General features: G+C 54.0%; 2 protein-coding genes across 38 annotated transcripts; one reads left to right on the plus strand and one right to left on the minus strand.

Moving 5' to 3' along the window:
• Positions 1–2,248: 2,248 nt before the first annotated feature.
• On the minus strand, positions 2,249–49,194 carry Acsbg2 (acyl-CoA synthetase bubblegum family member 2). 33 transcript variants are annotated; one of them, XR_013047446.1, is made up of 16 exons: positions 49,014–49,142; positions 45,703–46,033; positions 44,424–44,524; positions 27,833–28,062; positions 24,057–24,145; positions 23,519–23,639; positions 22,769–22,852; positions 19,647–19,796; positions 16,435–16,611; positions 8,256–8,437; positions 7,935–8,168; positions 5,424–5,641; positions 4,345–4,484; positions 3,966–4,132; positions 3,263–3,370; positions 2,249–2,523 (listed from the first exon to the last, which is right to left on the minus strand). XR_013047446.1 is itself a non-coding variant. In XM_076559779.1 (16 exons), the coding sequence occupies exons 2-15, from the start codon at positions 45,753–45,755 to the stop codon at positions 3,297–3,299; spliced, it is 2,100 nt and encodes a 699-aa protein (XP_076415894.1). In that variant the 5' UTR covers positions 45,756–46,033; positions 49,094–49,190; the 3' UTR covers positions 2,249–2,523; positions 3,263–3,296. The 33 variants fall into 33 exon arrangements, 26 of the variants coding, with proteins under 26 accessions (XP_076415894.1, XP_076415895.1, XP_076415902.1 ...); XM_076559779.1 differs by having other exon boundaries at positions 3,966–4,212; positions 49,094–49,190; XM_076559780.1 differs by having other exon boundaries at positions 3,966–4,212; positions 49,014–49,172.
• LOC102926221 (long-chain-fatty-acid--CoA ligase ACSBG2) lies at positions 46,180–59,662 on the plus strand. 5 transcript variants are annotated; one of them, XM_076559798.1, is made up of 15 exons: positions 46,180–46,627; positions 46,986–47,162; positions 48,247–48,511; positions 48,922–49,145; positions 50,827–50,915; positions 51,293–51,413; positions 52,804–52,884; positions 53,170–53,319; positions 53,429–53,635; positions 53,968–54,149; positions 54,960–55,193; positions 55,681–55,898; positions 56,057–56,196; positions 57,445–57,691; positions 59,404–59,662. In XM_076559798.1, the coding sequence occupies exons 3-15, from the start codon at positions 48,376–48,378 to the stop codon at positions 59,490–59,492; spliced, it is 2,118 nt and encodes a 705-aa protein (XP_076415913.1). In that variant the 5' UTR covers positions 46,180–46,627; positions 46,986–47,162; positions 48,247–48,375; the 3' UTR covers positions 59,493–59,662. The 5 variants fall into 5 exon arrangements, with proteins under 5 accessions (XP_076415913.1, XP_076415914.1, XP_006982373.1 ...); XM_076559799.1 differs by having other exon boundaries at positions 46,202–46,627; positions 46,945–47,162; XM_006982311.4 differs by lacking the exons at positions 46,180–46,627; positions 46,986–47,162 and adding an exon at positions 47,723–47,937.
• Positions 59,663–60,948: the final 1,286 nt, after the last annotated feature.

The raw sequence follows: 60,948 nt of genomic DNA on the forward strand, positions 1-60,948 counted from the left end.
AGGAGGACCAGTTCACCCTCTGCTACATAGTGATTTGGAGGCCAGCCTGGGCTACATGAGACCCCGGCTCAGAAAAAATAAAACTCTAACTGAAGCCATACTTGTTACAGATCTCTGTGACCCCAGTACTTGGGTGGCTGAGGCAGTAGTCTGCTAGGCGACAGGCATGAGCCACTGTGGCTGGATTTCTGTTCCTGCAAAGCCAACTGCCCGGAGCCCATGCCAGGTGGGGTTGGCATCGGGGTTAATCTGGAGCAGGTTTCTTTTTCTCCTCCTCCTCCTCCTTTTATTTAATTTTTACTTTTGAGACAGAGTTTCTCTGTGTAGCCCAGGCTGGACTCACACTCACAGAGATCCACCTGCCTCTGCCTCCTGAGTGCTGGGATTAAAGGTGTGCACCACCACACCCAGCTGGGGCATGTCTCTAAGGGTGGGCTACTGGGCTGTACTCCAGCTCGCTCACATTTCTTTGAGTATCAAGGGACAATGTGGACGTTTGTGGCAGACTGAAAATTGAGAGACACAACAGAAAAAGTGGTCTCAAAAACTCTCTGCTGGGCCATCTACAAGGTAAAATTTTAAATATTTAAACATAGGAAATAAACTGGAGCCAGGGTCTGGGGTATAAACCACCTGCAGAGGGCGCTAGAGACCGCCTGCAGCCTCCAGTCGCCATGAATCGGGCACCAGAGTGTCCCAGAGGCTCAGTGCCCAAGGACCGACTCCAGCCAGGCTGGTGCCTCTGCGTCCAGTTCTGCCCTTTGTAGTTGAGTTTGACGGTCCCATGACAAGAAGATGACAGGTCTGACAGGACCTGGTACGCCTCCTACAAGTGCTCAAACTGCCAGTGCTCTTTATTTTTTCCTTGCTTCAGGACAAGGACTCATGTAGCCCAGGCTGGACCCAAGTCTTCAAGCTGCTAAGGGTAACCTTGAACTCTCCACCCTCTGGCCTGCACCTCTTATACTGGGATGACAGGTGTGTGCCACTGTACCCAGCAACGGTGTTTCCAGCGATTTCTGACCCAAGAAAGCGAGGAAGCAGGAGGCATCCACTGTGAATGAGGTGGGTGTGGTGTCTGGTGAGGGGGTGCATTTTATCGCCCTGGGTGTGGGTGCATTTGTGTGGAGGTCAGAGGACAAACGGGTGAGTCAGCTCTCTCCTACAAGGTGGAGCCTGGGGATAGAACCCAGGTCTGCAGGCTTCGCTACGGGGCCTTTTACCTGCTGAGTCAGCTCTCAGGGCCAATCTGCTTCAGATGGTCGGTCAATGCCCCGGAAGTCCCCCTTCCCCGGGCGCGTCCCCCGCAGGGCTGTTTCCTCAGCCCCTTCCTTCTTTCTAAGCTGCTGGCCTCAGGCATCCTGTCACAGAGGGGGAGGCTGCCGGCTGCACAGGCTCTGGAGTCCTGTGGGGTTGGGGTGCCTCCACATCTGCTGAGTTCATTACCACAGGGAGACTCATCCCTGAGGAGGAAACTCCAGAAGTCAGACCCCGCAGGGACCAAGAAGATGGCTGGGTAGGCGCACTGCTTGCTGTTCGGGTGTGAGGGCCCTGAGTTCGAATCCCGGGCAACCCTGTAAAAAGCTGGGCCTGGGGCAGAGACAGGGGCATCCTTGGGGCTTGGTGGCCGGCAAGTCTAGCTGACCGGGGAGTGAGGGACTCTGTCCCCAACACTGCAGTGGAGAACCCTAGGGTGAGGCTCCTGACTTCTGGCCTCCATACACACACCTGCGCGCGCGTACGCACGCGCACACACACACACACACACACACACACACACACGCCTGCACACACACACACACACACACACACACACACACACACACGCCTGCACACACACACACACACCTGCGCGCGCGTGTGCACACACACACACACGTGTGCACACACACACACACATACACACGCCTGCACACACACATACACCCACACACACACACCTGCACACACACACACATACACACAGACACACGCCTGCACACACACACACACCTGCACACACACACACACACACACCTGCACACACACACACACACACACACACACACACACACACCATACACCCGCCTGCACACACAGACACAGACACACACACATACACACCAAAATCACCACACAAGGAACCAAGGCAACCAACACACCGATTCTCAGGGTGAGTGCACACAGCTGGCCAGAATGTGAACCCACAGCCAACACACCAAATGGGGTGGCGTTTGCCCTTGGAAAGAATGAGGCCTCAAGGCAGCCATGCGCCTGACTACAGTTTATTTGAGGGGTTTCCACGGTGCTCTCAGGAAGGTGTTTTGGGGTCCGGGTCGTCACACCTCCGAAGCGTTTTCTTTCTAACACAAGTTCCCAGGGGAGGAAGAGCCGCTGCAGCCACAGGTCACTCCTTTCGGGCCGGAAGGTCTGGGGGTGTCTCTCGCGTGGACCTCCTGCTTTGGAAGCTGAGGCAGGACCAAGAGCAGCGGGGGTCTGGCTTCTTCCACACGGGAGGGGGCTCCCTGGGAGGATGAGGTCTACCTGGGGGGGGGGTGCAGAGTAGGGGCCAGCGTTAGTCTGTGGGGCCCCTGTGGGACACGCCGAGTTCCACGCAGTAAGTGCCTTGGCGGGAAGGGGCATCCACCGATGACCTTGACAGTTAGAGGGACAGCAGCCACGTGAACCACGTCTCCAGTTCAAGTCTAGTGTGGGGCTGGGGAGACGGACGGCTCAGCATGCTTGCTGCACAGGCGTCAGGACCTGAGTTCGAACCCCCAGAACCCGGGGGGAGAGGGGAAGGAGGAGGGAGAAGCAGGCTGCCTGTGGTGCACACTTGTAGCCCAGCACAATGGCTCTCTGGCCAGCCTAGCCTGCTTGGCCAGTCACAGGCCTGCAAGAGACCCTATCTCAAAATACACTCTCAGACGCAGCCCTGCTTGAGCGCGGGGCTGGAGCTGGGCTGTGGGAGCGGCCAGCTGTGGGGTCCCTTCCTGGGAGGCCACACGGGCGGGCTGGCTGGAGAGCCAGTGACTGGTGACAGCTGACTGAGCGCGGCTATGGGTGCTGCGCTTGTGCTCAGGCCGGCGGGGCTCAGGGGAGGGGCGACCGGCGAGATGCCGGGGAGGCTGACGCCCGCCCGAGACGGTCCTCTTTCCACGCGCGTACACAGTGTACCGAGATCAAATGGACGAGTAAGAGGGGATCCGTGAGAAACTCTGCTCCTGGCCCGGAAGACACCCGAAACCGCCCCGCCCAGCCAGGGCAGGCCCTCGGGTCTCACCATGAGGACGTCGAGGAAGCTCCGGCCGCGGCAGTCACAAGTACATGGTGTCGATTTGGTTTCTGTATTTCTGGGTTATGATACGTCTCCGGAGTTTTGATGTCGGCCCTGTGGAGAAAGGAGACATTAGTCAGGTTGTGAAGGGAAAAATTCCACACTTACCGTGGGCAACCAGGGACAGGGTCCCAGGGCTGCTCCTGCTGTCACTGAGAGGGGACAGGGGATGTCCACACGGACTGGCGGAAGAGGGGGCGCTGCCTGTGATAGAGCTCTTTTTCAAGATTTATTTTATTTTTAATTATGTGTCTATATGTGGTGTGTGTGTGTGTGTGTGTGTGTGTGTGTGTGAGTGCATCGTGCAAAGAGGCCAGAAGAGGGCATCTGATCCCTTGCAGCTGGAATTACAGATGGCTGTGAGCTGCCCAACTTGGTTGGGATCTGAAGTCCAGTCCTTGGCGGGGAGAGGGGAGGGGGCTCTAACCACTGGGCACCCTCTCCAGCCCATGGTGGGGAGTTCTCATGTTAGCTCCAGAGCATGAATGCGTCCGTCCTAGGGAAGAGGCAGTACATGGAGGCCAGCTGGGAGCTGGATGCAGTTGGTAAAGGCAGCGGTGTCCCATGTCCTAGCTGGTCCCGCAGACCTAACCCCCAGAGAAGAGTATGGCCCAGAGGCGCCCTCTGAGGTCCAGGCCAGGCTACTCACCTAGCTCTCCACCATGGATGGAAAAATCCTTCTCCAAGATGACCCACTTCCGAATTCTCTGAGCGTCAGAGATCGCTTCCTGGTTCACGATGTCTATGCCACACTGGATGGCGGTGTAGACCAGCGGGTCCCGCAGCTTCACTATGTCCGAGACGGTGTTCGCCATGCTGCCCAGCCCCCGGCAGAAGTTGATGGCCTCCAGGCTCAGCTTGTCCAGGGGCTCCCCGCTCCTCCGGTCTGTCTCACACTGCCCCAGGACAACCCGTCACCGCGCATGCTCCCCAGGCATCCGGACCCCAGCCCAGACCAGAGGCGGCGCCTGGGCTCCAGCCACCTGCAGCCAGCGCCCCGACTCTGGGGCTGGGCGGCCCCGGCTTACCTTCAGCGTCAGCAGCATGCTCAGGAACTTGGCCTTGTCGCCCACCAGCACGGCGTTGCTGATGATGGGGATCTTCTCCTTCACCAGGGTCTCGATGGGGATGGGGGGCACATTTTCACCACCAGCAGTGATCAGGATTTCTGGAACGAGAGCCCAGCTTGGTACAGGGCCCCACCTACCTGAGACCAGGCTAGAGGTTTCTACGGATTCTTTTCAGGCACCCCAAGTCCGCACCCACGCCTGCTTCCCTCCCAACATCTATGTTCTCAGGACCCCACAGGGACAGAATCTGTCCTGTTAGCTTTTGTCAACTTGCCAAGCCAGGGTCTCCTGGGAAGATAGATCTAACCAGAAAACTTCTCCAGCAGATTGGCCTGTGGGGCATTTTCTCAATTAGTGATCAATGGGGAAGGCCCAGTCCACTGTGGGTGGTGCCATCCCTGGGCTGCTGGTCCTGGGTTCTATTAGAAAGCAGGCTGAGCAAAGCGTGGAGAACAAGCCAGTAAACAGCACCCTCCATGGCCTCTGCCTCAGCTCCTGCCTCCAGGTTCCTGCCCTGACTCTCTGGATGATGGAGTGAGTGCAGCCTGAGCTGTAAGCTGAATAAACCCTTCCCTCCCCAAGCTGCTTAATAGTGGTCACTATTGTGATGGAGCACACCGGAGCGTTCTGTGGAGTTGTTTTCACCGTGCAGCCCAGGCTAGCCCCAGACTGCAGGTCTCCTGCCCCAGCCTCCACCCAGTGCTGTGGTGATGGGGGGGGGACACAACATCTTTGAAGCTTCCCTCACATTCCGAGGCCTCTCCCGGCTGGCTCTTCCAGCCTCTCCACTGCTCGGCAGAGCCAACAGGGCAGCTCCAGTCTCACTCCAGGGGCACAGGTCACAGGTCTGGAGCAACCTGCCCCCAGTGTGACTGGGAGGGACCCCGATGATCTGGGAACGCTGCTTTTCCCCGTGTCCCTGGTACCTGCACCCTAATATCCTCTGTACTGCCGGTACCCTGGCAGCCTGGGCACTCCAATAGTCCCTGCTAGTTCCCAGCACACTTGGCACTCTTTGCCCCAAGTGTGCCTGGTACCTTTGATTCGGCCAGTGATGTAAAGGAAGTCCTGGCTGTCCACGCGGCCCATGTCCCCAGAGTGTAGCCAGCCCTCATCATCAAGAATCTCCAGTGTGGCGTCCTCCCTGTCCAGGTAGCCCATGAAGACGTGCCGGCCCCATATGCAGACCTCGCCCACGCCATCTTTGTTCTGCTGGTACAGCATATTCTTGCAGCCATTTAAGACCTTGCCACAGCTGCCGGGGATGTGACGAGAGGGGTGCGTCAGAGACAGGGTGGCGCCGACCACCCGGGTCCTCCCACACCACCAGCCCAGAGTCCTGAGGTTCCTTGGCTGTCTGTCTCAGTGGCAATCGTTCTGACCCAGTGCTCAGGTTCTCCACATCCTGTGTGTTTGGAAGTTGTTTCCACATCCTCCCCGAAGACCTCCGATGAACCACCTCCCCTACGAGAACACTGGGGACAGCAGCCGCGTGAGGGCCAGGACCCTAACCCTAGCCCTAAAGTGTTGGGTATTGAACCCTGGTTCCCGGCATGAATGCAGAGCGTTCTTATCCTCTATGCCATTTCAGCACCTGGACAATGGATGTATAAGTAGCACTTTTATATTCTAAAACCCTAACCCCTAACCTTACCCTAACCCTGACCCTAACCTTAACCCCTAGCCCTAACCCTAACCCTAACCTTAACCCTAACCCTAACCCTGAGGACCCTAACCCTAAGCCCAACTCTAAACTGAACCCTGAGGACCCTAACCCTGAGGACAATAACCCCTAACCCTAACCCTAACCCTAACCCTAACCCCTAACCTTAACCCTAGCCCTAACCCTAACCCTAACCCCTAACCCTAACCCTAACCCTAACCCGAACCCGAACCCGAACCCTAACCCTGAGGACCCTAACCCTAACCCCTAACCCTAACCCTGAGGACCCTAACCCTAACCCTAACCCTAACCCTAACCCTGAGGACCCTAACCCTAACCCTAACCCTGAGGACCCTAACCCTAACCCTGAGGACCCTAACTCTAACCCTAACCCTTAACCTTAGCCCTAACCCTAACCCTAACCCTAGCCCTAAATGTCACAAGCTGGAATCTCCTCAGAGAAGTAGTGTGTGGAGAGCTGCTTTCAACCTCATGAGACGAGGCACAGAAGGGAAACTGAGGCAGCACTTTGTGTCCATTGGCTTGTAGAAACACACTGTAAGCAGCCATATGGCTGCCATCCTAGCGCTGGGAGGTGGACACAGGAGGTTCATCCTCAGTCCAGCCATCAGTGTGACCACTGTCCTGCTAAAATGGCATGATGGGACATGGGTGAAGGCCGCACTCAGCTGAGGGGGACCCAAGGACACCATCAACTTCCAGCCATTCCTCCTCCTCCATTGCCTCTTCATCTCTTCTGCCGTCCTTGTCTTTAGCATTATTGTTATTTGGGCCCCTCGGCCTTCTGCACGCTGGCAAACCTCACGCCCCTCGGCCTTCTGCACGCTGGCAAACCTCACGCCCCTCGGCCTTCTGCACGCTGGCAAACCTCACGCCCCTCAGCCTTCTGCACGCTGGCAAACCTCACGCCCCTCGGCCTTCTGCACGCTGGCAAACCTCACGCCCCTCGGCCTTCTGCACGCTGGCAAACCTCACGCCCCTCAGCCTTCTGCACGCTGGCAAACCTCACGCCCCTCGGCCTTCTGCACGCTGGCAAACCTCACGCAGAAGCAGAAAGCCTGACACGCAATACGGTGGCAGGAACGGCGTCAAGAGACTTAGGATTTTGGAAGAGGTTAGCAGAGGTTAGCCTCCACAGTAGAGGCTCCCTGCAGCGCGCCTGTGTTAGGTTTACTGTGGCACACTGCAGGGACAGCTGGGCTGTGCAGAAGCCACAGAGGAGCTGTAGAGATGCCTGAGATGGAAGACAATGGGGTTCTGAGGTCACATGACAGACACGTAAGTGACACTGGGGGGAACCGTGTGTCAGGCAGCAATCTCTTCCTCTGCACTGGAACAAGGAGGCTTCTTAAAACTCAGTAATGCAAACTCACAAGTCTTGAGAAGTTCCTGAAACTTACAAGGCCTCAGGGCCCAGCCCCAGATTCCACCAACAGTAACATTCCCAGGGAGATGCTTGGAGTTGTCTGCCTGTGAAATGTGCAGGGGTTTTGGATGTGTCCCAGGCTGCGGTGGATTTGTAAGTGATGCTCTGCCTTTGAGTCTACATGTGCTCCTGTCAGTGACCCCTGACCCGCAGTCTAGAAATCACCCCAATAAGTGTGTTAGGCTGCACTTGGGAGGAAGTGCTTCTTTGGTATTTTTAGCGCTCTATCAGGTCTTCCAAGAAAAGTCACACAACATGATAGATGGTTCTAGAACAAGTGCCCATCCCAGAAGGCTGTGTGATAAGCCAGAGGCCTGAGGCTGGGAGGCTGGAGAGGCTCTCAGGATACCCAGGTCCAGGATGTCAGCCAGCGGTTACCACCCCCTTCACGCCCTCACCCCACGACACTGGGGACCTGGGGCCGCGGCAGCCTGGTACCTCAGAACTCTGTAGACGGTCCTGCTGGAGACCGAGTGGGGTCCACAGCTCTCAGTCATCCCATAGATCTCTCCAATAGGGATGTCCAGACTGAGGAAGAACTCGGAGACATCCTGGGAGAGGGGCGCGGCCCCGCTGTAGAAGGAGTGGCAGTGGTCCAGGCCCAGGGAGGTCCGGACCTTCGCGAACACCAGGGCCTTGGCCATGCGGTAGTTTATGGGGATGTCTCGCTTCCTGGGAAGGGCATCATCAAGGAGACCCAGCTGCAGGTGGCAGAGCCTCCTCTGTGCCCCCACACCCATCGCAGGACACGCTGCCTACCCCAGCATCCGCTTGGTGTTGGTCTTCAGGCCGAGTATCTTCGCCCAGGTAAACGCCTTCTTCCTCAGGCTGGAGGACCTCGATACATTTTCCTTGATGTTCTCCTGCATCTTCTCCCAAACACAAGGCACCCCCAGGAAGACGGTAGGCTTCACCTCCTGAAGAGTGTACACCAGGGTGCCCTGCCCGGAACAGAGCACCTTCAGGAACTGTACATGTCCCTCTCCCTTCCTCAAGAGCAGCCTTTGGACCAGGCGTGAGGACAACGCCCTGGCTCCACAGCAGCCAGTCAGGCTCAGATTCATTCACCCCCACACATGCATGTTTGCACGTGTGCACATGTGTGCAAGTACATGAGTGTGCAAGTGCGTGCATGTGTGAGCACATGTGTGCACGTGTGAGTACATGTGTGCATGTGTGTGAATAGGTGTGCATGTGTATATGTGTATATGCTCGTGTGTGCATGTGTGTGCAAGAACATACAAACCAGTCCACAGACAACGTTTTACATTTATGATCATCTGCTTTCAGCACCTGTCTTATGAGTAGTTCCCTGCAGCTGGGAAAGGTGCAAACAGTCATGCGTGTCTTACAATCGTACTTCTCACCCAACATGAAAATCAACTCTAAATGAAGCTAAAAGCAGAGAGCACATGAAGGAAAACGGGAAATCTTTGTCATAGCAGAGCATGGGGGAAATCAATAACCCAAACCTCATCAAAGCCAAACTCCCTTCATGCTTCAGAAGCCCGTGAAGGAAAAACAAAGCCAGAGAACTGGGAGAGACATTTGCAGATCATGGCACCTGGTAAGGATTCATTACCTGAACATGTAAAGAACGCTCAAAGATCAGTGTGATTAGACATACAAAGAAAACGTTAAATGCAAAAGATTTGAACAGAAATTAAATCCGAGGAGCCCTCCACCTCCCTTCAGACAAGAGCAAGCCTCCCAACGACATCAACCAAATACGGCCAACCAGACGCCGAGGGGAGGCTGGAGGTGATCGAGATGTATTGTATGAGAAGAATAAAGAAAAAGAAAAAAGGGGACAAACATTTGAAAAAAGAAAGAAAGAAATGAGATCCAGGCAGTCAGTGAACCCGCAAAGATGTTCAGCGTCACTAATAATGAGAGAAATGTCGGTGAGGACGGTGACCATCCATTTCACACCCTGAGATGTGAGTGGGTGTGACACTTTAAAAAACGGAAACATGACTTGCATTGGAAGGTGATGGAGCAGTGGGGAACCCGGTCAACCATCCCACACTTGATGAAGATGTCTGTAAAGGGGAAACGTTCGAGACCCTTGGGTCAGTGGAGACATGATGCAAAGATCTGGGCACCAGGCTCTGTGTTGAGTGCTGACCCTGCATCCCATCCCATTCTACAAACCAAACGCCAGCCGCCACACACACGGAGGGCAGGGGAGGAAGGCCAGCGTCCAGCACCTGAGGCTCGGCTGCCAAGCAATCCCCAGAGACGGTCTGCTCTGCTCCACAGCACCGGGGTTATGGCATGCAGGTGGCCACGCCAGCTTTTAACATGAGTGTTGGGGATTTGAACTCAGGTCCTAATCGTCGTGCAGCAAGTAGCTGTCTCTGCAGTGTGAGCATCAGCCCTGCTATCTGTGGTATGCCATGTCCCTGGGGCCCACGGAGGGAACACGTCCCACCAGAAAGCATCCATGTGATGACATCATGGCAGGAGACGTCATATTGAAAACCTCAGCGCCCTGGTTATCTGGATCACTCCTGGCCATGTGTGACTTCTTTTTCCTTCACTTTCTTTACGGCACTCCTGTGGAGGTCAGAGGACACCTGGAAGGAATCTGTTCTTCCATCGTGTGGGGACTGGGGATCAAACTCAGGTCCTCGGGCCCCATGTCCATGCAGCCACACACGTCACTGCTCCCGGGACCCCGACGCCTTTCCCCTTTCCTCTTTCACCAGCACTCACTGTAAATTTAAACTTTAATATAAATTCAAAAAGTAACAATAAATTAAGGATCTTGAGAAATCAGGTTTTCTGGGTGATCACGTGGCTCAGTGTCCTGACGAGGGTCATACAGGAGGAGGACAGGGACTTCAGGAGGGGCCTGAGGCCCGCAGGTGTGTTGTGTGATTGCACATGTATGTATGGCATCTGTGTGTTTACATGTTCATATGTTTGTATTTATGTTTGCCACTATACATAAATGTATACTGTGTTTATCTGTATGTGTGCGTGTCTATGTTTATCATTTGTATGCATTTTTGGTTAGTGTTTTGGCAACTTGAAACAAACTAGAGTCATTTGGGAAGAAGATTTCCAATTTAGAAAATGCCTCCACCAGATTGGCCTGGGGGGCATTTACTTAATTAGTGATTGATGGGGAGGCCCAGCCCACTGTGGGTGGTGCCATCTCTGGGCTGCTGGTCCTGGGTTCTCTAAGAAAGCAGACTGAGGAAGCCATGGAGAACAAGCCAGTAAGCAGCACCCTCCATGGCCTCTGCCTCAGCTCCTGCCTCTAGGTACCTGCCCTGTGTGAGTTCTTGTCCTGACTTCCTTCAGTGATGGAGTATGATGTGTAAGCATAGGCCAGAGAAACCCTCTCCTTCCCAAGCTGCTTTTGATCAAGGTTATTGTTGGGGGTTTTGCTGTGGGATGTTCTGTATGGCAAATGTGTTGCTCTGATTGGTTAGTAAATAAAACACTGATTGGCCAGTAGTCAGGAAGGAGGAAGTATAGGCGGGACAAGGAGGAGAAGAATTCTGGGGAGTGGAAGGCTGAGTCAGAGACACTGCCAGCCACCGCCATGACAAGCCGCATGTGAAGATGCCGATAAGGCACGAGCCATGTGGCAAGGTATAGATTTATAGAAATGGGTTAATTTAAGATATAAGAACAGTTAGCAAGAAGCCTGGTATGGCCATACAGTTTGTAAGCAATATTAGTCTCTGTGTTTACTTGGTTGGGTCTGAGCAGCTGTGGGACTGGCAGGTGAGAGAGATTTGTCCTGACTGTGGGCCAGGCAGGAAAACTCTAGCTACAGGGTTTTTGTTCTTTTGAGGGGCCCATCACTCTGCTCCCAGATAAATCACTCACAGAGGCCTATTCTTAATTATCAATGCCTGGCCTTAGCTTGCCAGCTTTCCTTAATTTATCCCATCTACCTTTTGTCTCTGTGTTTTTCCCATTCTCTTACTTCTGTAAATCTTACTCTGTCGTCTGTGGCTGGCAGTGTGTGTAGCTGGGTAGCTGGTGCCTGGAGTCCTCCTCCTCCTCTGGATCCTAGCTCTTCCTCTCATCCATCTCTATTTTTCTCCTCCCAGATTTCTCCTTCTATGTATTCTCTCTGCCTGCCAGCCCCACCTATCCTTTCTCCTGCCTCCCTATTGGCTGTTCAGTTCTTTATTAGACCATCAGGTGTTTTAGACAGGCACAGTAACACAGCTTCACAGAGTTAAACAAATGCAACATAAACAAAAGTAACACACCTTAAAATAATATTCTACTACATTTCCCTCCTTTTTGTCTAAATAAAAGTTTTAACTTTAACATACTAAAACTACATACAACAAAACAATTATCAAATATCAATTACATTTACAATAGTCTCTCCATTTGTAGTTAGCGTTTCAAAGAAAATAATGCATTATCTATCCTATCTTAGTAAATTCAAAGTTTTACATCTAACTTACTTTCTATCATAATTAAGAAAAGCTGCAACTATAACTATCTAGTCTTCAACTCCATCAAAGACCCAGAAGGGTGTATTATTATCTAACAACAGAGACATTTGGCTGCCTTGACAGTCACCCAAAGTTCCTCTGCAATGCTCGGGCACCCATCTTCAGCTTACAGGTCCAGAGTATCTGGCATACTTTCCAGTGAAGCAGGAATTTTGGAGAACTGTCCTGCCTTGTTTTGGCAAAGTTCAACAGTCTTTTTCCTGTGTGTCCTGCATGTCCAGTCTACATAGCACATTGTCAGCAGTCAAAGGCAAAAGCAATTTCTTTGCCTAGTGGCTAACCTTGCCACAATGAAAGCAAACTCCATAAGGAGTTTCTTCAATGTCCATCGTCCTCTCTGAAGTAAATTGGTACTTCCAGAAACAGATGTGTCTCATTGTCATGAAAACTTTAAATTAACCAAACATTTTAAATGCAATATTCTGCAGGTCTTTGAAAGATTTGAAGACCATCTACCTATCTAGACTATGTCTCTATATAATCTGGAAAGCATACCTAACATATCTACAAATTTGATTATTATAAATGACTAACCACTGACCTATGTTTCCTGGTTAGCCTATATAGTTTATAATGACAGCTTTCAAAAACTAGAACTTTACATTACATTTTTAAATAAACTGCATAGGTACAATACCTCAAACAAAAACAGAAACATATATACAATATGTTGTAACAAAAATAACCTTAAATTTTTATCAATATATGAAAATCATTTAAACAAGAGTAGAAACATATACAGTGTAACAAAACTAACTTTAATTTTGTATTATATACTATATTGCCCTAAATGAAAACAAACATCCATAATCCATCAAATAAACAACCCCCCAACTCTTGGGAGTGTGGGTGTAGTTTTCTCCGTACTTCTCCCTGCTGTCTGTGGACAAACTATCTTTAGATTCCCAGAGAGAAAACTCTGAGATAATGGCCAAGTCCTGGGAAGACCAGCAGTAAGCTTTGCTGATAGATATCACCACCTGTCAAGTTTCAGGAGGTCTCACCTGATCCAACCTGATCCATATTAACCCTGAGGGAATCCACAGCCTCTCATCTCCTGTGTGAACAAATCTCCAAAGCATTTTTTATTTCCACTTGACAAATATATTTTTACTTTTTAAAAGCTAAGGCTTTCCTAAAGCATATAGGCTGATTTATTTCAACAGTCCCCCTTTCAATTCCAGGTCTCTTTGCAGCTGTCCTTTGCTTTTCAACATTCAAAAAAATTCAAAATCAACACAATAACATACAGGATCCAGACATCTGTGTATTTCCCATCTTACGTGGTTTTTTTTTCTTTTAACTCTCTCTTTAAAGACTTTATTTTATAAACTATTCATTTTTTTCTATGACTATACCCTTTTCCTTTCCTTTCCTTTTTCTTTTCTTTTCTCCCCCCCCCCCCCCCCCCCGCCCCATGAGACAGGGTTTCTCTGTGTAGCTTTGTGCCTTTCCTGGAACTCACTTGGTAGTCAGTGGCCTTGAACTCACAGAGATCCGCCTGCCTCTGCCTCCCGAGTGCTGAGATTAAAGGTGTGTGCCACCACCGCCCGGCTCCTTTTCCTTTTCTTAAGCCTACACACATTGTTAAACACATTGTAACCTGCTTAGAAGTTTTTCTGTCTCGACCCCTTTTATTGCACATCTTCAGCCTTTTTTGTCCATACGAGCAAACCTTAGGCTGCTAACAGACACCTGGATCCTCTGAGTGTGGCACTCAGCTGGCTCTGCCCACTTCTTGGGTCATGAAAACCAAGCATGAAACTTGAGGCTGGTTTGTTGGAGGTTTGTCTGACCAGGAACTGCCTTCAGCCTTCCTAGAGCTCTAGAATGCCAATGCTTGCACTGCGGCAGGTGTTTTTTACTTAGTTTTTTTCTCCTACTTAACATACTAGCTGCTCAAGGGCTCAGTGACCAGCAGAAACTGTCCCGCAGAAACTCTTAAAGGAGCTATATGTATATTTTTTCAGCTTTCTCAGGCCCTACATGGAAATACAAGCCTCACATTGGACACCAAAGTGTTGGTTTTTTTCTCTTTTGGGGGGCCCACCACCCAGCTCCCAAACAAATCGTATACCAAGGCTTAGTCTTGATTATCAATGCCTGGCCTTAGCCTGGCTTGTTGCCAGCTCTCCTTAACTTACATTATCCTGCTTACCTTTTGGGCTTTTCGAATTCTCTTACTTCTGTAAATCTTACTCTTACTCTGTGGCTGGCTGTGTGTGTAGCTGGGTAGCTGGTGCCTGGAGTCCTCCTCCTCCTCTGGATCCTAGCTCTTCCTCTCATCCATCTCTATTTCTCTCCTCCCAGATTTCTCCTTCTATGTATTCTCTCTGCCTGCCAGCCCCACCTATCCTTTCTCCTGCCTCCCTATTGGCTGTTCAGGTCTTTATTAGACCATCAGGTGTTTTAGACAGGCAAAGTAACACAGCTTCACAGAGTTAAACAAATGCAACATAAACAAAAGTAACACACCTTCAAATAATACTCTACTACACAAGGTGTTTTATCACAACAATGGAAATCTTAACTGAGACAGTGTGTTTACATATATATATATATATATATATATATATATATATATATATATATGTAAACACATGTATGTGTTGCGACTGTGTTTATGATGTGTTTATGTGTGTGTGTCTGAATGTGTGAACTGTGTTCATGTGTGTTTTCCTGTGTTCACATGCACATGTATATTCATTGATGTTTGTTTATATGTGTTAGGGGTGAGACTGGAAGATAATGAGCAAGAGGAAGAATAGAGACAGAAGAAGAGGGGTCTGGAGACAGGCTCACTGGTTAGAGCACCTGATGTTCCTGCAGAGCACACAGGTTTGGTTCCCAGCATGCACATGGAGCCTCTTAACTGCCTGGAACTTCAGCTCAGGGGAACCAGTGCCCTCTTGGCTACTAGGGACACCAAGTATGCAATTGGGTACATACATACATGCCATGAACACTTATAAACACACAGACAATGATATGTTTTGAAGATGGAGGAAGAGGCCACAAGCCCAGGAATACAGGCAGCATTTTCTAGAAACTGGAAAAGGCAGGAAAATGGGCATTCCCCAAATGCTCCATGACAACCCAATCCTGGCGACAGCTGAGCTGAGCTTGCCCACAAGCACACACATGTGCTGAGCTTGTGGCCAGTGTCCACCTTGCAGGAGGACACGAAAGTTCCATGTCTTTGTAGTCATGTGGGGCAGCTGTGGCCCGACTCTCACACAGCTCCCCGGGGGTCTTTCGGGGTTGCTCCACCTCCTTTTCCTGGCTTGGATCTTTCCCCTGCCCCTTGCTGGTCTCACTTCCTTCCCATTTTTATACGACTGCAGTAAGTTACAACCCATCTCAGGCTTTGCTCCAGTTATCCCGACCAGGGACAAACAAAGCAATCAGCAGCCCAGCTCACAGTGGAACACTGACTACGGGAAGAAAAGCCGAGGGCACCAATGCCGCCCGACTGAAAAACAAAGGCTCCTGATAACTCCGGGAAAAACTAAGTTGAAGCAGACAGGGCTGGGGCCTTGTGGTCAGCCCCCTGTTGCAGGAACCGAATCCTCTAACACATAGGGAAACAACAGATAATGAATCAAGAAATAGCAACATTATATACACCACAAACACTGGAATTGAATATGAAAGAAATCACCTGATATCTGAACTAAGTCTCACTTAAGGGGTAATCTGGAACACAGGAGAGGCAGCTTCTAACTCGCAGACTTATTTTATTCTATGTATATGAGTCATTTTCCCTGTGCGCGCGCGCGTGTGTGTGCGTGTGCGTGCGCGCATGCACCATGTGAACACCTGGTCCCACGGAGGCATTGAATCCTCTGCAACTGGAGTTACAGAACATTGTGAGCCGCCATGTGGGCGCTGGTAATTGAACCCAGGTCCCCTGAGGAGCAGCTGGTGCTTCTCAGGCCAGGATCTTCTCCCCAGACTTGAGCATGTGTGTGCATGCACAGCCCCACCCCCCCAACACACGTGCATAAGCATACATGAGTAAACACGGCTTTTTTAAGGGAGGAACTCACAAGACGGCTCAGTGGGTAAAAGCACTGGCCACCAAGCCAGATGACCTGAGTTTGTCTTCCACAGGGTAGAGGAGAGAACAGACCCTAAAATTTCCTCTGACCATCGTGTGCACACCACGGTGCACACCCCAATAAACAAATACATGCAAGAAATACTGAAACCACAGATTTTCATCGCCACTGCGGCCTCTCCCTGAGCTTGTTTAGGGTGCAGCCTACACACTGTTCATCAGGATAGGCAAGGAGAATTTACCCAGCTGTTTTCAATGCTGCGGAATGGAACAGAGAATGAAGTGGGAGAAAACGATTCTTAGACTTCTGGCCTGTCCGGTGGACAGACGCTGTCGGCTCCCCAAAGGCCACCCGACGCTTGGTGGGGCCCTCACCCAGCCTTACCCTGAGTGCATCTGGTTGAGCGAAGAAAGTGAGTGCCCCGATCTTTATGGGCATCCAGATGTCCATCATCTGGGCTGCAATGTGGCTGAGGGGCAGGTAGCTGACGATTATCTCCTGGCTCCCTGAGGCGTAGCTCAGATCCAGCTCACGCATCATGGCCCCTGCGGTCCATGTGATCTAGAAAACAAGGTAATTCAGAGCTCTGATGCCTTACCCGAGGACCACTGTGCACACGTGTGTGCACGTGCACACGTGAGGAGGCCTGAGACAGAGATCAGTTTTCTCCCTCAACTGCTCCCATCTTACTGTTTTGAAATTTTATTTCCTGGGGCTGGAGAGACGGCCCAATGGCTTGCTGCTCCTGCAGAGGATCCATTCAGTTCCCTGTACCTACATGGTGGCTCAGACACCCATAGCGCCAGTCCAGGGGATCACCTCTTCTGGCCTCTGAGGGTACCCACAGACACCTGCTCACTTGCTCTGTCTGTCTCTCTCTAACACACACAGACACACACACACACAGACACACACACACAGACACACACACACACATACACGTTTTCTTAAGCTATGGACTTCCCTGTGAGTGCATGTGTACCATCGGGGCAGGCTCTCTTCTGGAACTGGATACTTGTGGTTTGTGGCCAGGATAGCCTGGCAACCCTGTGCCTCTGTCCCACTCACAGCTGGAGTGAAGGGTCATGCAACACCTGGATGGTTATGTGGGTGCTGGGCTCCAAACTCCACCCCTAACCACTGCACCATCTCTCCAGCCCCCTCTGCCTTGTTTTTCAATACAGGGTTCCTCGCTGGACCTGGGGTTCAATGATTTGAGTAGGCTGCCTGGCCAGTGAGCTCCAGGACCTTCCCGTCTTCAATCCCCCGTCACTGGGAGTCCAGACTCTTCACCAGCGTGCCTGGATTTTTATGTGGGTGCTGTGGGTTGAACTCAGGACCTCATGCTCGTGTGGAGAGCATTGCACTAAAGCCCTGACCATGGCCAACTCTTCACGTTTGCAACCCACTACTGTCACCATGCTGGAGGACACAGGAGGGTCCCTAGGACTTGGTGGCTGGCCAGCCTAACCACAGGTGAGCAGAGGGTTCAGTGAAAGGCTCTGTCCCCAAGGGAAGGGGGAGAGTGACTGAGGAAGACACGCCCCAGACGCGTGCCAACAGAATTCCAAGTGTGTAGAAGCATCCAGCAGGCAGGAGGAACGAGGCTGGGGGATGCCGCGTTGGGATGGTTCATCTAGAATGTCAACCTGCAGGTGTTGGGAGACACTCGGCTGCTAAAGCTCTTTTCACACAAGAGCAGAGACTGGAGCGCAGATCTCCAGAACCCAGACCATGTGAGTGGAGTCTAGTCAGGTCACTAGCGCTGTGACGGCGCTCCGTGACCAACGCAACGTGGGGAGGAAAGGGTTAATTCGGTCTACACTTCCAGGTGACAGTCCACCATCGAAGGAGGGCAGGGACCTGGAGGCAGGAGCTGAGGCAGAGGCCATGGAGGGAGCTGCTTACTGGCTTGCTCCCCATGGCTTGCTCAGCCTGCTTTCTAATAGAACCCAGGATCAGCAACCCAGGGATGGCCCCACCCACAGTGGGCTGGGCCTTCCTCACTGATTACTGCTATGAAATATTATTTTAACTGGGCAAAGATGTGTTACATGTATTTATGCTGAAGAATATGACTTTAACCGTGTAAAGGCGTGTTCCTTTTGTTTCTGCTGCTTTTGTTCAATGATATAAGGATGTGTGCTTAACTATGTAAAGATGTGCTGCATCTGTTTCACCTTGCCTGCCTAAGGCACCTGATTGTTCTAATAGAGCTGAATGGCCAATAGCTAGGCAGAAAAAGGCTAGGCAGGCAGAGAGAATGAATAGGGGGAGAAATCTAGGCTGGAGAAAAAGGAAGAATGGAGGAGGAGGAGGAGGAGGAGGAGGAGGAGGAGGAGGAGGAGGAGGGAGATGGCTGGGGCCAGGAGCCAGGGAGCCACGAGTCACAGACACAGAGTAAGATGTACAGAAAGAAGGGGAAAGACCTGAGGCAAAAGGTAGATAATGGGAAACAGGTTAATTTAAGTTAAAAGAGCTGGTCAGAAGAGAGCTAAGATAAGGCTGAGCATTCAAACCTAATAAGAAGTCCCTGTGTCGTGATTTGGGAGCTGGTTGGTGGCCCAAAAAAGAAAGTGGGGTCCAGATGACTAATTAAGAAAAGGTCCCACAGGCCTGCCTGCAGCCCAGTCTTACGGCGGCATTTTTCCGAAGGGAGGCTACCTCCTCTCAGATTCTCTAGCTTGTGTCAAATTAACATAAACTGTCCAGTGCAGTGCATGTGCCGTGGCCTGCCATCCCGGTCACGAGGAAGGTGGAGACAAAGGACTCCCAGAACAAGCCGAACCTGCAATCCTGGGTCTGCAGGGGAGGCCTGACTCCATGTATGGGTGGAGAGCAGTCAAGGACACAAGCACGAGCGCTGGCCTCCACAGACACCCACACACAAGTGTTCTCACACTCCTGTCATCCCAGCACTCGGGGTGGAGGCAGAAGGATCAGGAGTTCAGGGGCATCCTCGGCTACACAGCAAGTTTGAGGCCAGCCTGGGCTACGTGACACCCTGCCTCAAAAACTAAGAACAAAATAAAATAGACCAATCAGGCCGGTGAAATGTCTTGGTGGGTAAAGTGCTTGCCCTGCACGAAGACTGAGTTCCAATTCCCAGAGCCCATGTGGTGATGCTCATCAACAATCCCAAGCCCAGAGAGGCGGGGCAGGAAGGTCCACAGCCAGCCAGCCTTCCCTGATCACTGAAAGACCCTGTCTCAAAGAATCCAAGGTAGATGCCCCTGAGGGACCACAGCTGAGGCCAGGCGCTGGCTCACACACACACACACACACACACACACACACACACACACACACACACACAAACACAAACACACACACTCACAGAGACATGCACATGAGTTTTTTAAAAGCCACCCACCAGATAAAAACCATGAAACCAACTCTCATTTCACAGACAGGAAGTAGGCAATGGTACGATCAGTTTTTTTGCCCAAGATGGCCCAGCCTGGCTTTGAACCCAGGTCTACTTCCAAGCCCCCAGCTCCAACAACTGTCCAGTTAGTTCCCCATGGAGCAAGGGCCACACCGACCTCACACACTCCTCCATGCCACTCTGTTTTGCCCAAGGCAGAGGTGCTTACATTGTCATGGCTCAGCATCACCCCTTTGGGGTGCCCCGTGGTGCCCGAGGTGTAGATGAGGAGCGCGCACTGGTTGGCCTTCTGGCTCAAGATGATACGATCCAGCTGCATGACGGGGATGGCGTTCCCCAGCTCCATGAAGTCATGCCACTGTGGACGGGAAGGTGGCTGGAGGCTGGGGACCGGCTGGTCCTGCTCAGACCCCATCCCGCGGGCTTACCCCAAGGCATGTGGCCAGCTGGTAGAGAGGAAGGGCCGAGGGCCGTGGGAGCACCCAGAAAAGCCCAGGACTTTCACACCCCAGCCACCTTCCCGGGGCCTGCCAGCTCAGACAGACCTCGGCTACGGCACAGGAACGCTAGCCCTCTCTGGGCTGTCCCAGGAAGAGGCTGACTGGCTGTGCCGTGGCCTTGGTCTCCTGACCAGCCCTCTGGGGCACAGGCTATCCTGAAGGACAGCATGGGCTGTAGGTAACAACAGACTGACCCTCAGAAGGTTAAAGATTGTTAAAATTATTTTTATTTGCTTGTTTCGGGGTGCATGTATGAGGGGACGCATGCCCCGGTGCACCTGCAGAAGTCAGTTCCTTCCTTCTACCATGTGAGCTCCTGGGTTCAAGCCCCTTTACCTGCTGAGCCCCCCCCCACTGGCCCCACCCCCAGGAGTCAATGACCCCTGAAGGGAGCTCCCATTCCAGGCTTCCCCACCCCAGAAGTCATCCCTGATGGGGTGAAGCCAGACTACCCCATCAATCCAGGACTGGCTCTACAGAGCTCACAAAGGGGACAGAACAGCCAGGAATGCAGGGTCTGAGGGGCGGGGACTAAGAGCTGGGAGACTGGTGACATGAAGCCCGGAGGACCACGGGAGCCCCTGGCTGCAGCCCTGCCTGAAGCCAGCCCTCTGAGCTGCCGCTGAAGGACTGGCAAATGACCCTCCTTGCTCAAGACATTTGGGTTGGCCTGGTTTTGTTTTGTTTCGAGACAGGGTTTCTCAGTGTAACAGCTCTGTTTGTTCTGGAACTCGCTCTGTAGACCAGGCTGGCCTCCAATTTAGAGACCCGCCTGCCTCTGCTGGGACTAAAGGCAATGGCACCCTTGAGGTTCAGATGATCTTTCCAGGGCAGCTAAACAGATTGAGGCCTTAAAATGTATATTCTTAAGCTGACTCTTAAAACTTGAACCCCTGTCATGGTGGCCGGTCTTTAAATCCCAGTACACAGGAGGCTGAGGCAGTACGATGTGAAGTTTTAGGCCAGCCTGGGCTGTGAGTTCAGAACTAGCCTGGGCTACATATCCAGATCTAGCTCCACTCCACGCTTATAGGGTCTCCCTTCCACTGCAGAGTGGGTAGGTACGTTGCTATGTAACAGAATCATCCCCGTAAGTGTCCCCGTTAGCGGCACTGAGCCGGTGGGAGTATGGCATGATCTATGGATTGACTTGTTCCTACGGGGAGAACGCTGCTGCCACCTAGTGGCTGGAAGCCAGAGGCACGGCTCAGCGTCACAGCTCCAGGACTATCCCAGCCGAGGGTCCGCGGCCCCAAGTTCAAGAGCGCCAAGTCTGCAGTGGTCAGCGATGCTTCTACTCAGGGAGGCTTGCTTTTTCCTCCTCCGCAAAACTCTTCATCAGAGGTTGAACCCAGGATCTCTCATCACACACCAGGCAAAAAGACGCCGGATATCTATGTCCCCAGCCCCTCAGTGGGAATTCTGGGCGGGGCTCCACCCTGACCACGCCCCCAGCCCCTCACTGGGGGATTCTAGGCGGGGCTCCACCCTGACCACGCCCCCAGCCCCTCACTGGGGATTCTAGGCGGGGCTCCACCCTGACCACGCCCCCATCCCTTACTGGGGGCTTCTAGGCGGGGCTCCACCCTGACCACGCCCCCATCCCTTACTGGGGGCTTCTAGGCGGGGCTCCACCCTGACCACGCCCCCAGCCCCTCGCTGGGGATTCTAGGAGGCTGTTCTACTTCCGAGCCTCTTTTAGTAGAGGGTCTTAGCCTGGCCTTAAACTCCCAATTCTCCTGTCTGAAGCTTCCTAGTAGTGAAGACGGCAGTCCTGTGTCCCCAGCCTTGCTTCACAGATACTTTTTAAGGTGATCCGAGACTTAAGAACTGTTGCTGTAGTGACGGGAGTCTCTAGTGACCTGCGATTGCGGGCTGGTGCCTGGAAGATCCAGCAGCTAGAGCAAATATTTATAACTCTGGATACACATAATAGATTATAACTTGGACATAAGAAAAATATTGAAATTTAAAATAATGACTTATATGTTCAGAAATTGTGTGGAGACTAAATCTTAAGTGTTGCCACTAAAAAGATTAAGTATTTTCGTTTTATATTTACTTGTTTATTTGAGACAGGGTCTCTCTATGTAGCCCTGGCTGACCTGGGACTAACTCTGTAGACCAGGGTGGCCTCTGCCTCACAAGTGCTGGGATTAAAGGCGTGCGCCACCACCCCGGACTTGTCCTGGAACTCTCAATGTACACCAAGTTGGCACAGAATGAGTTCCTGCCTTCATCTGCTGGTTTGGGGCTGAGGGATCACAGCAAGGACAGGACACAGCTGCCACTAATCACCCCCACCACACTGTCCCCGTCCCACGCCCACTTTCCTCAGGGGCCCCACCCACTCCTGTAGAGCGCCACCTTACACAGTTCAAGGAGTCCATGCCCACTCACTGCGCATGAACCTCTGTGGCCCCACCTACTACTTCCGCCAGACTCCAGGTCCTGCCCTCCTACAGGCCCCGCCCCTCCCAAGGCTCCACCCAAGGCCCCACCTCTCCAGGCCCCGCCCCCAAGCCCCACCTCTCTAGGCCCCGCCCCTCCCAAGGCCCCACCTCTCTAGGCCCCTCCCAAGGCTCCACCTCTCTAGGCCTCACCCCTCTCGCCCCGCCTCAAGGCTCCACCTCTCTAGGCCCCGCCCCTCCCAAGGCTCCACCTCTCTAGGCCCCACCCCTCCCACAGTCTCCACCTCTTTAGGCCCCTCCCCTCCCACGGGCTCCACCTCTCTAGGCCCCGCCCCGCCGGGCCCGCCCCTCTCGCAGGCTCCACCTCTCTGCCCCCCCCCACAGGCTCCACCTCTCTGGCCCCGCCCCTCGGCACTCACTGAGTACAGGTTCCTGACGCGTTCCTCCAATGGCTGCTTGTACTGCACGATGGCTTTCACAGGCTCCATCTTGTCCGGTGGAATCTGGAAGAGTTCCTGTGGGCTCAGGGTCCTGGGGCGCAGGTAAAGGCGCCTGCGCACGGTGACAGAGCAGCGCCGACCCCATAAAGCCGTTCTCTGCCCTCAACACACCGTGCCATGCGCGCACCCGCACACGATACATACATAAATAAATGTGCATTTTTAAAAAAAGAAAGTAATTTTTAAAAATCAAGGCTGGGGCTGTGCTCGGTGGGCAGAACATTCACTGGGCATTCACAAAGCCCTGGGGCCTGTACCCAGCACCGCATCAATTAGGTGTGGTGGCACATGCCAGCACATGCCAGCGCTCAGGAGGTGGAGGCAGGAGGATCAGGAGTTTAGGTCATCTTCTGAGGCAGAGCCTCGCACTGACTGACTGGCCAGGGGTCCCCTGTGCTGCTGCTGAGCACCCTCCCTCCAGATCATCCTGCCAACCCCGGGCAGGTGCTGGGCAGCTGAGCGCGTGTGAGCGCGAAGGTGTGTCTGTAACATCCATTAAAAATAAGAAGAGAGTAAACGTCACCAGGGCAGCCCTGGGGTTGCCCGAGCCCCGCCTGCTCGCCTCTGACGCCCACAGGTGGAGGCTGGGGAGTGAGCTGACAGGCCTGGGAACCCCCCTGCTCCCCGCCTCACACGGTGCACCCAGCGCCCACCTCGAGGCTCACTCACCGACAGGATTTTCTGCAGCTGTTGGTCATTCTCCACCAGCAGAATGTTCACTCTGGCATGCCCGATGACATACTGGCAGGCCTCTGCCGAGTTGGTGGCGTAAATGCCAACACAGAGGCCCCTGGGGACACAGGACCCGCTCAGTCCTGTACAGACTGAGTGCTTTGGAAAGGATTCATTCTTTCCTAAAAGATCTTTTATGTATGTGGGTATTTTGTCTGCATGTCTGTCTGTGCATGTGTAAAGGGTCCACAGTGGCGGGAGGGGATGTCGGATCCCTGGAGTTGAAAATACAGATGGTTGTGAGCTGCCACATGCGTGCTGGGAATCAAACCTGGTCTGCAAGAGCTGCCACATGCATGCTGGGAACCGAACCTGGTCTGCAAGAGCAGCCGGTGCTCTTCCCAGAATTTATTCTTTTTAATCAAGTTGCCTCTGCTCATTTAACTTTGGTGGCCTTATCCTCAATATTTGTGTGACTCCCAGACCCAACACTGAGCAGCCAGTTCATCAACACGACCCCAAGGGTGGAACATACCCAGCCAGGATGGCCCCAATGGCACCGATGACCCACTCACTGGAGTTAAAGCCCAGGATGCCGACGCCATGGAAGCGCTGCAGTCCCAGCTGGAGGGAGCAAAACCAGAAGGCAGCAGCCGTCAGCTCCTGGGCATGCCCACTCCAGCTCCTGGGCATGCCCACTCCTCCTCAGGCCTGATCGTGAGGAGGCTGGCTGCACCGAGCGGGCGGGCGGGAAGCTGCTGTCCAGCCTGCACTCGGGTGCCATGAGCTCACTCTCCTTCCTCCATGCATCCGCGTGATGAAGTCCACGCGGCACTGAACTCACTGCTTTAGCTGTCAATTTCTCGGTGTGTGAGTCAGGCTAGGAAGCACGTCCACTTGGCTCTACGTACAGCCATTTCTACCGTCCGCTTCCAGAATTTTCCATTTTCCCCACATCAATCTCCGCCCCCATTTGACACTAACTCCGTCCCTCCCCAGGCCTTGGCACCCACACCCCACTTCCTGACGCTGTCAGTCTGATGGCTCTAGGAACCTCTTGGGGTGAGATCCTGCAGTGTGTGTCCTCTGTGTAAGGTTCATGTCACTGAGTCCTGGCCCGGGGCCTCCACGTAGTTCCGTGTATCAGGTTCCCCTGTTTTCAAGGCTGCATGATATGCCACGGCACAGACACATCCCACTTTCTTATGCACCAGAACTGGGCACTTGGCTGGTGTGAACAGTGCTGTAGCGGATACAGATGTATGGATGTTCTTTTAAGGCCCAATCTTGACTCCTCCGAGCACATACTTAGAAGTTCTGGGTGGTCTACCAATTCTCTATCTAATTCATAGGAAATGTGTATGAATGTTGTGCATACCTGTGCATGTGTGTGCACACAGAGGGTGTCCTCAGGTGTTATTGCTCACATGCCATCCATCTGGGTGTATGGGTGTGCAGGAGGCCGGGGCAGAACCTCACATTTTTCTCTGCCCCTGTGTTGAGAGAGGTCTCCCACTGGACCAGGCCAGTGAGCTTTTGGAATCAGCCTGTGTTCACCCACATGCTTGGGGGCTGCAGGAACATGCAGCCACAGCTGTGAGCCTTTGGGATGAGCCTCTGCTCACCCACTGGCTGGGGGCCTGCAAGAACACGCAGCCACACCTGGCTTTTGACATCCGTTCTAGGGACTCAAGCTCAGGTCTTTGTTCTTGCTGGGAAAGGTCCAAGGAGTGTGGCCCCTCTGGGGAGCATGGCCCTAGTCCACACCTTTATATCTTTCCAGACAAGGTCCCTGGAGCTCGCCATACAGGCCAGGCTGCTGGAGGGGAACCCAGGATCCACCCTTCTTCATGTCCTTAGTTTTAATCGTGAGGATGTGTGTGTGCATGTGGGTGTGTGCATTTGCATACAGCTGCCCACGGAAGCCAGAGGTGTGAGTTCCCTGAAGTTGTAGGTGGCTGTGAGCCACTGCTGGGAACCAAACATGTCCTCGGGAAGAGCGGGAAGAGCGAGTCCTCGGCTGCTGAGCGCTGCTCTGGCCCCAGGCTTTAACATTAGACTGACGTACTATGCTGTCTGAATGAGAATGGTCCCCATAGGTCCATATGTCTGAATGCTTGGGCCCAAGTAGTAGAACTGTTTGGGAAGGGTCTGGGGTGTGGCTTTGTTGGAGGAGGGGTGTCACTGGAGTGGGCTTGGAGGGTTCAAAAGTCCACCTCAGCCCAGTCTCACTCCTTCTCCCTCTGCCTGTGGATCAGGATGTAAAAGTCTCGGCTACTGCTCCGGCACCTGTCTGTTCTCCACCATGGTTGTGGACTAAGCCTCTGAAACCGTAAGCAAGCCCCCAGTGAAATGCTTTCCGGTATAAGAGTTTCCTTGGTCATGGCGTCTCTTCACAGCAACAGAACACTGACCGAGACAGAAGTTGGTAACGGGGAGCAGGGTACAGCTGTGACAGGCCAGATAGGGAAGTGGCTCAACGCTTTAAGTGGGCCTTAATGGGCCATCCTAGGAGGGTCTTGGAAGACAGTGGTGCTGGGAGACTGTAGACTATGAGGGCCTAGCTCAAGGCGTTTCAGAGGGGAACAATATTAGCAACAGGGCCAGAGACCATTCTTAGGATATTTTGGTGAAGAATGTGGCTGCTTTCTGCCTGAGGCTAACGTGAAGAGATCTGGGCCAACGTTGTGGGCAAAGGCGATTTCAAGGCAGCCTAAGACTGACTGTGTCGTATGGCTGTCAGTGACCTAAGCAGGTCTACAAGGAGTGAGCAAGGCAAAGAGAAACACAAGATGTGCACTGAGCAGCATCAGGAAGCATGATGTTGGGGCCAAGCCCTGTGCTCAAGGGCAGGAGAAACAAGAAAAGCCTGATGCTGGAAATGGAGGATTGGTGTCTTCAGTCCTGCAGCCGAGAAAGGAATGAACGGAAGGCTTGTGCAACGAAGCAAGCAGCAATGAGTCCAAGCGCATGCATGCATGCATGCATGCATGCATAGGTCTGGGGTGGCAGGGCCCACCCCACGCAGGCAGCGGGACTTGGCAGCATCAGCCATACGGCTGTGGTAGAGTCGTGAGGGGCACAGGAATAAAGTGGTCATGGACTCTCTCTGTGGCTAAGGGAAGCCAAGGCCAGGCATGTGGCAGGAGAGTCCCTGCAGAGAGGCTGGGACAGTGAGGCCGGGATTGTACTGGAGAACCCAGGACCCAGGATGATGGCGATGCCAGAACTATGGGACACCTGCTGAGGAGAGGGCAGGTCAGGCAGGGAAGCAGCCTGAGGGAGAGAAGTGTGCTGTTGTCACTGAAGCCGGAAAGAGAAGAGCCCCAAAGAGCCTCCAAGCTCTCTGACACCGGGTGACAGGATACGGAGTCCCCATCCGGCTTCCGTCCTTCTTGGTGCAGTCTTTGCTCACTTTTGGAATGATAATGTAGGCTATGAGTCACTGTGTGCTGGAAGTATGTGATCCCTGCTTTGATTCTACAGTTAAGAGACTGCTTTGGGTCTCAGGAGAGACTTTGGATTTGAAACAGTGTTAAGACTGTGACAGAAGACTACGTGGACTTCTGAAGTTGGGCTGAAGCATTGCATTATGGTATGGCCGCAAGCCTATGGGTCAGGGAGTGGTGGCTGAATGAGAACGGCCCCCAGAGGCTCATGTTTGAAGGCCTGGTCCCCAGTTGGTGGAACGGTTTGGGGAGGATTAGGAGGTGTGGTCTTGTTGGAGGAGGTGTGTCACTGGGGTGGGCTCTGAGGTTTCAAAGGTCCACTCCAGGCCAAGCCTTGTGCTCGGCCCCCAGCTTCCCATAGCATGTAAACTCTCAGCTACTGCTCCAGCAACATGCATTCTGTGTGCTCCCCACCATGATGATCATGGACTAACCTTCTGAGATTGTAAGCCAGACCCAATTAAATGCTTCTGTTCATAAGTTGCCTTGGACATGGTGTTTCCTCAAGTAGCCCAGGCTAGACTCTGGCATGCTCTGTTGCAGAGGATGACCTTGAACTCCCAGCCCTCCTGCCTTTCCTGAGTGAGGGTGACAGGTGTGCACCACCATGCCTGGTTTTCATGGTACTGAGGATGGAGCGCACACATTGTGCACGCCAAGAGACCACTCTGGTCGCTGAGGTTCCTCTCAGCTTCTTTTTAACTTTTCGTTTGTTTTCTGAGGCAGGTGGGGTTTCAGCACCCCAGTCTGGCTCAGAACTTAGGGCCCTCTTGCCTCAGCTCTCCGCATGCTGGGATCCCAGAGCCTGCCCCCCACTGGATGGACCACTGCTCCTGAATGGCTGGTGGAGGGAGATGCTCACCTTGATCAGAGATCTGGCTGCCTTGCGGCACGCATCATAGAACTGGCTGAATGTCAGTGTGTCCCACTTTTTGCCGTTCTTCGAGGCCAGGGCTGGGTACGCGCCAAACCGCTCAACGGACTCCTGAAAGAGCTCGGGGATGGTCATCGGGGTCTCATGGCCTGGCCCGTGTCTGGAGAGCCTCAGGAGCACCTCTCCGTCACAGTGAGTGTTCCACAGCCTGAGGGGAGCTGTAAGAGTCACAGGCGTGGGTGGTGCTGCGTGGACGGGGGCTCGGTGTACACCGGGCCAATTTGTTTTGTTTTGTTTTGTTTTTGAGACAGGATTCCTCTGTAGCCCTGGCTGTCCTGGAGACGGAGCCAGGCACGGTGGCTCCTGTTGATCGGCTCAGTGCTCAGGGGACCACAGCAGCTGAGTCAGTGTGGGCTTGCTGTACACACGGAAGGATGAGTTCAGGTCCTAAGTGCCCAGGTTTCAAAAAAACAACCAGGAGCAGATGGTGGTCTGGTGGGGGAATGTCTTTTGTATGTTGTGAAAATATGTTGCTCTGATTGGTTGATAAATAAAGCTGTTTGGCCAATGGTGAGGCAAAATAGGGTTAGGCGGGACATTCTAACTAGAGAGGAGGAAGTTGAAAGGCAGAGAACAGAGGACGCTGCCAGACGCTGCCATGAAAAGCAAGATGTAGATACTGGTAAGTCGTGAGCCACATGGCAAAGTACAGATTTATAGAAATGGGTTAATTTAAGATGTTAGATCTGCTAGTGAGAAGCCTGAGCCAATAGGCCATACAGTTCGTAATTAATGTAAGCCTCTGTGTGTTCATGTGGGTCTGAGCAGCTGTGGGACCACAAGGATGTGGGAGCTGGGTGGACACAGGAAAACTTTCAGTTACAGTGGGCCTGTAACCACTGGCTCAAATAGACAGACAGACAGACACACAGGTGGACAGAGATTAGATAGACAGACAGACAGATAAGAGATAGACAGACACACAGACACACAGGCAGAGATACAGACAGACAGACATACAGACAGATAGAGATAGATAGATAGATAGATAGATAGATAGATAGATAGATAGATAGACAGACAGACAGACAGACAGATGATAGGCAGGGGAGTGGCTGAGGAAGACACCTAACATTGCCTCCTGGCCTCTACATGCATGTGGGTGCACTAGGGTGTGCGTACATACACACAGGAGTTTGGGTCATCCTTAGCTTCACAGTGCGTTCAAGGCCAGCCTGGGCTACATGAGACATGGTCTCAAATGGGGACTCGAGACACCGCACAGGAGCTGGCACAGGCTGTGGCAGACGGCAGAGCGCCGACGGCAGTGTCAGGACTGCACATGCGCAGCTCGGGGCCTGGCGTCTCCTGTCTTACATCATCAGCAAACACGCGTGGTCACGAAATCCCCGCCTTAAAAAGCCGGAGGCGGACCCCACCCTCTCTTTCTGTTTGCTCTCTGCTCTGCTCCCCTTCCCTCCCCCGCCAGCCTGGCTCCCCCCACCCCCATCCCCTCTTCTTTCTGATAAAGCCCTTTTTAACTCGTAGTCGTGACCGTTGCCCGTGACTTTTCCGCCAATAACCAGCACCGTTTACCCATCATTTGGTGCCATGAACTCAGATAGGAAATTCTGCACGCTCAGCATCCGGGGCTGAATGTCAGGAACCTGGCCTGGGACCTGTAACTGGAAGAGGTGTTTATCCCAGCAACAGAGACCCTAGCTAAGACACTCCACAGATGTACCTAGCGGTAAGGACTGCCAAGGCATACTGTTGGAGTCGCAGAGCTGCCTGGAAGAGGCTCAGACCAGCTGAGGCACCTCGTTCTCCAGCCTGTCCTGTGGCCTGCGGGCTGTGTGATACACTCCAGGTTCCCAGCTCTGGGAGCCGTCACCCATGCTGGGGTGGGCCTTGGTGACGCAGCTGTCTCCCCTCACCCATATGCCTGTCAGTGACCCCAGGAAAACTCACGTTCACCAAGCAGGACTTTGGTGATGTGTGCACTTCGGTCTGCTGTGGGCTCCCTCCCTGGCGGGAGTAAACTCATGTCTCAGGCATCTATTAGCATTTAAGCATCATCTGGCTGCTTCCTTGGGAACACTGCCAGTATACCTTGGCCCGCTCAGGGTCCTGACACAGCATCATCCTATGTTTGTGTAGCCTGTTTGTGCATGCGCTAAGCCTACTTTAAGAAGCAGGTGCCCCTGGGTGGTGGTGGCTCACGCCTTTAATCCCAGCACTCCAGAAGCAGAGGCAGGCGGATCTCTGTGAGTTTGAGGCCAGCCTTGGGCTAGAGTGCAAGATCCAGGACAGGCTCCAAAGCTACACTGAGAAACCCTGTCTGGAAAGAGAGAGAGAGAGAGAGAGAGAGAGAGAGAGAGAGAGAGAGAGAGAGAGAGAGAGAGAGAGAGAGGCAGGCCCCACCCACCTTTCTCTCTCTCTTCCCACCAGGCTGCTCTGTGCCCCGTCTCACTCCCCTCTCTTCTGTCCCCCCAATAAAATCTACATGGGCGCCATCTGCATGGTGTTCCTCTCCTCCCTTCTGCCTGCGCGGTCTGAGGTACACCAGCACCCTGGAATCTTCAACAGCGACACTTTTCCAACTGAAGGGTTGCTGAGCCCCTGCACCTAACACCGGCATGACTGGTAAGCACCCCCTCTCCACCTCTGGCCATCCCCCTTCCCCACGAGTGAGACCTGCTTCTCAGACCTCTCAGGCTTAGGCTCTCGGCCCTGCCCTTCCTCAGTCGATCTTCAATTCCTGGGTCGCCAGAAACTCTAAAGTCACTGGATCTTGTTTTTTCCTGCCTCACTCACCGGGAAAAAGCCTACCAGCAATACAGGTCCAACATCTCAATCCAAAGGGCCGCATACGGGCACCCCATACCCCGATATTTCACGGGACCTTTGCAACTTCTACCAGTGATCCAACAGATGGAAGGGGGTGCCCTGCTGGGGCTGTGCGCTCCCGGCCCTCCCCCTTTCCTGTTCAGCTGTCTATCCTGTCCGCTCTCCGCTCCCAGCAGCCTGCAGACCCGCGGCTTGGGCCCCTGCCGGCTGGAGGCCTCCCTCGCCTGCTCCCTGCTTCTGTGCCGGCGGCGGCGTCTCACACTTTCGCTCAAAGTGTCTCCTCCTCCCGATTGTCCTGTGTTCGCTGCCTCCCACCGCTGCGGCGGGGCCGCCATGCTGCAGCCTGGGGGTAAGGGGGGGGGTCCTTCTTTCGGGCTCTGCTGCTACTCGGGCTCCCAGTTTTCTCTACAGCACCAGCTCCATGCTCCAATGCATGAGAATGCGAGAGGCGTTGCTGCTCGTGCCTGGACGGACAAACGCCCAATGGGCGTCACTGCCGCCTCTGCCTCCTCCGCCTCCTCCTCCACCACCACGGCCAGGAAACGCCTGTCATTCTTATGGTTTCTTACATGCTGCTCTATACTGTAAACTCTTATTTTAAGATTTTTAAGTTGGTCAGCTGACACAGTTTCCTGGGAAAGTTTTTTTTCATCTTTCTGTTGGAATGTATGTATGAATAACGGGGCCACAGTATGTTTTGTTAAAACTGGTCTTGGATTGAAAGACCCCAGCATACTAGCTTAGCCTAACGCCATTTCGAGTAAGGTCTGAAAAGCACGGGGTATCTACGGTCGGCCACCTGGCCCCAGAACAGGGTACTATAGGTCAGAAAAACAACTTGTAACCAAGTCAACAGGCGTGTCGAGCTCGGGGGAAAAACCACAAACTGTCCTGAGTTTGAACCTGGCCTCATTTGAATCGTCCAATCAGAACCCTGTAAACCATGCTCCTCGTGCTCCTGCTGCCAGACCCTATAAAAACCCTCCACTCCAGCCCGTCGGCGCGCCAGTCTCTTGAGCCTCTTGAGGGACTGTGTTGCCCCGGGTACCCGTGTTCCTGAATAAAGCCTCTTGCTGTTTGCATCTGACTTGTGGTCTCGGTGTGATCTCGGGGCGAGGGTCTCTCCAGAGGGAAGACTGCCTTCGGGGGTCTTTCATTTGGGGGCTCGTCCGGGATAGGAGACCCCCCCCCCCGCCTCGGGACCACCGACCCACTGTCAGGAGGTAAGCCGGCCGGCCTTGGTGTATGTCATCTCTGTCCTGTCTGAGTGTTGTCGGTTTGTCTGAATGTTGAATGTTGTCTGTTTGCGCGCCTGAATCTGTCGGTGTCAGTGGGGCTGAAGGAGCCGACGGGCTCAGACTTCGCCACTGCAACCCTGGAAGACGTTCCACGGGTCTCTGAAGTCCCCTCTGGGGCACGGTCTGAAGTCCCCTCAGGGGCACGGTCTGAAGTCCCCTCTGGGGCACGGTCTGAAGTCCCCTCTGGGGCACGGGAAGTCCCCTCTGGGGCACGGTCTGAAGTCCCCTCTGGGGCACGGTTTGAAGTCCCCTCTGGGGCACGGTTTGAAGTCCCCTCTGGGGCACGGTTTTTCGGGGCCACCCCCGTATCAGAAGGATACGTGGTACTGGCAGGGGACAGAGAATTCAAACACTCCGTGCCCCCATCTGAGTTTTTGCTTTCGGTTTTACACCAGAGCCGCGCAGCGAAACTGTCTCTTGTTTGTGTTGTCGGTTTGTTTTGTGTTCTTTGTCTAATCCTTCTCCATCCAGGAATTAATATGGGACAGACTGTCGTTACCCCCTTGAGCCTAACTACTGACCATTGGTCGGACGTCAAAGGCCGGGGGAGCGATGAAGGTGTAGTCATCAAGAAAAATAAATGGATGACCCTCTGTGAGGCCGAATGGGTCATGATGAATGTAGGATGGCCACGGGAAGGGTCATTTAATCTCTCTCTCATTTCACAGGTTGAGAGGAAGGTGTTTGCCCCCAGCCCCCATGGGCATCCAGACCAGGTTCCCTACATCGCCATTTGGAGATCCCTGGTTGAAAAACCATTCCCCTGGGTCAAGCCCTTCCTCCCACAACCCCCTCTCACTCCCCAGCCTTCGGCGCCTCCTAACCCCCTTTCTTCTCTCTACCCAGTCCTTCCCCACAGGGAGCCTTCCAAGCCCCCTGTCCTTCCCCCTGACCCTAACTCTCCTCTCGTAGACCTTCTGGTAAATGAACCGCCACCCTACCAGCCGACCCCCCCAGCGTCACCCGCGGCGGCCCCTGCCGCGGTGCCGGCCGCGGCCCCGGCGGCTGTGCCCGCGGTGGCTCCAGTCGCGACGCCGGATGCGACCTCCCCGGCGGCCGCCCCCCCCCCCCCCCCGTGATGACCCCGCTCGCCGGGGACTCGGAGGAAGAAAAAGAAACAGTCCAGTCCCCCATCGTGGGCCGCCTCAGGGGCCGCCGAGCCGGCCCCCCCACTGAGTCCAAGGCCTTCCCGCTTCGGGAAGGACCCAACCATCAGTTACAATATTGGCCCTTTTCTGCCTCAGACCTTTATAATTGGAAACAACATAATCCCCCTTTCTCCAGGGATCCTGTTGCCTTGACCGGCCTAATTGAGTCCATCCTAGTGACTCACAGGCCGACTTGGGACGACTGTCAGCAGCTCCTGCAGACCCTCTTAACAGTGGAGGAAAAGCAGAGAGTTTTCCTGGAGGCCCGGAAGCAGGTTCTGGGCGATGACGGGAGGCCAACCCAACTCCCAAATATCATCGATGCAGCTTTTCCCTTGACCCGCCCAGACTGGGACTTCAATACACCTGAAGGTAGGGAGCATCTACGTCTCTATCGCCAGTTGCTCTTATCGGGTCTCCGAGCGGCCGCCAGAAGGCCTACCAATTTGGCTCAGGTAAGGAATGTGATACAGGGAAAGGAAGAATCACCCGCTGCATTTTTAGAGAGGCTGAAGGAGGCTTATAGGATGTACACTCCGTATGATCCAGAAGACCCAGGGCAAGCACCAGGTGTCATCCTGTCATTTATATACCAGTCTAGCTCAGATATCCGAACCAAATTGCAGCGGTTGGAAAGTTTGCAGACGCTAGGTTTGCCAGATTTATTGAAGGAAGCAGAGAAAGTGTTCAATAAGAGAGAAACTCCTGAGGAGCGTGAGGAAAGGAGATGGCAGAAACAAGAGGAAAGGGACAAGAAACAGCATAGGGAAATGAAAAAGGTTTTGGCCGCCGTTGTGTCTCAGGGACAGCGGAGAGAGGGAGATAGGTCGGGAGAGCGAAGGAGGCCACCCCTTGATAAAGATCAATGTGCTTACTGTAAGGAGAAGGGACACTGGGCCCGAGACTGCCCCAAGAAGCCACAAGGACCCCGCCGACCCAAGCCCAAAACCGTGGACCTCCTTAGTCTAGAGGACTAGGGGAGTCGAGGCCAGGAGCCCCCCCCCCCCCGAGCCTAGGATAACCCTCAAGATCGGGGGGCAGCCCGTGACCTTCCTGGTTGATACTGGTGCCGAACATTCAGTCCTAACCCATGCCGGAGTGCCTCTTAGCCGGCATTCTGCACTGGTGCAGGGGGCAACTGGAAACAAGAGGTACTACTGGACTGCCGAGAGAAAAGTCCAACTGGCATCAGGGCAAGTAACTCACTCCTTCCTGCATATACCTGAATGCCCCCATCCGCTGTTAGGACGGGACCTACTAACCAAATTGAAAGCACAAATCTACTTTGATGAGAAGGGACCAAGAGTCACGGGTCCTAAAGGAGACCCCCTACAAATCCTTGCCCTCAGTTTAGAGGAAGAATACCATTTGTTTGAGGCAGAACCCCCGGAGAAATCACCTGAGGAGCTACAGAACTGGCTGAGAGAGTTCCCTCAGGCCTGGGCAGAGACTGGGGGCTTGGGGCTGGCACGCGATCAGCCGCCGCTGATGATCTCACTAAAGGCCTCCGCGACTCCCGTTTCAATCAGACAATACCCAATGTCACGGGAAGCTCATGAGGGGATCAAGCCCCATATTCGGAGGCTCCTGGACCAAGGGGTGTTAAAGCCCTGCCAGTCACCTTGGAACACCCCCCTCTTGCCTGTTAAGAAACCGGGGACAGGAGACTACAGGCCGGTCCAGGACTTGAGAGAGGTCAATAAGCGGGTGGAGGACATACACCCCACGGTGCCTAACCCCTATAACCTTCTGAGCACCCTCCCACTGACCCATGTCTGGTACACTGTGCTAGACCTGAAGGATGCCTTCTTTTGTTTAAAACTGCACCCTCAAAGTCAACTGCTATTCGCTTTTGAATGGAGGGACCCAGAAAAAGGGCTCTCGGGACAATTAACTTGGACCCGGCTCCCTCAGGGCTTCAAAAACAGCCCAACCCTCTTTGATGAGGCCCTACATGCAGACCTGGCCGGATTCCGGGTCGAACACCCAACCCTGACTCTGCTCCAGTACGTGGATGATCTACTCCTGGCGGCCAGGAGTCGAACCGAGTGCATGGAGGGCACTCGAGCCTTACTGGCCAGACTTGGGCAGAAGGGCTATAGAGCCTCAGCCAAAAAGGCCCAAGTATGCCGAGACAAGGTCACCTACCTAGGCTACACCCTGAGCGGGGGGCAAAGATGGTTAACAGAAGCAAGGAAGGAGACGATAATCTCCATCCCCCCTCCTCGGAACCCCCGCCAAGTTCGAGAATTCCTGGGTACGGCTGGGTACTGCCGCCTTTGGATTCCTGGCTTTGCCGAACTGGCAGCCCCATTATACCCCCTCACTAAACCAGAGACTATGTTCCAATGGGAGGAGGAACATCAGAAAGCGTTTCAACAGATCAAAAAGGCCTTACTCGAGGCCCCGGCTCTGGGTCTGCCAGATCTAACCAAGCCCTTTGAGCTCTTTGTGGATGAGAACTCAGGTGTTGCCAAGGGGGTACTGGTGCAAAGACTGGGACCTTGGAGGAGACCTGTAGCGTACTTGTCCAAGAAATTGGACCCGGTGGCTACAGGGTGGCCTCCATGCCTCCGCATGGTGGCAGCCATTGCCGTATTACTCAAAGATGCCGGAAAACTGACTCTGGGACAACCATTGACTGTGCTGGCCTCCCATGCAGTGGAGGCCTTGGTCCGACAACCACCGGACAGATGGCTTTCTAACGCCAGAATGACTTACTATCAGGCCTTACTACTGGACTCAGACCGGGTAAATTTCGGGCCGACAGTTTCCCTTAACCCAGCTACCTTGCTGCCACTGCCTAGCCCCTCCGAGGAGCATGACTGCCTCCAGATTCTAGCCGAAGCACATGGCACCCGCCCTGATCTGACAGATCAGCCGCTTAAGGATCCAGACGCTGTCTGGTACACAGATGGGAGCAGTTTCCTGGAAGAGGGGGAACGCAGAGCCGGGGTAGCTATAACCACTGAATCGGAAGTGGTATGGGCATCGTCGCTCCCGCCCGGGACATCGGCCCAGCGCGCAGAACTGATTGCGCTCACCCAAGCTCTCCGGATGGCAGAAGGTAAGAAGCTCACAGTTTATACTGACAGCAGATATGCCTTCGCCACTGCACATGTCCACGGGGAAATCTACAGATGAAGAGGCCTGCTGACGTCCGCGGGTAAGGAAATCAAAAACAAAAAAGAGATCCTAGACCTCCTAAAGGCCCTGTTCCTCCCGCTCCAACTCAGTATTGTCCACTGCCCAGGGCATCAAAAGGATGACTCTGCGGTAGCCAGAGGGAATCGGCTGGCAGATCTGACTGCCCGAACAGCGGCTTCCCAGCCAGCAGGAAACAGCCAGTTGATGGCTATACAAGAACCACAGCCTGAGAGAGACCCCATGCCCTATAGCCCAGAAGACCATGAGCTAGCAAAGAAAATGGGGGCGGACTGGGAATAAAGAAGACAGGCATATATACTAGGGGACCGGATGGTCATGCCAACCTCCCATACCCGATATATGCTGAGATTCCTCCATGCATTGACCCATTTGAGCAAAAACAAAATGAAGACCCTATTAGACAGAGAAAACACCTGGACAGTGCTGCTGAACCAGGATCAGGTACTCCAGCAGGTAACTTCTACCTGCCCAGCCTGTGCTCAAGTCAACGCAGGAAAGGTTCATCTAAACAAGGGGGCCCGCCAAAGAGGCCATCGTCCTGGTGTTCATTGGGAAATAGACTTTACAGAAGTAAAACCCGGACTCTACGGGTACCGGTACCTCCTGGTCTTCGTGGACACCTTTTCTGAATGGATCGAGGCATTTCCAACCAAGAATGAGACGGCTAACGTGGTAACGAAGAAACTGTTGGAAGAAATCTTCCCCAGGTATGGGATGCCTCAAATATTGGGGTCGGATAACGGGCCTGCCTTCGTCTCTCAGGTAAGTCAGAAGGTGGCCAAACTATTGGGGGTTGATTGGAAACTCCATTGTGCATACCGCCCCCAGAGCTCAGGACAGGTAGAACGAGCTAGTAGAACAATCAAGGAGACTTTAACCAAATTAACGCTTGCAACTGGCACTAGAGATTGGGTGCTCCTACTTCCCTTGGCTCTTTACCGAGCCCGAAATACTCCTGGCCCACACGGCCTAACCCCTTTTGAGATCATGTATGGGGCCCCACCTCCTGTTGTAAACTTTCTCCATCCTGATATTTCATCTTTTGCTACCACCCCTACTTTAGAGGCACATCTTCAAGCCCTCCAACTGGTGCAGAGGGAGATCTGGAAGCCCCTGGCCAAGGCTTATCAGGAGCAGCTAGACAAGCCGGTGGTGCCCCACCCCTTCCAGATCGGGGACTCCGTTTGGGTCCGACGACACCAGACCAAGAGCCTGGAATCACGGTGGAAGGGGCCCTACACTGTCTTGCTGACCACCCCCACTGCACTCAAGGTCGACGGGATTGCTGCATGGATCCACGCCTCTCATGTGAAGGCTGCCAGGGAACCCGACCCAGCAGGATCCAGAAAGTCAACATGGACAGTGCGCCGCACACGAAACCCCCTAAAAATAAGGTTGGCCCGCGGCTCCTCTTCCTCCCCCTCCTCTTAATCTCTGCCTACCCCCAAGGGACTAGGGCGGCAGAGAGCCCGCACCTGGTTAAGGGGCTCACTTGGCAGGTCATCTCACAAACTGGGGAGACGGTCTGGCAAATGACCGCCCTTCACACCCCCTTTACATGGTGGCCTAACTTGCATCCAGATCTCTGCCAACTAGCAGCAGGGTCAGAGGACTGGGACATCCCTACCACTGACCCCATGAACCCCAGAGCACCAGACGTCTGTCAGGATGGTAAGGGAACTTGCAAATGTAGTGACGGGAGATACGGATGTGGTCACCCTGAAACCAGGGCAGCCCTGTCACAACTATCCTTCTACGTCTGCCCCCGGGATGGTAGGGACAAAAAGATGATTAGACAATCTGGGGGTTATGAAAGTTACTTCTGTAAAGCATGGGGATGTGAAACAACTGGTAATACCTATTGGAAGCCTTCATCCACTTGGGACCTCATTAGGGTAAAAAGGGCTACCCAAGGAGAAAGCCACTCATGGCGTCCCCTTACCCAAGGGCATTGTTGGGGAACTGTCACGCCAGGAAGAGATAACACTTACTGGAAGGGGGAGGCCCCTGTGTAAATTTCACCTGCAACCCCCTGAATATATCCTTTACCCAGAAGGGAAGGGAGATAACACAAGACTGGATTAAAGGTAAAACGTGGGGACTTAGACTTTACATGACAGGACGGGACCAGGGAGTCGTGTTTACGATTAAGCTTAAAATCACGGAGCCCTCCGCCTTTATAGGTCCCAACCAGGTTCTCTCTGACCAAAAGCGTCCCTCTTTATCCGCTCCGGCACCCCCGAGGGCTACCCCCCGACCCAATTCGGCCATTCGCCCAAGCACGGCTCCGAATGCCGCTGTAACCCCAGTCACCCTCCAGCCACCCAGGCCCGGTACGGGAGACCGGCTATTGAATCTTATAGAGGGCGCTTACTCAGCCCTCAATGTTACCAACCCAAATCGGACTCAGGAGTGCTGGTTATGCCTAGTTTCCGCACCTCCTTATTATGAGGGGGTGGCCGTAGTCGGAAGTTTCACCAATTCTTCTTCACCCCCGTCAGGATGCGCCTCGTCACCTCAGCATAAGCTCACAATCTCCGAGGTGTCAGGACAAGGACTATGTCTGGGGACAGTACCCTACACCCACCAACACCTGTGTAATCGCACCCAGGCACTTGTTCCAGGACCCCATTATCTCGTGGCTCCCAACGGGACTTACTGGGCCTGTAGCACTGGACTTACACCATGCCTCTCCCCCTCAATACTAGCTAACACGGCCGATTATTGTGTGCTCATAGAACTGTACCCCAGGATAGTCTACCATACACCTGAAGATATCTATGCCCGATATGAAACAGGGGTCCCCCGTATAAAAAGAGAGCCAGTCTCGCTAACCCTGGCCCTGATACTAGGTGGATTAACTATGGGAGGAGTCGCCGCCGGAATAGGCACAGGTACCACTGCCCTCATGGAAACCAACCAGTTCAGACAACTCCAGGTTGCCATGCATACCGATATCCAGGCACTGGAGGAATCCGTGAGTGCCTTGGAAAAGTCACTCACCTCCTTGTCTGAGGTAGTTCTGCAGAACCGGAGGGGATTAGACCTCCTCTTCCTGCAGGAAGGGGGGTTATGTGCCGCCCTTAAAGAAGAATGTTGCTTCTATGCGGATCATACTGGGGTGGTGAGAGATAGCATGGCCAAACTAAGAAAGAGATTAGAACAAAGACAAAAACTCTTTAAAGAACAGCAGGGATGGTTTGAAGGATGGTTCGAAAGGTCCCCCTGGCTCACCACCCTCATCTCCACCCTTATAGGGCCCCTTCTGATCTTATTGCTCCTTCTGACGCTCGGGCCCTGCATCCTAAACAGACTTGTCCAATTTATCAGGGAACATGTTTCTATTGTTCAGACCTTGGTATTGACCCAACAATACCAACGACTCAACCAGGTGGAAATGGAGCCACATCCCTATTCTTCCCCATGAATGGAGGATTCCATTCCCTGAGATAAGAAAATGGGGGAATGAAAGACCCCAGCATACTAGCTTAGCCTAACGCCATTTCGAGTAAGGTCTGAAAAGCACGGGGTATCTACGGTCGGCCACCTGGCCCCAGAAAAGGGTACTATAGGTCAGAAAAACAACTTGGAGCCAGACAGCAGGCGTGTCAAGCTCGGGGGAAAAACCACGAGCTGTCCTGAGTTTGAACCTGGCCTCATTTGAATCGTCCAATCAGAACCCTGTAAACCATGCTCCTCGTGCTCCTGCTGCCCGACCCTATAAAAACCCTCCACTCCAGCCCGTCGGCGCGCCAGTCTCTTGAGCCTCTTGAGGGACTGTGTTGCCCCGGGTACCCGTGTTCCTGAATAAAGCCTCTTGCTGTTTGCATCTGACTCGTGGTCTCGGTGTGATCTCTGGGCGAGGGTCTCTCCAGAGGGAAGACTGCCTTCGGGGGTCTTTCAGGATGCCTGGGTTTTCGTGCTTGTTTTTGGCTGGTTTTTGAATGCCTGAGATCACATGTTCCGCGTGCCTGGCTAACAGCTTGGTTATGCTCCCCAGCTGCTTCGGCTCAGAATGTGACGACAGAGAAAGTTATTTATGCTGTTCTACCTTGCTATAAACAAGAACAGCAAAGAAATCTGGTATGGTTTAAAGACCTAAAAAACTTACAACTCCAGATCTAAACTGCCCTGGAAAACACCATGTGGTCTGCCATGGTGAGGGTGACCACGTGGACAGGTGCCATCTTGGCTAAGGTTAAAAGAGAGTCATGACCTCACTGCCATCATTAGTAAGGGTGACGGCATGGAGATGGGTCCACCAGGAGACATCAGGTCTCCACATTATTCTGAACTGGATAGATTTCTACGTGATAATTCCTGTCCTGTCCTAAAAATAAGGTTTATGAAAGATAGGATTTAAAACAATGCTGGTTTGCTGAGATATTAAAGCTCTGCCTCTAATTCTTGCTGGCAGCCAGATTTTGTAACCTAAGATTAAGCCCACTAATATTGAAACTAAATTGTTTGCAATGTTAAAACTTGGTTTTGCCTTTTATATCTTGGGACCATGGCTAAACACCAGAGACTGAGATATTCCTATTTGAGATGCTCAAACAGTCTGGCAAAGGGTCTCTCCTTATCTAAGGTCTGTTTAGGCTAACAAACACCAACTTAAGAATATATGCCTAACCTCCTTGCTCTTACTAACATTGGTAAACTGTAACTAATTGGGTAAACTGTATGTTTAGACTTAACCAACATATGCCCTCAAAGTTAAACCTAAACAACATTTGTCTAATTTAGATATACCTAACAGATTTTGTTCCCTCATTCTCAAACACTCTCTAAGATCTGAGAATATGGCATCTAATAGAAAAGCTTTTTGTGAGAGACATGCCAACTCCTGGAAGCATCCTGTATCTTCTCCAAGAAGATGGACAGCCACAGAAGAACTTCCCCCTGGAGGCTTGCTTTGAGTGTGGCAATGCCAGCTACTGAATGAAAAAAAACAAACAAACTGGCTTTCACTTCAACCGCTGCCTAGATCCTGCCTGGACTGGATAACAGGGCACTGGGGGATCGATTACCCCAATCTGCGAAGTCAAGGTGGGTCAGTCTCCCGAAATTTCTACTCCACAAAGAATCTCTCAGTTCCTCTGCTCTCGGCATCTGAACAAGTGCTACCTCTGGGACTTGTCCCACAGTGACCACGGAGAGACTTGGGACTGCCTGGGTAACTGGAAAGCTGGCTCACTCCTGCTCATTTACTTATCCTTCTCAGATCTGATGGAGTTTGATGACTAGGGTACTAAGAGATTTGCCAGTTTAACAGCACCCCCAATCCCAAGGCTACAAGCACCTTAGTAGCTCATTAGTACATTTCCTGTTAAAAATACAGACAAGTGTGCCTCGTAGATAAGCTTCATAGTCCAAGATTAACAGGTTTCAGATATAACTTCAGAGGTTCAGAGTTTTAAGTTCCCTGTGGTTGTCCTGAATGTTCATGCCTTTTAACCGAAAGCCATGGCCTTTGCTATGACACCAAGATGTAAATCTGTTCCAGCTGTCTTACAGACACCTGCAGGCTCCTAGGGAAAGTTCTGCTACCACATCAAAAAGTCTAGTCTGGTGAAAACTAAGTCTGCAGAGCCTGTTTTGACCCCACCCATTTCCGAGCATATTTTGCAGGTCCACCTCTCTTGCCAGACTTGTGCCAAGGCCAAACCCTCAGGGGCCCTCCAGATATGCCAGCCCCTGCACCAGCTCTGAGGGCACCAACCGGGCGAATACTGCCAGGTTAACTTCACCCACGTGCCTGCTCATAAAACTCTGTCCTCTCCTGACCTGTTGACACTTTTTGAGGATGGATGCACTCCCAACCTCCAGGGAAACAGCAGATGTGGTGGCTCCTGTACTCCCGATTTGGAGTGCCATTTCCCCCAAGCTCCTGGAACATCTGGTACCACCTCTCCAGACTCAAGAGCAAATCTGCTCCTCTGTCTGGCTCATTCACCCTTGCCTCTTCTGTACACCAGAGCACTTCTCCGTCCCATCCTCTCTGGCAGTCATCACTTTCCCTATGGCTAGCCCTGCTCATGAGGCCAATGACAACAATCTATTTTTCTCCTCACAACCTGCCTTCTCTGCTCTCTCAGGGAACAGATGCCTGAGGTCTCCAGGACCACAGCTAACTGAAAGCTCCTTCACTCACACCTCCCACTGTGTGTGAGCCCCGACTTCCCCCTTCCCACTTCATCCCAAGTCAGCAGGAAGCAGTCTTGAGAACTCGGCACCCCTCATTCCCACCTCACTTGCTATCCCTAATTCACCTTTTTATAATCAACAAAAGGAGGAATTGTTAGCATTTGGGCATTACCTGGCCAGCCCCTTGGGGACCTAGCCAGTAAGCAGGCAGTACCTTGGCCCACTCAGGGTCCTGACAACGTCATCCTATGTAGCCCCTCCCATCTACGCAGCCCTGCATACACAATACCCCCTTAAGAGGAGGCCCCGCCCACCTTCCTCTCTCTTCCCCCAATAACATCCTCTACATGAGTGCTGTCTATACAGCACGTCTCTCTCTCACCCAGGGGGCCCCGTGGCCCCAATCTGCCAAGGCCACTGCCCACAGTTTTTAATACAACAGCATCTCCTTGGAAAAGTCTTTCTTGTCACATAATGCGGGGTGTGCGTGTATTTGTTCAGGCTCCCCCAGGAATAGTGCCGCACAACCAACAATATGTGTATGCGTGTGTATCTGAGCGTGTGTGCTGATGTTCGTGTGTTTATGTGTATGTACATGATGTTTATGTGCTTCAGTGTGTAGTCTCTGTGTACACATATCTGTGTGAATGAGTGTATGTGTGAGTGTGTGTGTGTGTACAGGTGCACACGGAAACCAGAGGTCAACACCTAGTCTTACTCAGCTGCTCCCCACCTTGTGTTTTTAGGTAGGATCTCTCACTGAACCCAAACTCCCTGACTGGCTGGGCCGGGGCCAGGGACCCTCCAGTCTCTGCCTCCCCACTGCTGGGGAGCCACCACCTCTAGCCTTCCCATGAGCTCTGGGGGTCAAACTCAGGTCCCCATGCTTGTGAAGGACGGCTGGAGAGGGGCCAGAGAAGCCCCCAGCCTCACCGACCTCTCCTCTGAGAAGGGGCTGTTACAGGGGTGAGCAAAGCCGTCCAGGCCACACGCTGACCTTGAGGTTTGCTCAGCGTGTCATGTGGTCCCTGCATAAGGACCACAAGTCACTTACAGTATCCATGTCATCTACAGGAATGGCTCCTGGGATGGGACCCACACGGGCACCATCCCAACACAGAGGTGCTGCTCCGTGGTGTAGATGTGTGTGATCATGTCTGAAGCTCAGGCAAGCACACACCTCACCCCACAATCCTTTTTCAAATTTTATGTGTAAGGACTTTTTGTTTGCGTGTATGTCTGTGAACCACACGAGTGGCTGGTTCCCATGAAGGTGAGACAAGAGCATCAGATCCCAATCTGATGTACTTACAGACAATCCTGAACCACCACACAGGTTCTGGGAATGGAACCAAAGTCAATGGAAAAGCAGCCAGTGATCTTATCCACTGAACCATCTCTCCAGCCCCATATCTTTTTTAAAAAAGCATTTGTGTGAGCCGGGCAGTGGTGTTACATCCCTTTAATCCCAGCACCTGGGAGGCAGAGGCAGATGGATCTCTGTGAGTTCAAGTCCAGCTTAGTCTACGGAGTGAGTTCCAGGACAGCCAGGGCTACACAGAGCAACCCTGTCTTGAAAAAAACCAAAAACAGAAAAAGAAAAAAGTATCCGTGTGATTAGTTTAGTCAACTGACACTCTTGAGAATCGCCCGGGAAAGCTTCAGCAGGGAACCATCTAGATCGTGTGTCTTGCAGCATGTCTAGGCTGTGGAATCACCCACCTCGGTTAACCCTCCCCCTTAGGTTGCTTTTGCCTGGATAGCTTATCCTACGCCAGAAACTAGATAACATGTAAGCGAGCTTCCCAAAGGGCTAACCCCAAGTTGTCACCTAAGTGACTGAGCTCCAAACTGCCGGCCACCGTTCTTCACACCCAGACAGGAAGAACGTGACGGCCAAGACGGCCAGGCGGCCCTGCTGGATGAGGCGTCCACCCCCCTCCCCAGTGCTCCCTGGCCATCACAGACCTGGGGTGACGTCCGCGCCTTTCTCCGGTTCCTCCACCTTCTTTTCTTGAGCCATCGGTGGTTCAACCTTTCCAGGTTCACAAGGAGCATTCGTCACAATGCTGCATGGCCACAGATGAACCAAGGAAGGAAACAGATTAAGTTTGGCAAGGACAGCAGAGGGGCCAACCTCTATCCACTGGTGATGTCTGCCTAGACCCTTGCTCGGGATTGCTTAGTTATTCCTGTCTTGGTCCCGGAGGATTTCTAAGTTAGAGGGTGTCCAATGGCGAGGTTCTCCCAGACTCTTCCTCCCCTCTTTCCCTGTTTCTTCCATCCCTCTTTTCTCTTCTTTTTTCAAAATTATTATTGGTCCATCCAGACAGCTCATAGGTAAACACTCACAGTCAAGACTGACGACCCGAGTTCAATCCCTCAGACCCACATGATAGGAGAGAACGGACTGCCTCAAGGTGTCCTAAGACCTCTACACATGTGCATCCACAGGCACAAATACACACAATAATAATAGTAATTTTTAAAGATCTGTGGGTAGACATAGGGTGCCTGCTGTGACCACAGCTCTCTGGAGGGCTGTGATCAGAGTCAAGAGCAGCTGAGCAATGTAGTAGGGCCTGCTCTTGAAAAATAGCAATAATCAAAACATTTTAATTTTCCACAAGGTTAAGAATATAAAAGACTGCAGGCGCACACCTTTAATCCCAGCACTCGGGAGGCAGAGCCAGGTGGATCTCTGTGAGTTCGAGGCCAGCCTGGTCTACAGATCAAGGTCCAGGACAGCCAAGGATACAAAGAGAAACCCTGTCTTAGAACGAAACAAAACACGGTGCAAAAGCAAGGTCTGAGCAGATGTTTCTGAGGGTAAATGTGTGCTGTGTAGGCACAGGACCCAAGTGTGAAACACCAGTACCCATGTAGAACCCCGGGTGTGGTGGTGTGAGCCTGGAGCCCCAGCTCCGGAGAGGCAGGCACAGGGGCATTGCTGGAGCTCACTGGCACCCACCTGACCCACGCAGCAAGCTTCTGGTTCTGTGAGAGACGCTGTCTGAAAACACAGGGTAAATGGTGCCTGAAGGACGGCACCCCAAGTTGACCTCTGGCCTCCACACGCATACACAAAGGGGACTTCAGACGCCCTTTGTATGCAGGAGACAGTGTGCTCCCACAGACTCCAGGACAATGCACACTGCCACAACACCCACGTGCAAGTCGGGTGGCCCCGCCTTCTACCTCACTTGACACTGAGTGCGCAGGTGCCGGGGCTGCCGCAGGGCCTCACCGTGTCTGTCTTTTATGTGGGTCTAGGAACCTCAAGTCAAGCTTCACATCCATGCAGCAAGTACAGGAGGATCAGGAGTTCCAGGCCATCTTCCTCCGTGGGGAAAAACTAAACCGCTGCCTTCCCAAGAGTCAGTTCTGTTCTGAAACGGTCATGGGTCCCACGCAGGGCTTGTCTCGGGAACCTTACCAAGCGTCACCCTTCACAGGGTGCCGCTCTGGCCAGAGTGGCCAGGTGTCACAAACGGAGACATCTGGTCACCAAGGTACTTCTCCTTGCACAGAGCTGGTCAGCGGCAGGTCGTCCCAGAAGCAGTGGTCACCCCCTCAGTCTAGCCAGGGTGATGGAGATGGTGGAGGGGAGGACAGAGGCAGATGGTTTTCCCCCACCCCACAGACCTTCTGCCCCATTCAGGCTTCTGGAACCTTCTACTCAGGCTACCCCTTGTGACATCACTGGCCATCCTCCCTGCACCCCGCCTCAGGGGGAGAGTGCTGGCAGGGGAGGGGGAGCATGGGCTCCCTGCACCCATCATTCACCCATTCATTCACTCACCAACATATTTATGCATCTAGTCACCCCATCAATCACCCATTCATCCACCCACTCATTCATGCGTCTGTGTGTGTCTATGAGGTTTTTGTTGATGTTGTTTTTACAGCTCCAGTGCTGGGCATTGTGCTTTACACTGGATAGAAATATGAATGAAACCAGACAGGCCATTCATACCTGTGGGGTGTCCTAAAACAAAGCAACCAAAAAACACACACCAACAAACACACACACACACACACAAAACCCCACCACCGTGCCTGGAGCTGCAGGCCAGTGGGTGGCGCTTGCACAGCATGCACAAGGCTCTGGGTCCCGTCCCCAGTGTGCGCGACACTGTGGAAGACGGAGGCAGGAGGATCAGGAATTCAAGGTGATCCTTGGATACATAACGAGTTCAAAGGCAGTCCTGGCTGCGTGAGACTCTTCCTCGCACAAACACGCATTCACACTGTGTAGTCTCACCACCATCCAGTACCAGAACCTTCCGTCTCCCCATACTGAAGCTCTACCCCAGCTCAGTACTCAGTCCCAACCCCCAAACCCTCCCAGGTCCCCACCAAGCATTTCCTGGGTGTGACTTGCTCTAGGGTGGGCCCCTGGGGGACGTGCTCTCATCTGGAAAATTTCACCGTGTGCTCACGGTTCCTCCTTGCTGGGGTGGGTGCCCACTGTAATGTCCTCCTGCAGGCTGGAGAGCCCACACCCTCCCTCCCTCCCTCATCTGTCAGCGAGCAGGGCCCAAGAGCAGCTGTGCTGTGGATATCGCTCTATATAAATAAAACACTGATGGCCAGTGACCAGGCAGGGAGTATAGGAGGGACAAGGAGAGAGGAGAATTGGGGAAACAGGAAGAAGGGGAGAGACACTGCAGCCACGGCCAGGACAAGCAGCATGTGAAGACACTGGTAAGCCATAAGTGATGTGGCAAGGTATAGATTTATAAAAATGGGTTAATTTAAGATAAAAGAACAGTTAGCAAGAAGCCTGCCATGGCCATACAGTTTATAAGTGATATAAGCATCTGAGTGATTATTTTATACGTGGATTGTGGGACTGCGGGGCTTGGGGAACCTGGAGAGAAGCCCTCCAGCAACACAGCTGCAGTGTGAATATGGATTTGTGACATCTCCGAGTTCCTTCTTTCAGTGTTTTTTGACAAATGCCCTTGAGGGAGGCTCGAGATCACATGGTCATTCTAGTCTTAGTATTTTGACACAAGGTCTTGCGTTGGCCAGCCTGTCCATGGGACGATGGAGTCCCTCGGGCTACCAGGCCAGAGCCCGGAACTTTGCCACCAGCTCTTTGGGGACCAGCGTCTTGGGAGCTCCCTGGCTGGTGGTACTTAGGCATAGTCTCTTCTGCTGCACCTGTCCTTGCCCCCCAGAGCCAGCCTCTTGAAAAGGGGCATTGGGCCACATTGCCACTGTGGCCCTGGCTCACGGAACACAGTGATGTCACAAGGGCTGGACTGTAGAAGGGAATGTTCTGGAGGACATCCAGTCTGGGTGCTCCTTGTCTCTGTGGCTAGAGCAGGGGGTGGTGACAGAGCTGGACAGGAGTGGGTCCTGCCCTCCCAACGATCAAGCAGTGGAAGCCTGTGGAGGAGACCGAGGGCTGAGGGCCTCGTGGGCCCCAGCCTCTCTCAGGAAGTGCCTGGGAGCAGTACACTAGGCTCGGAAGGTTCTGAGAACCCTGTTCTCGTCTCCCTCCTTCCTACTCCCCTCCCTGGGGTCGCTTGTGGTCCAGGCCACCCTTGAACTCACAAGCCACACACACCCGAGGGTCTAGTTCAGTTCCCACACCCAGGTGAAAGCTGGGTGTGTCAGCATAGGCCTGTGAGAAGAGGGTCCCTGGTCCTCCAGGCTCGGGTGGGGAGGGGTGCTGAGGAAGGCATGCGCCTGCGACCTCTGCCCTCCACACGCCTGCACACGCCACGCGCACAGGAAATGTCCTCACTAACACCCAGCTTGTTTTGCCTCCTGTAACCAGCACCCACGGCTGGGTCTGCAGGTTCCCATCTTTGCTGGGCCAACTCGGCCGCCGTCCACTACGCGCCCCTGAACCCCCCGACCCCTGGAACCCGTGTGAACACCCGTGTGCCTGCTCCCTGTCGATGACATGTCTGACCCTAACGAACAGAGTGGCGCCAAGTCCTTCCTGACAGCACAAACCATCCTGAAGACCAAGCTTTACAGCAAAGCGCTGAAGAGGACGGCAACACAAGCCCCTCACCCCTCGGAGACAATGGCCCCAGGTGGGAGGCCCCTACCCTGCCCGGGCTTCGGGACCAGCTTGGGGGCCTGGGGGGCCCTGCCGCTGCAGCACACTGCAGGGGAGGAGCGCTGCGCCCAGAGCGTGGGGGGCCCGTGGGGGCCAGGGCCTTGTGGCGGGGCAGGTGTACCAGGGGGAGGATGGTACCTGTGGCCACCAACCATCCCTGCCGGCCGCGTGGCCCTGTGCACGCGGTCACCCTGGCTCCATGCCCTCCTTCCTGCGGGTCGGGGCATCACCCCTGGCCCGGCCCGTCCTCTCGGACGTCCTCGGTCCTCCAGTCCTCACGGGGGAAATGACCTCTGGGCCCCTGTCTTCCTGTCCCGGGGACTGTGACGCCGGTCCTCCCGGGAACCCCATCCCTCCTCCCGACCCCGCCGCCGCCCGCCGCAGGCAGCTGCTACTGGACCACGGAGCGCGACGGGGAGGTGAAGCTGCGCCTGGGCAAGAACTCGGAGGACGAGCCTCCCACCACGGTGCCCGACCTGATCATGAGCGCTGCCACCAAGTACTCGCACTGCCTGGCGATCGGCTCCAAGTACAAGAAGAGCTGGCAGCTGCTCACCTACATCGAGTACTACGAGGCCTGCCGCCGCGCAGCCAAGGCCTTCCTCAAGGTACCGCGCCTGCGCCTGCGCCTGCGCAACCGCGACGCCCTGCCTGCCCGCGTGCAGGCACGCGCGCACGAGCGAGCGAGGGAAGGGACCGCGTGACTTGACCACTGCCTGGTGCTTCGCTTCTGGTTACTCATTCGCACCACTGAGCATCATCGCACCGCCATTAGTCACGTGGATTCCTTGCCACTCTGTGCCTCAGTTTCCCCATGTACAAGGTTCATTCTGCATACCAACGTGCATTAATGCGTGTGTACTGAGACCTCGAGGATAGCTTTACATGTTTCTGTATTACATATATATTTTATGTATTCTAATGTTGTATGTGTATAAAATGCAGAGTTTTATCAGGTCTACCACATGTATACGGAGTCGTATCATACAGTTAAATATATTCATATACTATTGACATCTAGGGTGTGCATATTCATAAATATGAAAGCCTTCACACGGGGCACATGTGTTATGTGCATACTGTATGCTTTCCTACATGCAATATATACAAGTAAGGGCTGGAGATGTGGCCCGGCGGTTAGAACGTTGGCTGCTCTAGCAGATGACCAGGGTTCAATTCCCAGCAACCCTGTGGCGGCTCACAGCTGTCTGTCACTCTAGCTCCAGGGGACCCGCCGCCCCTTCTGGCCTCTGTGGGTACATGTGGTGCAGTCACAAATGTAGGCAAAACATCCACATACACACACACAAAAAAATCTTTTAAGAAAGAATGAATTCTTTGAAAAGCACTCGGCCCATGCATGACTGAGCGGGTCCGGTGAGTTTTGCCAACACAGCCATCTCCCAGGCCCCCCTTGCCCTGTCTTTCTGGCTACCGGGTGTCGTGATGGCATCTTTGTTGGTTGGTTCCATGGGAAGCTACCATTCCACCCTCTGGCGTTTGTTGAATAAATGAATTTTTAATATGCCCACCCTTCAGATTAGGGAAGGGCATAAAAAAAGAAAGCTGAAGTGACTTGTCCAGTCAGCCTGTGAAATAAGGTCAGGATCAGTGATCCGGAGCCTGCTGGAGAAAGGAGGAAAAGAGCAGGAGGTAGGGGTGGACTTTTAAAGTGTGGTGGCCAAGGAAGGGTTGACAGACAGTAAAATTTCAACCAAGTGGGGGAAGGAGCCAAGGGCACAGAGCATGCAAAGGCCCCGGGCCAGAGGGCACATTCTCTGCAAAAGATGCAGCTTGATGAGGTGGGAAAGCATCAAAGATGGATAGTGCCTGGGTGGGTGGATGATTGGATGGGTGGTGGGTGGGTGGATAGGTGGGTGGGTGAGTGGATGAGTGGGTGGGTGGGTGGATGAGTGGATGAATGGATGGGTGGGTGGGTGGATGGGTGGTGGGTGGATGGATGGATGGATGGATGGGTGGGTGGATAGGTGGGTGGGTGGATGGATGGATGGATGGAGGAGTTGAGGGGTGGATGGGTGGATGGGTGGATGGAGGAGTTGAGGGGTGGATGGGTGGATGGTGAACTGACAGCATGTGATGGATGACAGGCAGGTGGATGGATGGGTAACAGAAGAGTGTGGTGGAAATGCCCTGCTTAGCATCACTACTCTGTGGTACCTGGAGCTGGTGGACAATGGTCCAGAGAAGGACACTGAGATTCTCAGCTGCAGATTCCTGTTAAGTCACGGTGAGGATAGCTGAGTCTCTCAAAGGTGTCTCCTCCCTCAGGTGGGCCTGGAACGCTTCCATGGCGTGGGTATCATGGGCTTCAACTCCACGGAGTGGGTGATTGCCAACATTGGAGCCATCATGGCAGGGTAAGGGGCACCCGGCCTGTCCTCTGAGTGTCTTGGGGTCTTGCCTCTGTGGAAGTCGGTTGTGTTCTTTCAGTTCGGGGAGCTCTGACGATGACACAGTCTTAGCACGCTCGTCTCTCTGTCCTGGACATTCTCTCCCCATCAAACTCCTATATACCCTCCGGAGCCCAACGCTTATGCCCCTTTAGACGTACTTTCTATTTCCTTCAGCGTCCTAGCACTGAGCCCTCCCCACACTCACGCTGAACAGTTGTGGAAGCGTTGAAAGGGGTGCCCCTGAGCCCCACCTTCCAAGGGTGTCTGGAGAACCCCCAAGAGTCCCACAGCTACCCAAAGCCCTCCTCACTGGATCTTCAGCTCCTGAATTCTGCTTCCAGCGGCATCTCTGTGGGCATCTTGTGCAGTAACTCACCGAAAGTCTGCCAGGTCATCGCCGAGGCTTCAGAGATGGACATCTTCGTGGTGGATAATGACAGACAGCTGCAGAAAGTTAACCAGGTGAGAGTCACTGGGGTGCACGGGGTCTGGGATGCCGTCGGTAAAAGGACTGATACGGGCACAAGACCAAGCTGTCAGCACAAAGGAGATTCATTTGCCCAGAGGGACAGTCGGGAAATAAGAGACAAACACAGGAGACAGAGGATGAGGGAGAAGGGGCTGGGTATTTGTCCTGGAGGACAAAGGGCCGCCTCTGGACAGACAGGAGACACACATGGCCAATAGGAAAGTGGTGGTTTATAAAGGTAAAATGGGAAACTCTGTGTTAGAATGAGGTGTTTAGTTTTAAATGAACATGTTAATTATGTAAGCCAAAGGAGGCTTCTGATTGCTGGACTCCAACACTTTGATAGCTGGACCTTGGCAGTCAGCCTCAGGAGGAGGAAGGGGCAGATAAGGGGACGGACCTTGGTGGTCAGCCTCGGGAGGAGGAAGGGGCAGATAAGGGGACGGACCTTGGTGGTCAGCCTCAGGAGGAGGAAGGGGCAGATAAGGGGACGGACCTTGGTGTGCGGCTTCAGGAATGGAATCTAACGGTTTTTTAGCAAGGCAGACGGAATGGGGGGAAGGGCAAGGCCTGCCAGAGCCACAGGCTGGAGTGGGCTAGTGGTGCCCCTCCACTCAGGTGTGTGGTACTCTCTCGGATCCGTGGGGTCTGGGATGCCCATGCCTGCATCATGCACACAACAGGAGTACTAAATTTTAAAAATCCCGTGGAGAGAAATAGAGGAAAACACCAACGCCGTGAAGGTGTGAGTATGGCCTTTGTGTATGTACACACACAACAGAAATGAAATAAAATAGGATGAATGGAAAGAAAGGGGGGGCTCACCAGCGGAACACCTGCTCAGTGTGCGTAGGCTCCACGCCATGAAGTAGAAAACCAAATGGTTTAAAGTGGAGTAACCGTGTATTTTCACGTGTTCAGGACCCAGGACAGGGGCGGAAGGGCTGGCTCAGCAGTTAAAAGCACTTGCAGCATCCTGCTGGCTGCTCTTGCAGAGGACCCAGGTTCAATTCCCAGCACCCACACAGCGGCTCGGGGCCACCTGGAACTCCAGCTCCAGGGATGAGACGCTCCCTTCTGGCCTCCACACTGCACATAAGCCATGCAGGCGCACATATGCATACAGGTGACAGAACTAAAAAGAATATATGTGTACACACACACACACATATTTTTTAAAAGAACACAGAACTCAGTGGGACCCACAGTGCTCTCCTGGCATGGATGAGGCCCTGGGTTCCACCCCCACCACCACAGAAACCATCTGTGGCAGTAAGGCCAGTCAGAATGTCAAGGTCACTTGCCACTACGTCGTGAGTTTGAGTTCAGCCTGAGCTACAGGAGTCCCACTTTTGCTGGTGCTGACCCCATGGCGTCCTCCAGATCCAGGGCTACCTGAAGCATCTCAAGGCCATCATACAATACAGAGAAGACATCCAGGAAGTACAGCCAAATCTATACTCGGTACGCCCAGGGAGTCAGAAAGCCAGCCCACAGGCCCAGCCGCGGAGGCCAAGCCAGGGGCTGGGTGGCATGGAGAGTCCAGAGCAGCCAAAGTGGGACTCTTCAGTGGGTGTCCTTATGTGTCTGGCATTATCTTCTCAGAGCTCCTCCACTTTGGAGCATGTATGGAATGCCTTTCCTTTTCATGACTAATATTCCAGTGTACAGATGGAGCTGAGGCTGGGCGGGGGGTGTCTCTGGGGTAGCCTCTACTCCCCCAAAACCCATTGGACAGCCTTTCTACAGTGGAAAGGGTTCCTGGACCTCGCAGATGGCATCTCGGATGAAAAGTTGGACCAAGTCATCGACTCACAGAAGCCTAACCAGTGCTGTGCTTTGGTATACAACCAGGGCACATCCGGGGCCCCAAAGGCCATGATGCTCAGCCACGACAATGTGAGTGATGCTCCCCGGGGGGTCGGGGGGTGGGGGTGGGGGGCGCCGGCCCGGCGCGGTGGCTCTTGGAACTAAGGAACATAGGCTGACTTAGCCAGGTACCTTCCAGATCACATGGACCACAGCGGCCACCGTTCAGAGCCTGGAGTTCAAGTGTCCGCCTGATGGCCAGGAGATCTTTGTGAGCTACCTGCCGCTCTGCTTCGCGGGGGCCCAGATCTTGGATGTGTGGGTGGCCATCTCCGTGGCTGCAACAGTCTACTTCCCCTCAGCAGAGGCAGGGAACTGGAGCGGGCCAGCACGAGCCCCTGGCACGGTGAGCTCTGGGGGTGAGAGTGACAGTGGCCCGATCTGGGCAGCGAAGGACCGGGGGCAGGGGATCCTTCGCTGTCGCTAGGCCAGCTCTGGCAGAGGGTCGAAGTGGCAAGAGCAGGGGGCAGGCGGCTGCAGCGCTCCCTCTGCCCGCCCCCCGGCCTTTGCCCCCGCCTTTCTGGCCCTTTTTCCTTCTCTCCCCGACTCGGGGGCAGGGGCCTCGGTGGTGTGGCTCTGCCTGTCACCTGCGCTGTCCTCGGCCCCACGCTGAAGCTTACTGCCTCATGACCCTGGTGTGCATGGGGGTCCCCCAGCGCCCCATCCCGCCCCATCCAGGGCTTCCTGACGGAGATGCTCCGCGAGGTCCAGCCCACCACGTTCTGCGGCATCCCGTGGGTGTGGGACCGCATGCTGGACAGCCTGCAGACCAAGCACCTGGATGCCACGGCCTTCCGCAGGAGGATCGACCGCTGGGCCATGCACATGGGGCTCAGCACCAATAGGAGGCGGCTGCTCGGGTGCGGCGGGCGCTGGAGGCGGGGCGGAGGGGACCCGGGGGCGGGGCGGAGGGGACCCGGGGGCGGGGCGGAGGGGACCCGGGGGCGGGATGGGCAGGGACCCGGGGGCGGGGCAGAGGGGACCCGGGGGCGGGGCAGAGGGGACCCGGGGGATGGGGTGGGCAGGGACCCGGGGGATGGGGTGGGCAGGGACCCGGGGGATGGGGTGGGCAGGGACCCGGGGGATGGGGTGGGCAGGGACCCGGGGGATGGGGTGGGCAGGGACCCGGGGGCGGGGCAGAGGGGACCCGGGGGCGGGGCGGAGGGGACCCGGGGGCGGGGCAGAGGGGACCCGGGGGCGGGGTGGGCAGGGACCCGGGGGATGGGGTGGGCAGGGACCCGGGGGCGGGGCAGAGGGGACCCGGGGGCGGGGTGGGCAGGGACCCGGGGGATGGGGTGGGCAGGGACCCGGGGGCGGGGCGGAGGGGGACCCGGGGGCGGGGCTGAGGGGACCCGGGGGCGGGATGGGCAGGGACCCGGGGGCGGGGCGGAGGGGACCCGGGGGCGGGGTGGGCAGGGACCCGGGGGCGGGGTGGGCGGAGGGGCCCCGGGGGCGGGGTGGGCGGAGGGGGACCCGGGGGCGGGGCGGAGGGGACCCGGGGGGATAGGGTGGGCAGGGACCCGGGGGCGGGGCGGAGGGGACCCGGGGGCGGGGCGGAGGGGACTCGGGGGCGGGGCGGAGGGGACCCGGGGGCGGCCGCTGGGGGAGGGGACCCGGGGGCGGGGTGGGCGGGACAGTGGTCACTCGTGGCTGCTGCTCCGCTTCTAAAGGCAGATCCACCAGCCGCTGTGCTTCGGCCTGGCCAAGAAGCTGACCTTTGACCCTGCCAGGAAATTCCTGGGTCTCAACCATTGCCAGCAGTTCCTGAACGTGGGCTCGGGGCTGCCGAGGGCCACGGTGGACTTCTTCCTCGGCCTGGACATCCCCATCTTTGAGGTGTACGGCTTGAGCGAGTGCACCGGACTGCACACTCTGTCCAGCCAGCAGGCCTACCGGCTCCCCAGGTGGGTCGGATAGGGCTCTGTCTTCCCCGGGACAGCGGCGGGTCAGGGGTCCCCGGGATTCGGGCCACCCCGGCGCCTGGTGGGCGAGGCTTCCCTTCACATTTCTCCGGGATGTTTCCCTCTGTGGGGCGGGGTGGGGTGGGAGGAGGTGGGATTCAGGCCCCTCCCGAGCGCCAAGCAGAGGCAGGCACGGTATCCACACCTGGCAGGCAGCCTCCCTCAGGGCAAGCCTGGCAACAGACCGGGAGACGGTCTCTCTGTGGACATTGCTTCGGGTTGTGCATAAAGCGAGGCACAGCAGTTTTGAAGGGTTTCTCTGTGTACCCCTGCCTGCCCTGGAACTCGCTCTGTAGACCAGCCTGGCCTCGAACTCATAGATCCACCTGTCTCTGCCTCCTAAGTGCTGGGATAAAAGGCGTGGGCCCCGAGTGGTATCGTGTCCTGGTGGGGGAGCATGCCAGCCCTGCTATCCCCTCCACGCCCACAGCAGTGGGAAGGCACTTCCCAGCTCCCACACAAAGGTGGAAAAGGAGAACCAGGACGGCGTGGGGAACTTGTGTGTATGGGGCCGCCACATCTTCATGGGGTACCTCAACGACAAAGAAGCCACGGAGAAGAAGGTGGACAGCCACGGCTGGCTGCACACCAACGACCTGGGCTTCTTGGACATCGACAAGTTCCTCTATGTCATGGGGAATGTCAACGGTGAGGGGCGTGGCACAGAGGTACAGGCTGCGCAGGACGCATGGAAGGCACAGCGGGCCCCAGCCCCCAGGAGGGGAGGACGGGCTGTCCCCACTCCAGCCCCTGTAAGCCACTTGGTGCGCCTTTTCAGAGACAAACCTTTCTCATTCCTGCCACAGATATGATCACGCTGAGCTCAGGTGAAGTCATCAACCCGAATCCCATCGAGGAGCGAGTGAAGATGCGCATCCCCATTGTGCGCTATGTGATGGTGGTGGGCCAGGATGCCCCATACCTGTGTGCCCTCCTCACAATGAAGGTACCCGGCGGCTCCCACGGAGCAAGACTCTGACAGTACGGAATGAGGATGGGCTAGATGGGAGTCATTCAGTCATTTAGTCACAGCTTTAGTGGCGTTTGTCACTGTGGTTAATACCTAACCAGAAGCGATTTGAGGGCCAGGGGAGATGTTCCATGGATAAAGTGTTAACACACATGTGAAGCTGGGCATGATGGGCTTTTATAATCCCAGTGCTGGGGAGACTGGTGAGTCTCCAGGCCAGTGAGAGACCTTACCTCCAATTAAAGAGTGCCAGGGGAACGCCACCTAATGCTGACCTCTGACTTCCATCCATCATGCACATAGGAACGTGTACACAGATACATATGTACACACAAAATTTGGTTTTGGTTTTTCAAGACATGCTTTCTCTGTGTAGCCTTGGCTGTCCTAGAACTTGCTCTGTAGACCAGGCTGGCCTCTGCCTCCTGAGTCCTGGGATTAAAGGTGTGCGCCACCACCTCCCGGCTTACTATTTTTAAACATTTCTTATTGTGGGTATCTGTGTTCATGTACCACAGCACCTGTGTGGAGGTCTGAGGAGTGTTTTCCTCCCACCTGTACACAGTTCGAGAGATGAAGCTCACACCCTCAGCCTGTGAGGCCTTCACCCCACATCACCTCGCAGCCCTGCTTTCTCCAGGGATTCCTGCCCACATTCAGAATGGGCCTTTTCATCTCAGTTAAGCCTCTGGGAACCCTGACAGACCCAGGAGTGTGTTCTCACAGTGACCCAGGATCCTGGTCCACTGACACAGAAGATGTGCCCTGAGGCAGCTTTCATGTGGAGTCACACCACAGCTCCAGTTGTTGGTTCTAGGGAGGAGTGTAGAGTGCCCGAGTGTGTAGAAGAATCTAGGGTTTTCCCTGTAGACCGGTGTCCCTCAAAGCATCAAGGTACCAAGTTGAAGATATCAATCAGAGCCTGGCTGAGGGGAAGATGGGCTTGAGAGCTGTCTCAGTGGGTAAGGGCGCTTGCTGCCAAGCCTGACGACTTCTGAGTTCAATACCCAGGACCCACATGTTGGAAGGAGAGAATCGAGTCAAGTCCCAGAAGCCTGCTCTACAGGCTTGCATGACCTCTGAGCTGCACGCTCTGCCCCTCCCTAGTGGGATCAGTAGGGCTTTCTGATGCACTGGCACGTGTACCCCGGAGGACCCACGTGCCATGGGCATGGCCCCTGAAGGGGGTTCACAGAACACCACCAACTCTGCCTGCCTCCACAGTGTCAGATCAACCCGGAGACTGGAGAGGCTCGGAGTGCCCTGACCAGTGAGGTTGTGGCCTGCTGCCGGAAGATGCGGAGCCAGGCCACCTGGTTGGCAGATGTCCTATATAACCGTGACCCCCTGGTCACAGAGTTCATCAGCCAGGGCATCCAAGACGTGAATGCAGAGGCACCCTCGGAAGGCACCAAGATCATTAAGTGGGTCATTCTAGACAATGACTTCTCTGTTGGCGGCGGGGAGCTTGGTGAGTTAATGGCAGTCACAGGTGGGCCACGGACCCTCTCAGCCTCCTAGCCCCAGGCTTCCATTGAGTACAGGAAGGGTCTGTGGTCACGTGGCTTTAGCTGATTTTTGCAACAAAACACATTTAAGACAGGTGTGGCGGTACACAGGTACACATCCGTCAGCCAAGTACTTGGGAGCCAGGCAGGAGAATCAGGAGTTCAAGGGCTGCCCAGGATAGAGTGAGAGACCCTGTCTCAAAAACAAGCCTGGAGCCAGGGAAACGGCTCAATTTGTAAGGATGCTGATTGCAGTCATGAAGACCTGAGTTTGATTCCTCAGAACCCATGTTACAAACCAACCAACCAACCATGGGCATGCTGTTGGCCTTTTAAAATTTTTCCTTTTATTTTTGTGTGTATGACTGAATGTATGAATGTTTACTATGCTTGTCCTGTGCCCACAGAGGCCGGACGAAGGCACCACATCTCCTGGGACTGGAGTCACAAGTGGTTGTGAGCTGTCATATGGGTGTGGGGAACTGAACCCAGGCCCTCTGCAGGAGCAACCGGTGCTCTAACCACTGAGCTGTCTCCCAATGTTGGGGAGGCTGAGACCAGAGAATCCCTGGTCCTCCCTGGACCATCAACCCAGACTACTTGGCCAGCACCAGGCCAATGAACAATACTGTTTCAAAGGGAGGGGGCTAGGCAAGAAGTAGAGGCCCACGCCTTTAACCCAGCACTCCGGAGGCAGAAGCAGGCAGATCTCTGAGTTCAAGGCCAGCCTGGTCTACAGAGTGAGTTCCAGGACAGCCAGGGCCACACAGTGAGACCCTGCCTTGAGAAAAACAACACAAAACACGTTGAGAGCTCAGAGATGCTCAGTGGCCACGGGAGCTTGTGCACGAGGACCAGAGGACTCACCTAAAGAGCTAGGTGTGGTGGTGCAGCTCTGTTACCCCACGCTGTGGAGGCAAGGACAGGAGGATCCCTGGAGCTTGCTGCCAACCAGCTTAGTTCAAGGTTGAGTGAGACACCCTGCGTGAGTGATGGAACATGACATCTGACACCCTCCTTGAGCCAGATGAGCACACACACTCCCACATCTGGAGCTAGACAGATGGCTCAGAGGTTAAAAGCACTATGCTGCTCTTGCAGAAAACCCAAATTCAGTTCCCAGTGCCCCCACACAAACTGGGCAATTCACAACTGCCTGTCAACTCCAACTACGGGGATCTGATGCCCACTTGTGGTCTCTAGGGGCACTGCAAGCATATGCACACACACGGACACACAGTTTAAAATAAAATCTTTAAAAACATCTCCCACATCCAAGCCCTACTTGTATAAAATGTGGTGTGCTGAACCCAACTCCAACACTTTCCTCTCAACTGAAGATGGGACAACTCCAGACATAATTCTTCACTTTCTGGGGTGCAGAGGCAGCATCTGAGAGTGTTAGATTCTGGACTGGAATATAATAACCCACAAAATACAGCCCAAGGCTGTTTGGAACACAGGTCCCTGAGGTGGCATCTCCATACCTACATTTTATCCACTGCCCCTATGATTGCAGGAGAGAACTCAGGGGGTGTCTTGGAGTGGGTTTCTACTCTCCAGTTTCCTCTCCTACCCCTAACATGCACTCGGCCCTCTGATGGCTCAGGCTTCTGAGAGGGGACTCTGGGGGAGGAATTCGAGGAGGCTCACCACAGCCTTGCTTCTACCACAGGGCCCATGTCCAAGTTGAACAGGACCACTGTGGCCAAGATATACCAGGAGGAAATCCAGAAATTCTATGAGAGGGCTTCGAGCTCTTAGCAGCCCTGTGCACCCCAATCTTCGCCCAGGTGCTGGTAGTTCGTGTCTTACATCCTGCTGTCAAGGAACAATTTCTACAGTGGGGAAAGTGTTCTTTGTGAGGGCCTGGGTGAAGGCCCTCTAGTGTTGGGGTCTGAATTGTAAAGGAATAATTAAATGTGTTCACTAAAGCGGTGGATCTCACCCAGGGGTGATTTTGTGTTGGGACACTGGGTGACACCTGGCTGTCATGACTGGTGTGGAGTGGGTGGAGGTCTGGGACACTGCACAGCGTGACCCAGGCCTCATGTTGACACCTCAAGCAAGACTCCCAAACTGAAATGGCTCCCACCTCAGACTTCATTCTTACATTGAAAACCACACTTTCTTTTTGTTGCAGTCTGGAGCCCATGTCCTACACTAGGGTAGTTCTTAGCCACGCCCCCAGCCCCTCACTGAAGGATTCTAGGCGGGGCTCCACCCGACCACGCCCCCAGCCTCTCACTGGGGGATTCCAGGCTGAAGCTGGAGTTATAGAGGGTTGTGAGCTGCCACATGGGATGCTGGCAAGTAAACATAGCAGTCAGCCCTAACCACTGAGCCACTTCCCCAACCCACTTATACATTGTACTAAATGAGAAACTGAGGAAGTGCTGAGACAGTTCTCCTTAGGGACGGTGCAGATGCTCCCAGCTGGTGCAATCAAGGCCAACAAAGGCACCTGAGAGCAGCCGCTGGCATGGAACTTAGTGGGTAGACTCAGATCTCACGCTGTCTTCACCAGAACCAGCTGGGACCACCCCCACCCCCACCTAGGGTCTCAACACCTCAAACTACAGCGATGAGCTTGAACTCTTTGTTCGTTGTTCGTTTTTCAGAGACAGGGTTTCTCTGTGTAGTCCAAGCTGCCCTTGAACTTGCTCTGTAGACCAGGCTGGCTTCAAACTCACAGATCTGTCTCTGCCTCATTAGTGCTGGGATTAAAGGCATGTGCTGGAGTAGCCCTGGGGACACATAGATGAGCAAGCTCTGATGGGGGTAGAAGGGACCACAGGGGACGTCCTGTCAGCTGAGGCAGCCTGTGCACAGAATTTGCAACAGAGGAATGGAGCGCACCACCTGGGTGTCCTGTAAGGCTCGTTAAAATGCAGGAAGAAATGATACTCAGAAGGTTCTGGAAGAAACAAGTTTCCTGAGGCAGTGTCCACACGTTACCAGTCACTACTGCTGGGGGAGGGGGAGGCTGCAGGGGCCTCCAGGGACACTGCTTTGGAACGGACACAGTCCAAGTACCCCAGCAACCTCCCTGACTTAAGCTACCCAGGAAGGTACCCAGTTACCCAGGAAGTTGTAACTACCAAAGCACACAGATCACGTTTCTGGCTCCCAGTGTGACTTGTAAGTTGGAAGCCACTTACATCTTCAGGAGAAAAAAGGCTGAGTATGGACAGTTCTTGTATCTGTCTGGGTGGAGATG

This window comes from Peromyscus maniculatus, chromosome 22, assembly GCF_049852395.1.
Source record: "Peromyscus maniculatus bairdii isolate BWxNUB_F1_BW_parent chromosome 22, HU_Pman_BW_mat_3.1, whole genome shotgun sequence".
In the NCBI taxonomy this organism is placed as follows: Eukaryota; Metazoa; Chordata; class Mammalia; order Rodentia; family Cricetidae; genus Peromyscus; species Peromyscus maniculatus.

Coding starts and splice junctions, on each gene's coding strand:
- Acsbg2 (XM_042267358.2), bottom strand. CDS start 48,764: ATGCCCCGACCCGCAGGAAGGAGGGCATGGAGCCAGGGTGACCGCGTG. Junction 24,146..27,832: donor CAGCCAGATCTCTGATCAAG/GTGAGCATCTCC, acceptor TGCTCCCTCCAG/CTGGGACTGCAGCGCTTCCA. Junction 23,640..24,056: donor ATTGGGGCCATCCTGGCTGG/GTATGTTCCACC, acceptor CTGTGTCCCCAG/GGGCCTCTGTGTTGGCATTT.
- LOC102926221 (XM_076559798.1), top strand. CDS start 48,376: ATGTCTGACCCTAACGAACAGAGTGGCGCCAAGTCCTTCCTGACAGCA. Junction 54,150..54,959: donor AATAGGAGGCGGCTGCTCGG/GTGCGGCGGGCG, acceptor CCGCTTCTAAAG/GCAGATCCACCAGCCGCTGT. Junction 57,692..59,403: donor TGTTGGCGGCGGGGAGCTTG/GTGAGTTAATGG, acceptor CTTCTACCACAG/GGCCCATGTCCAAGTTGAAC.